General features: G+C 35.5%; 4 protein-coding genes across 7 annotated transcripts; 2 read left to right on the top strand and 2 right to left on the bottom strand.

Moving 5' to 3' along the window:
- Nucleotides 1–7,473: 7,473 nt before the first annotated feature.
- LOC142524227 (1-deoxy-D-xylulose-5-phosphate synthase, chloroplastic) lies at nt 7,474–14,646 on the bottom strand. 4 transcript variants are annotated; one of them, XM_075628105.1, is made up of 10 exons: nt 14,256–14,646; nt 13,227–13,349; nt 12,966–13,130; nt 12,633–12,816; nt 12,205–12,473; nt 11,540–11,822; nt 10,942–11,237; nt 10,214–10,492; nt 9,273–9,560; nt 7,474–7,791 (listed from the first exon to the last, which is right to left on the bottom strand). In XM_075628105.1, the coding sequence occupies exons 1-10, from the start codon at nt 14,421–14,423 to the stop codon at nt 7,642–7,644; spliced, it is 2,205 nt and encodes a 734-aa protein (XP_075484220.1). In that variant the 5' UTR covers nt 14,424–14,646; the 3' UTR covers nt 7,474–7,641. The 4 variants fall into 4 exon arrangements, with proteins under 4 accessions (XP_075484220.1, XP_075484222.1, XP_075484221.1 ...); XM_075628107.1 differs by having other exon boundaries at nt 12,633–12,777; nt 14,256–14,645; XM_075628106.1 differs by having other exon boundaries at nt 9,273–9,557; nt 14,256–14,644.
- Nucleotides 14,647–41,480: 26,834 nt separating this feature from the next.
- On the top strand, nt 41,481–42,603 carry LOC142524769 (EG45-like domain containing protein). Its single transcript, XM_075628860.1, has 3 exons — nt 41,481–41,673; nt 41,790–42,096; nt 42,365–42,603. Exons 1-3 carry the CDS (start codon nt 41,496–41,498, stop codon nt 42,369–42,371), a joined length of 492 nt encoding a protein of 163 aa, XP_075484975.1. The 5' UTR covers nt 41,481–41,495; the 3' UTR covers nt 42,372–42,603.
- Nucleotides 42,604–46,640: 4,037 nt separating this feature from the next.
- LOC142525306 (carbon catabolite repressor protein 4 homolog 6) lies at nt 46,641–68,296 on the bottom strand. The gene is made up of 16 exons (XM_075629561.1): nt 68,095–68,296; nt 67,355–67,802; nt 65,860–66,023; nt 65,526–65,591; nt 64,497–64,549; nt 63,810–63,891; nt 63,645–63,694; nt 59,733–59,814; nt 51,871–51,963; nt 51,706–51,738; nt 51,513–51,601; nt 51,357–51,421; nt 50,330–51,081; nt 50,116–50,201; nt 47,916–48,000; nt 46,641–47,080 (listed from the first exon to the last, which is right to left on the bottom strand). The coding sequence occupies exons 1-16, from the start codon at nt 68,176–68,178 to the stop codon at nt 47,024–47,026; spliced, it is 2,289 nt and encodes a 762-aa protein (XP_075485676.1). The 5' UTR covers nt 68,179–68,296; the 3' UTR covers nt 46,641–47,023.
- Nucleotides 68,297–69,318: 1,022 nt separating this feature from the next.
- On the top strand, nt 69,319–71,669 carry LOC142524604 (photosynthetic NDH subunit of subcomplex B 3, chloroplastic). Its single transcript, XM_075628638.1, has 6 exons — nt 69,319–69,575; nt 69,842–69,952; nt 70,046–70,099; nt 70,427–70,489; nt 70,744–70,806; nt 71,469–71,669. The coding sequence occupies exons 1-6, from the start codon at nt 69,387–69,389 to the stop codon at nt 71,502–71,504; spliced, it is 516 nt and encodes a 171-aa protein (XP_075484753.1). The 5' UTR covers nt 69,319–69,386; the 3' UTR covers nt 71,505–71,669.
- Nucleotides 71,670–72,089: the final 420 nt, after the last annotated feature.

Below are 72,089 nucleotides of genomic sequence, written 5' to 3'. Positions count from 1 at the left end.
CGCATTTTCGACAGTTTAGCATACAATTTCTCAGCTCTCAATGTTTTCAACACAGTTCTCAGATGTTCTGCATGCTCAATCATATTCTTGGAATAAATCAGAATGTCATCAATGAATATGATTACAAACTCATCAAGATATCTCTGAAAGACACGGTTCATCAATCCCATAAATACAGCCGGTGCATTAGTCAAACCAAACGGCATGACAATAAATTCATAGTATCCATATCTGGTTCTGAATGCTGTCTTTGAGATATCAGAATCCCTGACTCTCAGCTGATGGTATCCAGATCTCAAATCGATCTTGGAATACACTGAAGAACCCTGCAATTGATCAAACAAATCATCAATGCGAGGCAAGGGATATTTGTTCTTTACCGTTGCTTTGTTCAGTTGCCGGTAATCGATACAAAGCCTCATCGAACCATCTTTTTTTCTCACAAACAGTACTGGAGCACCCCAAAGAGATACACTCGGTCTGATATACCCCTTGGCCAGTAAATCCTCCAACCGTTCTTTCAATTCTTTCAACTCAATCGGTGCCATTCAGTATGGAGCTCTAGATATCGGAACTGTACCTGGCATCAACTCAATGCTGAAGTCTATCTCTCGAATCGGAGGTAAACCAGGAATCTCATCTGGGAAGACATCAGCAAACTCACACACCACTGGCAAGTCCGCCAATGATGGACTCGATTTCAGTAAATCAACTGAATAGACAAGGAATCCATCCGCTCCTTTCTACAATAATCGAGTCATATTCATAGCAGATATCAAAGGAATTCTGGCTCGAGAACCCTTACCATAAAATTTTCACTCATCAGCCATCTCCGGTCTTAATCTTACAATCTTGTGGAAACAATCGACTGTAGCCCTGTACTTGGTCAACATATTGATACCGATAATACAATCAAAATCAGATATCCCCAGCACAATACAGTCTAACTCAATCTCATGGCCATCATACTGCAGTATACAAGATCTAACAGACTTCACTGATATCAAACATGTCCCCAACGGAGAAGAGACAGACACTACCGCAGACAATGACTCAATAGGCAATGCATGACTCAATGCAAATTTCTCATAAATAAATGTATGTGATGCACCAGTATCAATCAATACATAAGCAGGATAACCAAAAATAAAACAATTACCTGCCACAACGTCATCTGGTGCATCCTGAGCCTGCTCCTCAGTCAAAGTGAACACTCCGGCCTGCTGTCTAGGAGGCTGTCCAACTGTCTGACTACCTCCTGGCCTCGGCTGTGACTGAGCTGGGGCTGGCTGGAAAGAGTGCACTGCAGACGGTGGTCGTCTACCAGTCTGAGCTACTGATCCAGATGACTCGGCACCCTGGGATCCCTGAGAACCTCTCTGGGGACATACTCTCGCAAAGTGTCCCTGCTGCCTACAAATACGGCAACTGCCAAACACTCCTCGGCACTGCTCTGTGGAATGCTTCCCTCCACAAGTGCTGTAATAAGGTCCTGTATAACTCTGGTCCTGACCAGTCTGTCTCGAGCCACTAGAACTGGATGAACTGCTTCCAGATCTCTTAAACTGCTTCCCTTTATCTTTCAGGAAGTCTTTCTTTCCACTACCACTGCCACTCTCAAATCGAGGAGGTGGTTGCTCTGGTCTCGGTGCTGGAGGCGCAAACGAAGCTCCTCTCTGTCTCATCAGACCGGCTTCTGCTCCCTTGGCTCGGTTCAAGGCATCAGTAAAATTGTTTGGCCTCCCGGTATTTACCAAGGTAAAGATTTCAGGATTCAGACCATTAATGAATTGATCAGCAATGGCCTCGTCATTTTCGGCCACATGTGGAGCAAACCGCAACAAGGTCGAGAACTTGGCCACATACTCCTCAATGTTTAGCTGGCCATGTCTCAAATTGGCGAATTCGGCTCCCTTGTCCTTCCTGTACAACACTGGAAAGAACCTCTGATAAAATTCAGTTCTAAACACATTCCAGGTAATAGTCGTACCTCGATGCTCCAATGCCTTCTTAGTCGTGATCCACCAGTTCTTTGCAACGTCGTGTAACTGGTGCCCTATCAGTTTCACTCTCCTCTCATCGATGTAATCCAGGGACTCAAACAGCATTTCAATGTCGTCTAGCCAACTCTCACAATCCACTGAAGTCTCGGTATCTTTCAGAGTTGGTGGATGGAATGACTGAAATCTTTTCAATAATGTCTCCATCGGAGTGGCTGTAACGTTACCTTTCAGAGTTGGTGGATGGAATGACTGAAATCTTTTCAATAATGTCTCCATCGGAGTGGTTGTAACGTCCATTGGAGGATTCGAAGTACTACCCTGTTCTGGTATTCTTCTCGGAGGCATATCTGATAATCAAACGGATTAGTAATCCCAAACAATAATTATATTTCAGTCCTCCTCAGATCATCTTACTGCTGATCTAGAATCGATGCTGATTCATTCTCAATAAAACATATTACCATATCACATCAGATAAGCAAGTAACATGTATTAAAGCAGTAAGACATGCTAGCATTCAAAAGCAGGAAAGAAAACTCAATCTATTCCGCTCACTAGCTCATATCTCAATCTAAAGGATCTATCGCTCTGATATCACCTGTTGTGGGGACCCGGACGCTAATCATACTCTTAATAATCATTGTGACAATTTAATCAATTATAATAAACAGGGTCTAAATTTTTTTTTTTTAAATGCGGAATGTAATGGGATTAAATCTAATATACATATCATTATTAAAGTACAAATCTTGTACTATATATACAATCATTCAAACTAAGGCTTAACAACTAAATGTCAAGTGTCCAAACCCTATCTCTAGTCCAAGTCCGTAGTCTCCACTCTAATCACGATCTCTCTTCATCTCCTCAACCCTGAACCTGTCCCACCTGTTGTCATGCACACATACAAACACGACAACAGCCGGATAATTCCGGTGAGAAGTACATCCCAGTATAAATCAACGAAACATGCAATCATACGATAAATATAAAATCATGAACAGATAACAGCATCATGTATCAAAATTTAGAACATAATCAATATAAAACTGTCAATCGTACTCGTGACTCCATGACTCAGACTAGTCTCAATCCTAGTCTAGGGATCCCGGTTTTCCAGACGTTGGCATTCCTATATCGACCAACAGTAATAGAAGAAACTCAAATTCTATCCACGTCGATATAACCAAACATCCTAGTGTCTTGACCTATCCGTCACAGACTTTGGCACTATCGCCAGTTCACTATCCTGTGACATCGTGCAATGTGTCCGTGGCGATTCCACCACTATCAGGCACTTCTGTCACAAGATCACTCGTCTAATACTCATATAATATGTGCTTTCTATAAATCAATAGAATAAGCATATCAAATTAAATCAATGCATATAATAACAATAAGTATGTGATTTAGGGAAACTCAAGTATATCCTACTCGAGTCATTCTCCCAATATCACATTGACTTATACCTTTCTTTCGTAATCTCGGTCTAAAGAATTGGAAGTTCTGAATTCAAGACTGTCTCTGTCAATCTGAAATGACATATCGAGAATAATAATATCAACATTCCATTCCCAATTCAATACTGAATCTGATCAATTTGAATCTAATTCAAATCAACGGCATAACGGCACAATCCCGATATCCCTGTCAGTACAATATCAACAGATATCAATTACAAATCATAACCAATAGTCGAAATAATCCATGATCGTAGAAATTTGAATAATTTCAATCCAATATCTGAAAAATCATAACAGTTGCATAAACGGTCTGTTCTTCGATCTGACTTCAAATATACGATTACTGATATCGCAAGAACACCTTATATGAATCATATCTAATTCTTTTAATCTCCTAATTTCAAATCATGTCAGAAATCAATAAAACTTACGTCCTGTTGTAGCCGTTAACGAGAGGATCACAGAACTGTGCTCGGATTAAAAATCGGATCAACGGTACGTGCAAAATCACAATTCTAGTATCAAATGCAGCTTGAGAGATTTTCTGGAAAGTCTCGACTCTTTCTTCCTGTAGATGCCGAGGGAGATGAGAATATATATCTCAAGCAAGCATGGTATGCCAAGTGTCCCACTCAAGCCAATATTGCACTTTAGACCCTGAATTCTTCACTGTTTGCAATTTGGTCCTCAAAACTCTTTTTAATTCCATTTCAATCCTTATTAATTACAAAAATCGTGGAATTTAATTCATCATTCCAAAATTCGTAAATTAAATAATCTCGGATTAAAATGATATAATCTCGAGCCTTACACATACTGTTCCCAAACCTTGAGTTATTACCGGCATGACTGCATCAAAATCGTAATCACTTACGTTCTGTAACACTGGCGATGAATCAACATACAAGTACATGCAATCCAGTGTCGGCAACTCAAACATAAATTGTAGACTATCATCATCTGTGTTATAGACATGCTCTACAATGTAACGAGACAACGAGCTATAACAATATTTCGTTCACAATTTGATGCAGAATTTTGATTGGTCGATCTCCAACTTGCGATGCACATAATTCACCAGTTGTAAATATGTAGTAGACCGAGGGATTTTAATGGGACTGATCGCGGGGATACTATATCCAACCCTACCTATATTCAATAATGACATAGCCACTTATAAAGTAAAGCCCTCACAGTATTCATGTCTGCACTGGAAACTATGACATAATGTATACAATCATAATGTTAAATTGAAAAAAATTTAGCCGACTACGTAAAGTGAGGCCCTCATAGTATCATGTCACGCCCATAAGTCGTGACTTATATTTAAATAATTTTTTTTCAAAAAAAATTATCAATTCATGTCACGCCTAGACTTTAAATTTTAATAAAAAAATTATTTCAATCCATGTCACACCTAAATAGGCGCTACATGATTTTAAATTTTAATTAAAAAAAATTATTCCAATTCATGTCACGCCTACTTCATTGGCGTGACATGAATTGAAAAATTTTTACTAAAAAAAATAAGTAAGTAGGCATGACTTATTTATTTTTAAAAATTTTAAAAAACAAATAAAATGATTTAAAAATAAAAATCACGCCAATTTAGTAAGCGTGATAAATTAATTTTACAATTACTTTTTCCTTGCTTTATTTTATTAAATTATTATAATAAATATACTAAACAGTGAAAAAACACATAATATTAACTAATTCTCATATTTAAATAATACAATTACATTTAAAATATGAACTTCGAATTTTTTTTTCAAATATCAACAATTTATATTTATTATTACTTTCTTATTAGTATTCTTATTAGTAATTTTATAATATGATTAATATTCATATTTTAAAATTTAAAATAAATTATACTTAATAGTATAATGCAACTGAACAAAATTATAATTACATTAATACAATTAAAATATAAAAAATTAGTGAAATTATCTTTTCAAATGTTTTATACGGAATTTGTAATTGAATCAGCGAACGATGTTTAATATCTGCGATAAGTTACAAAAATTATCAGAAATATTATACAAAAAAAAATTCAATATAGAAAGAAAAAACATGGATTCGACTAAGACTCGGCGCAATTCTCTCAAATTCTGATACTCAGCACAATTCTCCAAAATCAAATTCTGAATTATTATACTCGGCGTAATTCTCTCGAATTTTGATATTCGACAGAATTCTCTCAAATCAAATTATGAATTATGATACTCAGACGCTCGGCACAATTTGTAAGGGAAGGAGAGTCACAGAGTGTAAGAATTATAGCTAACAAGAAAAACCGCGGTTGAAGAATTCCGAATATTTGCGAAGGAAGAAAGGAAGAATGCCGAATATTTGCGAAGGAAGTAAGGAAAATGCCGAATATTTGCGAAGGAAGTATGCTCAAGACTAGGTGAGACTCGGTGCAATTTATAGACCCACTGTCACGGATTCAGAATCCGTGACTTGCTTATTTTATTTTTTAAAATTTTTTTTAAAAAAAAATCTGAATCCGGTGCAGCGAATAACGGATTATAGTACTTTTATAAACGTTTTCAATTTGCAATATTTTTATAATGATTTTATTAATTTATAATATTTTTTAAAAAAAGCCCTATTTTAGATCATATAATGATTTTTTAAGTTGCCATACCTTGTTGGTATTGGCAAAGTGTCAAATCCAGGAGTGATTTCCATATACACTTCTTCTTTCAATATCACTATTAAAAAATGCATTTTTTACATCAAGTTGATAGAAAGACCAATCGAGATTTGAATCCAATGAGATTAATTCCGGAACTTTATTAATTTTAGCCACATATGCAAAAGTCTCCAGTAATCAATTACATAAGATTGTGTAAATCCCTTAGACACCAAACGAACTTTAAATTTCTTGATACTCTCGTTCTGAGTTATGTTTGATAGTGAAAATCCACTTGCAACCCGCTGACCTTTTTCCTTCTGGTAGATCACATATCATCCAAGTCTAGTTCTTTTCTAGTGCTTGAATTTCTTCCAAAATAGCCTTCTTCCATTCTGGCATGCTAAGGGCTTCATCGATTGAATTGGAGACTTGAATTATGTTCAAATTACTAACAAAAGCATTGATGAGTGACAATTTCTCATAGGAGATAAAATTGCAAAAATAACATGTTTGGTACATGACCAAGTGCCTTTCCTTAAGGCAATTGGTCGATCATCAATTATTTCTTCGACTTTTGAGGTTCCAGAATCGAATTGTACTCATGACAGTGATCGGTTTACTGCATTATTTCCCTTCTTGTTCTTCCTAGTATAGACACGTAGCGCACTGGTCTCCACAAGTGGTGTTAGAACAGAAAGTGAAGGTTTAATTTGGATGTCATTTTTAGGCTAAACAGTATGGGTTTTAGACTGTTCATCATATTTAGAGCTCGGATTTCGGCTTGTGTTTGGGTTGACTCAAACACAAAAGTATCATGAACATAGGAAGTTTTCAAACCATTTATATCCCAAAGCTGATAGATAGTCTTGAGTAAGATTCTCCCCTTCACCGCAAGAATTTGAATAAAAGGTCTGGTTTTCAAACAATGAGACATTCATGCAGTTGAGAATTTTCGAGTGACTGAGGAATATCATTATACTTTTTTTGGTTCAAGGGATACCAAAGAATACACATTTGAGAGCTTTAGGATCGAGTTTGGTTCGATGTTGAGCATGAATGTGGACAAACACGGAACATCCAAAAGTCTTGAGATGAAGGCTGGATTAGACACGAGTCAATGTAAATGACTTAAGAAACATGTCATATGGTGTTTGAAACTTCAACATATAGGATGACATCCAATTCATCAAGTAAGCAGTTGTAAAGACAACCTCTCCCCAGAAAAATTTGGGCACGTGTGTTGTGAACATGAGAGACCTAGCAACCTCTAGATTTTGCTTGTTTTTTATTTCAGACACTCCATTTTATTATGACAGAAGAACTTTGATATATGATCCCTTGGCCACCAAATAATCTCCTAGACTAGTTTCAAAATACTCTCTTGCATTGTCAATTCTCAACACTTGGATCTTAGTTTGAAATTGAGTTACAATAGTGTTACAATACTTACGCACATGTGGATCGTTCAACGCGACCACGCCGTCCCTACTCATGTGACACCTATTCATGTTCCTATATAGCTCTATATCAACTAACACATTAAGAGCAGAGCATCTCGATTTCGACCGAGAAGATTCAATGCGGTTGCAGCAATATGATTGCCCGAAAGACCAGCGAGTGCAAGCTGGTCGTTTGGTGATGCACCCTCAATATAGTTGTCCGGCAGCGTCATGGGTCGCCACTGAAAGAAACGAATAAAAGTAAGGCACATAGGTACACGAACAAATAAGAACGGAGATTTGTCATCAAATATGCAATGGCATGTAGCAAGCTACGGATCATTACCATCACTCCACATTTAACTGCGTATTTGTCATGCATTACCTGGAAACAGTGGTTCGAATTGGTTGTCGAATATGTTTGTGTACTTAAATTTGATTGAAACTTTAAGAGGGTTCCTTAAGTCGACCATGAAAATTCTATAGATAAACATAATCTATGTGTTCAAGTCTGGCGAGTAGCCTTTTCGTTCGCTGGATGAAGCTTGAGAGGATTGAAGACGTCCGGTTGCCAAGTAGACTATGATAGTATATTCCATTTCGAAACCAATACGTGGTGATGAGAAATTAATGCCCGACACTAAAAAAGGTTAAAATAATTGAAAATACTTGCCACAAGTCTATTGGAACTTGCTGAAGCACATCAGATACCACCCGGAGAGTTGCCAGATCTCACTGAAGCTTGTTAGAAGCTCATCAGAGCTCCGACAAGGGTTGCCACAGGTAGGTGATTGTTCGTGATGTTGGTGTAAATATTTAATCATAAAATCATGCAAAAGTGCGGCCTGTTCAGTGTAGATATTGAGGGATGAGGTATGGAGAGTAGAGACACTCATTCGCCAACAGATACATAGACAACCCCTACTATGTAGGTTACTAAGCGATATGTCTACTACATAAACACCTCCCCTCTTACGAGTAATCCTAGTAATATTATTCATAGCTTCAGATAAGCTGGAGAGGAAGCCGAGTTGCCTCAGGTTTTAGAAAACGTCCCTCATTGGAATAAACTTGAGCTCACAATAACCAATCTACAATATAAGCATGGGGTGTCCGTGCTTTTCGATGAATGAGTGTCTGCTAACGAATAAATTTCATTTTCCATATACGCCATTCATATCCACTAATACATGGTGCAAATTAAATGAATTATACTATAATTAACCATGTACCACCACCAGCCTGCCACCAACCATCACCAACAGCTGGCCGCACCGACTGCTTACCATCGTGCTCATGCGATCTTCAAGCAAGCTGCTGTGGGCTTCCGAAGACTACCAACAAGTGCTTTCATTTTAACTAATTTTAAATATAATTCTCCAGACATTAATTTCAGGAAATTATAATAATCTACTAGCGACATAAATTACATTAATTAAAAGTTTCTGAAGTCATCTTAAATTTTTGGTCAAACTTGATGTACAAGTCTATGTGGAAACCAATTCCAACATTAACCGTCACAAAAAGCAGAGACTTGAAGTGATCTCTAGCACATGGAACTAGGAATTCTATATTATAAGAATAAGATAGAGTGAGAGGTTCTTATTTATGACAGCCTTTTACGATGGAAGAAAATCTAGTCGATCTTAGAACCAAGGCCATGCCAATAGAGTAGAAAATATAGCATCAGGTATAAATAATATTTGAAATGTAAAAAGTTAACCTTTATTCCGACATCAAGAAGCCCATCAAGCGCGATGAATTGAGCAACGTGTGCGCTGAATCCCCCTATAGAACCTTCCTCAACTGTAATAAGGAAGTTGTGGTTCTTGCATAGCATCCTCACAAGATTTATATCAAGTGGCTTGCAGAATCTTGCATCAGCAACGGTAACGTCAATGTCAAGTTTTGCAAGAAGGGAATGAGCTCTAAGGCAATTTTGCACCATTGAACCATAACCTAGAAGAGCTATATGTTTACCCTCAACAAGTATTCTCCCTTTGCCAATCTGCTAATTGTTAACAATGAGCAAAGGGCGATTAGATTTCGAGGACTTATTAACAGCACATACAATAATCCAGACTCGATCTGATTTAAAGACAAAGTAGGATCCTAGGAGGTAAGAGTATAGAATCTGTTAGGATCGGTAATTTCCAACAATATCAAAACCAGGAGGCCACTGCATAGATGTGAATTACCTTAGGAAATTTTTTTACGTTGTCATACAACTGAGGTTAGATTTTTTATTCTATTCTCTAACAATCAATTAAATAAATAGCAAATCTTACGCCAAAAACTTTTAAATTTAGAACATTTGGATAAAGGATTAATATTGACTAGAGAAATTGACCATTCATGTTAAAATGTTCTTTAGAACACGAACATAGAAAAAAAATATTAAAGTTTTTGTATTTTCCGCAAAGTTTTGATTTTATCGTATAATTAGTATCCGATGATAAAACTGAGATATCTTATCACAACTTGAAATTTTATGGAGGAATAACAAGAACATTTATGTAAAAATGATCAAAATTGATTGTTGAAAAATAAGTGTAGAAATAAAACTGATAATTGTTACATGAATATCACATGTCCATATTCATACGACTAAAAAGTGAAATTCCGTCTTTAAATTATAGGAAGTCAGCAGCAAAAGGTTATTACCTCAATAGGATCAGCAATATATGAATTGGGCTTCATCTGAGCAATGGCACCTCTAGGATATCGAAAACAAACTGGCCTATCATTAATATGGACAGAAGCTGTAACCATACGAGAAAGCTCAATCTCATCAGAAGGTGCCATCACGACCATGTTTGGTAAACACGACATAAATGTTATGTCAAATGCCCCAGAATGTGTTGCACCCTCGGACCCCACTAGTCCTGCACTCGTGATTACGAAACGCACTGGAATATTTTGCCGATCTATGTCATGAACCACCTAAACAAGATGGAAAGAGGGTAAAAATGCATTCTTAGGACATACTATCATATCCTTCATATGCATATCTTTTTATGTCTCAATTTAAGACACATAAAGAAAGGCAAAGGATAAACAAGGTGACACTACGACTAGAACTTGTGAATCAAAGTTTCACTTTTGAGTAATTACTACAGATTAGGAAGTTTTAGAAAGTTCACAAAATATAAATGGAATTCTGAAAATTTAATGAATTAGGACTAGAAATATTTTGCACTCTTATTTTTTATGAACACTGAAGAAATAAAGTATATCCACGACTTTTAGCAAGAAATCTGAAAAGGGCGGACCGGTTTCCGCGACAATGTATTTTTCAATAACCTAGATTCCAAATACATAAAAACAGCTGGGTTCGAGGAAATTCATTAACTTTTAAAATCATTGAAAGTACAATAGCATTAGGTGAGAACCTGATCATATGCTCGCTGAAGGAAGGCTGATGGGATTATGCAAAAAGGTTTCAATCCACCACATGACAGACCAGCCGCAAATGTAACTGCATGCTGCTCAGCCATGCCAACATCGAAAAACCTGTCTGAAAGTTTACTTTTCAATGATTGAAAAGCTGTTTCCATTCCCATCCCAGCATGAATAACCACTATATCTTCATTTTTATCTGCCTCTGCAATCAAGGCCTCTACAAAGTGATCGCTATACGTCCATGACCGAGAATTCCTTGGTACCAATTCTTCATGATTGAAGGAACCTGCTTGCCAACATTCTAAATTGTTTCTCAGAAAAGAAGTTCTTCACAATGTTATCCACAAGCCAATAAGAACATTAATATGAGCATAGTTTTAAAATTATCTCGATACTTCACTTCAGAGAATATATCACACTTTTTTACACCCTTCACAGAAACAATTCCATATTTTTGCACACTTACTTCAGATTGAATAAAATGATGGTGAAATTTTGAAATAAACCATTTCTTGGGAACCCATTTTCAAGCATCAGAGTGATGACAGAACCAAACCACTAGAAGAAACAACCAAGAAAGCATCAAACCTTCATGACGTTGCTCCAAGATTTTACTATCCTGGTTATCTTTTATTTCGCAATCTTCCTTCGTTATGACATGAATCAGAACAGGACCCAGCGTGTCCAAAGATGCCACTTCATGCAACACACATACAAGATCTTCAACATTGTGGCCATCAATTGGGCCGATATAGTACAAACCGAGCTCCTCAAATAGAGTTGATCCAGGAGGACCCATCATACCACGTACATATTCGTCAATTTTGGCAGCCCACTCGTGCATTCCACCACCTAATTTTTTTGTTAGAGCCTGAAAAAATCATAAAATACTCGAGATTGTAAGTTCCAAGAGATGAACCCCAGGATAGAGCAAAAAATTAAGGTCGAAACTAAACTTGAAAAAAGTATTGGGGATAGGTTGGGGAAGTCACATTTTGGTGTATGTCTAATGCATAAAAATATATAAAATTAAAGAAAAATTTAATATGGAGGGAGGCATACACCCCCCAGCCAGAGCCTGCTGGCTCCAGCAATGCAAGATACTATTTGTTGCAACAAACGTTTTGAGATTGGGTTTTATGCTCCATCAACAAGTCTCAAATATTGAAGTGACGTGAAAAGGACAATTATTAACCACAAAGAGAAGAAAACGCACTCAGTAAGTTCTGATATCAGGGAAAAAGAATGTATACCTTAGCAAATTCTCTCCATCTCCTGAAAAATTTACTTGACTGCAGCTTACTCATAAGACTAGACAAAGGACTTATTGAAGTTTTCGAGGCGCACTCAAGTTTTGGGTGTAAAGAATGATAACTGTCAACTAATATTACAATCATATTTGAATCCAAGTAACCTGCATTCCTCATGGCCTCATAAACCTGACCGGCCATGGTTGTTTCGTTGTTTATCACGGTAACTATACGTTCTCTTTTTCCTTTAATATCTCGTGCCACTGCCATTCCTTGAGAAAAATAGAATCAATGCGTAAATGCTCAATTCATGGTATTAATAGCACTCTAGTGAGTGATGGTGAATGAGATTTCAAGATATCCAACAATAAGAACCATGAAAATAGAAATCCTTTCAAGGGACAAGGTCAATGGAAGGCGAGAGACACTACCAAGTCCAGAAGAGATACTGTTGCATCCATGGCCAACTCCAAAAGGGTCGAACTGACTTTGACAAGCATGATTATAAAAACCATTTTCCTGGCTAACTTTGGATCGGAGGGGTCTCCACCCTGTGAGAAGCTTATGAGCATATGTCTGTTTAAGTCGGGAGCATGAGACGTTAGACGAACCAATCTGGTAAATATATATACACACATATCTTTATTTGTATACATGTTTATATATACTGATACATAGGCGTCAATCTTTAACGGAAAATAATAAGCGCAAAATCAATTATTAAACATTTGCACGCGGGTCAGAAAAAAGAAAAAGATTCTTACTTGGTCCTCCATGTCCCATAGTATCTTGTCTATAGGAGCATGAAAAACATGATGAATAGCAACTGTTAGTTCTGCGACTGATAGACTAGCTTTAAAAGGTTTTTGAGTTTTTGACATCATGGAAGATATTTCTGATCGAAGTTCACCAGCTAATTGTTTCAATTCCTGCGAGTGGCATCTTTCATTATATAAACAACTTGACCTTCTAAATCTAAGCCTTAAAAGAAGTAAAAGACAATAATATTTATATGTTTGTCAAACCTTTAAAGTTAGAGATTTTAGTTGCATGGGATTCTCAATCATATCGAGTAGGGGCGTCGGCACCTTCTCATTCGTAGAACCAGTTCTATCATTTGATAAAGAATATACACGACCAGCATATTCCTATAATAACAAAGACATGATTTGCAATTAGCAACTGGCTTCTTGTTCCTAATACGCACATGTTCTAAAATTTGTCATTTTGGATGGAGAAACATACAAGTTAAGGACAAAAATCAGCAAGCAACATCAGAAGAGGGTTGGTTTAAATAAACGAAAGTGCAATATCATGCATCATACGGCTAAGAAAAATAATGGTCTTGAAAGAAGCTACATCTTGTTTAAGTTCATGAATATGTTATTGAGAGTACAACAATAGCAAGATAGTCGACTAGGAACAGTATATAAAATGAATTGATAGGAATCTAACTTCCACGATAATTTTATTCAACCCAAAGTGGAACTAGTATCCCAGTAACTGACAAATTCAGTCAGGGGTGGATCCAACAGAAAACTTGAAAAATATTTGAGTAATTTTCTTGTTTTGTTTAAATGCCCAAGTTCGCCCCTCTTTTCCTGCCTTGACAACCCTCCACACCCAAATTTCTGTGCCCCCCCTTGAATCAGCTAATTCAAAAGTTGCATGAATAACACAAGGAAATATGAAAATATGTAAGCTTCAAGTGATTTCAGAACTTGCGAAAACAAAGTATTTGATTGAACGTTAAACAAACACATTATCCTTGAACAAAATTATAAATCTTTCATTCCAATGATTCCTATAGTCCAGAATGGAATGATAAAAAACCGAGTACCGATGAATCAGTCTAACAAAGGCGATTTGATACAACAATAATTTGCTGAAAGAATGCCATATTTTAACTTAAGAAGAATATAATTATTGAATAAAAAAAGCAAATAATTTAACATGATACAAGTCTAATAAAACAAAATATACCGAAGATGACATTTAAAGGATACATGCTGCTAAGTTAGTAAAAAAAAATGATGATGATGAAAATTTAAAACCTTGGAATTAGAAGTTGAAGCTAAACTTGGGTAAGCATCCGGTCTAGAAAGATCTGTGATGAACCGGAAATTAACATCTGAGAATTCCACTTTGGGATACAAAAATCTTGGATTTTCACGGAAATGGGCATTAATCCTCGATGGGTTGTAACAAGAAACGCCGACCATGGAGGTATAAGAAAGAACCAGCCAATAATTCTTCACCGAAATCAATTGAACTCAAACAAAAATGAAAAGAAAATCTTGAACTAACATAAAATTTAGCATCAAATTCGACTGATTAAAGAGCAAGCAAGGATCACTGAGAGAAGAGAGTTTGTGGGAGATGATTCTCTGTTGATAGAAAGTCGAGATGTGTATGGCTATAAGCCTATAAGACAAACAGTCAGTCAGCATATCCTGAATGGCAGTTGCAGGCTTTCGGTTTTCAATTTAGGATTCGGTCCGGATCATAGAAGATCCGACCCAATTACCATTTGCAACACATTGTCAGCCATACCCATTTTGTTTGGACAAAATGTTTTAAAAATATTTTTATATTTTATGAGTTACAAAAATTAAAGTTAGTGTTTTAAAAAGATTTTTGCAAAACGTTTTCTAAAAATGTTTTATAAGCACTTGTCCAAACGGAGTCCTAGTTTTTAATATATATTTTTTAATTATGATAGAGTTCGTTATAATTGAATATTAAATTTAAAAGACGGCCGTCTCAAAACTTCAAACATTAATATCAAATAGATTATAAATCATCCATGTAATACTTAGATTTTTTTTCTTTATGAAAACAGACATGTGAAATTTTAGATTTTACTCGTAATAGTAAAACTAGACAAAAGAGTGATATCATGTCTAAATTTAATTAGGACCCACGTTTGGTACATGTATCGATATAACGTATTGGGTGTAATAATTGTCCATGTTTGATAGAGCGATCGAACCGTTGTGCTTGAGCTGCTGCGCGGTTTAAAAGATTTGAGTTGCACCATTACCACCAGCTATAGCATTTGGTAAAGCGGCAAGCGCTCGGTCCTACAATTGATATCAGAGCCAAGGTCACGGGTTCGATTCTCATTGATTGCAAGGAGTGCAATTATTGGAAGGGAGATTGTTGGGTGCAATAATTGTTCCTGCTTGGTAGAGCGATCGAACCTTAGTACTTGAGCTGCTGTGCGGTTTAAAATATTTGAGTTGCACCATTACCACCAACTATAGCTTTTGATAAAGCGGCAAGCGCTCGGTTCTACATAACGTATTGCATATATATATTGTAAATATGTAATATCTTTTTGTAGTTTGAATTGATTAATTGTTTATGATATTTGATAAAATCAATTAGATATAATATTAAAATTATTACATTTGGTCATAATCGATTAATTAATTGATTCAATTAGTTGATTTAGTAATTGGTTAACTGATAGTGGGGAAGTAGAGATGAGAAGTGAAGGGGAGTCAGAGGAAGTGGATGAAATGTGTAATGTATTGTGTTTATTTAACAAACATATATATCAATTCATGTCATGAAAAAGTAAAAATTTATGATAAAAGTAAAAATCTCAACTCTCTAAAAATTTACTAAACTACACATTTTATAATATTTTTCTCTCTACTCAATTGTATCAAATCTTTACAAATGGAGACCTATTTATAGGATTTCTTTGGAAAACAATCCAAAAACAATTTCATTATTACATACATCATCACACACTAATTTTCAATATTCAACACCTAATTTTCAACATTCAACATTATAATTTTCCACACAAATATTTTTCATATTTTCAACACCCCCCCTTGTGATGATGATCATGATACGATGATGTCTTCATTACGTGATTTTGTACTGCCTCGTTAAAAACCTTACTAGGAAAAACCCATTGGGATAAAAACCATAGTAAGGGAAAAAGAGTGCAGTCACGTAAACTCCCCCTCATGTTGACATGAACAATTCTTCACAAATTTCGTAGATTGCGCATCCCAATATTATATATGTGCTTTCTGAATATTGTCGTAGGAAGTGCCTTTGTGAAGAGATCTGATGAGTTTTCACTTGATTGAATGTGACGAACATCAATACATTTATTCTTCTCAAGCTCCTTGGTGAATGCGAAGAACTTAGAAGGAATATGTTTAGTTCTATCGCTTTTTATGTATCCTTCTTTCATTTGAGCTACACATGCAACATTATCTTCATATAGTATCACAGGCTTCTCGTCGAATGATAATCCACATGAGATTTGGATATGTTGGCTCATTGATTTTAACCACACACATTCACGGCTTGCTTCATGTAGTGCAATAATCTCGGCATGATTTGATGAAGTTGTTACAAGCGTTTGTTTCTGTGAACGCCAAGAAATTACAGTGCCTCCACGAGCAAATACATATCCAGCTTGGGAACGTGCCTTGTGTGGATCAGATAAGTATCCAGCATCGGCATAACCAATTATACTTGGATTAGCATCTTTTGAATACAAAAGTCCCAAGTCTGTCGTTCTTCGTAGATAACGGAATATATGTTTAATTTCGTTTCAAGCGTCTCTTTGTTGGATATGTGCTAAATCTTGCCAACAAATTTACGGCAAAAGATATATCAGGCCTTGTACAATTTGTAAGATACATAAGAGCACCGATAGCACTTAGATATGGTACTTCTGGACCAAGAATATCTTCATCATCTTCACATGGACGGAATGGATCCTTTTCTATGTTTAATGATCTAACAACCATTGGAGTACTTAAAGGATTTGATTTATCCATATTAAAACGTTTAAGGATCTTTTCTGTATAATTTGTCTGGTGAACAAATATTCCACATTCTTTTTGTTCAATTTGTAAACCCAGACAATACTTGGTTTTTCCAAGATCCTTCATTTCAAATTCTTCCTTCAAGTATGACACAACTTCTTGAATTTCCTTATTCGTTCCAATGATGTTTAAATCATCAACATATACAGCAATAATTACGCATCCAGATGTTGTTTTCTTAATGAAAACACAAGGGCATATTGAATTATTTACATATGCCTTTTCCATCAAGTGATCACTTAGTCGATTATACCACATTCGACCGGATTGCTTTAACCCATATAATGATCTTTGTAATTTCACAGAATAACATTCTCTGGGTTTTGAACTTTGTGCTTCACGCATCTTAAATCCTTCAGGGATTTTCATATATATATTACTATCAAGTGATCCATATAAGTAAGCTGTAACAACATCAATAAGACGCATTTCTAAATTTTCAGATACCGCCAAGCTAATCAAATACTGAAACGTAATTGCATCCATCACGGGAGAATACGTTTCTTCATAATCAATTCCAGGCCTTTGAGAAAAACCTTGCGCAACAAGTCGAGCTTTATATCTTATTATTTCATTTTTCTCATTTCGCTTTCGAATAAAAACCCATTTGTATCCAACAGGTTTTACACCTTCAAGTGTAAGGACTATAGGTCCAAAAACATTACGTTTATTTAGCGAATCCAATTCAACCTGGATGGCTTCTTTCTATTTTATCCAATCCTGCCGATTTTTACATTCACCAAAATATTTTGGTTCATGATCTTTATTATTTATGATGTCGATTGCCACATTATAAGAAAATATATAATCAATTTTTTATATATCTTTTCGGTTCCATATTTTTCCAGTATTAATATAATTGATAGAGATTTCATGATTCTCGTCAGTTTGTGGTTCTGACAGAACATTTTCATCATCATGTGTTTCTTCAGGAACACCATTCTCTATTTTGTGATCATCATGTGTTTCTTCATGAACATCATTCTTTATTTTGTGATCATCGTATTTCTCTATGAACTTTCTTTTTCGAGGATATCGTACTTCTCTATGAACTTTCTTTTTCGAGGATTTTTATCCTTGAAACCGACAGGCCTTCCACGCTTCAGGCGTTTAATGACATCATGAGTATCTTCAATTTATTTCTTCGGAATTTCAATTCGAGCAGGGGCATTTGCAGCATGTATATATGATTTAGTTACCCCTTTTGTGTCTGTAAATGCATCTGGTATTTGATTTGTTATTCTTTGCAAGTGCACAATTTGCTGTACATCTTTTTCACATTGTTTTGTTCTTGGATCCAGATATAACAATGATGATACATACCATGTAATTTCTTTTTCGGTATGTTTCTGTTCTCCCCCTAACATTGGGAAGATTTCCTCATTAAAATGACAATCAGCAAAACGTGCTGTAAACACGTCGCCTGTCTGAGGTTCAAGATATCGGATGATTGATGGACTATCATAACCGATATAAATTCCAACATTTCTTTGAGGTCCCATTTTCTTTCGTTGCGGTGGTGCAATAGGCACATACACCATACATCCAAAAATTCTCAGATGAGAAATTTCTGGTTCTTTACCAAATGCAAGCTGCAATGGGAAGTATTTATGATATGCACTTGGTTTGATGCGAATTAATGAAGCAACATGTAAAATTGCATGTCCCCATATAGAAATAGGGAGCTTTGTTTTCATAATATTTGGTCTGGCAATCATTTGCAGACGTTTAATCAATGATTCAGCCAATCCATTCTGTGTATGTACATGAGCAATAGGATGCTCAACAATGATTCCCATAGACATACAATAATCATTGAAAGTTTGGGAAGTAAATTAACCAGCATTATCAAGTCTAATTTTCTTGGTTGTATAATCGAAAAATTGATTCCTCAATTTTATTATTTGAGCAAGTAATCTTGCAAATGCAACATTTCGAGTTAACAATAAACATACATGTGACCATCTGCTGGAGGCATCAATCAATACCATAAAGTATCTGAATGGTCCACATGGTGGATGGATTGGTCCACAAATATCACCCTGAATACGTTCAAGAAACATTGGTGATTCAGTTTGGATTTTGGCTAGTGATGGTCTTATAATAAGTTTTCCAAGAGAACATGCTTTACATTGAAACTTATTATTCTTAAAGATCTTCTGGTCTTTCAGCGGATGACCATGTGTATTTTCTATAATTCTTCGCATCATTGTTGAACCAGGATGCCCTAATCGATCATGCCAATTGGTTAATATTGAAGAATTATCAACTACCATGTTTGATTCAATGTGACTTATATGTGTATAATGCAATCCAGTATGGAGCATTGGTAGTTTTTCAATCACATATTTCTTTCCTGATTTATATGTGATAAGACACATATACTTCTCATTTCCTTCATTCATTGTTTGAGTATCATAACCATGGGAATATATATCATTAAAACTCAACAAATTTTTTTTCGATTGTAGTGAATATAAAGCATCATTGATCAAAAATTTTGTACCATTAGGTAACAAAAATTGTGCTTTACCACATCCTTTAATCAAGTCTATAGGACCTGATATTGTATTCACCGTTGTTTTTGTTGGTTTTAGTTCCAAGAAATATCTTTTATCTCAGAGGATAGTGTGCGTTGTACCACTATCGGGTTTGCAAACTTCAGCTTTGCTCATAGCATTTTTCATATTTGAACTTCAAAAAAAATATGCAATGAAATAAAATTACTGACAATACATATGTAAATATAACACATATCATAATTGTACAATAAAATATTATTATATGAATACATGAAAAATAAATTATTGTACATTTATATTCTACCATTATATTGTTCATTTTCAGAGAAATCATTGAGAAAATCTGTAGCATCAATATTGTTCATTTCTATCCCACCAACATATTGATCATTTCCAGAGAAATCATTCATAAAATCAGCAGCATCAAAATGAGTTGAATCACTCAAACAGTCACTTCGTTCAGTGAAATTGGTCTCTTTTTCTTTCCCCTTTATCGATTCTTTATAGAACTTGCAAAGGTGCTCAGGGGCTCGACAAATACGAGACCAATGTCCTGGAGTGCCGCATCTGAAACAAGAACTTTCAAATCTTTTCGAGTGATTTTCATTAACACTCATGTTCTCATGATGTCTTTTCTGTGGATGGTTCGGGACGCCCTTTTGAGATGAGTTAAAAAAATAAGTATCTCTATTATTTTCAAAACCACGGCCTCGACCACGATCACGACCAATTCCACGTCCACGTCCACGACCACGACCTCGACCTCGAGCAGGGGCATTTGCAGCATGTATATATGATTTAGTTACCCCTTTTGTGTCTGCAAATGCATCTGGTATTTGATTTGTTGTTCTTTGCAAGTGCACAATTTGCTGTACATCTTTTTCACATTGTTTTGTTCTTGGATCCAGATGTAACAATGATGATACATACCATGTAATTTCTTTTTCGGTATGTTTCTGTTCTCCCCCTAACATTGGGAAGATTTCCTCATTAAAATGACAATCAGCAAAACGTGCTGTGAACACCTCGCCTGTCTGAGGTTCAAGATATCGGATGATTGATGGACTATCATAACCGATATAAATTCCAACATTTCTTTGAGGTCCCATTTTCTTTCGTTGCGGTGGTGCAATAGGCACATACACCATACATCCAAAAATTCTCAGATGAGAAATGTCTGGTTCTTTACCAAATGCAAGCTGCAATGGGAAGTATTTATGATATGCACTTGGTTTTATGCGAATTAATGAAGCAACATGTAAAATTGCATGTCCCCATATAGAAATAGGGAGCTTTGTTTTCATAATAACTGGTCTGGCAATCATTTGCAGACGTTTAATCAATGATTCAGCCAATCCATTATGTGTATGTACATGAGCAACAGGATGCTCAACAATGATTCCCATAGACATACAATAATCATTGAAAGTTTGGGAAGTAAATTAACCAGCATTATCAAGTCTAATTTTCTTGGTTGTATAATCGGAAAATTGATTCCTCAATTTTATTATTTGAGCAAGTAATCTTGCAAATGCAACATTTCGAGTTGACAATAAACATACATGTGACCATCTGCTGGAGGCATCAATCAATACCATAAAGTATCTGAATGGTCCACATGGTGGATGGATTGGTCCACAAATATCACCCTGAATACGTTCAAGAAACATTGGTGATTCAGTTTGGATTTTGGCTGGTGATGGTCTTATAATAAGTTTTCCAAGAGAACATGCTTTACATTGAAACTTATTATTCTGAAAAATCTTCTGGTCTTTCAGCGGATGACCATGTGTATTTTCTATAATTCTTCGCATCATTGTTGAACCAGGATGCCCTAATCGATCATGCCAATTGGTTAATATTGAAGAATTATCAACTACCATGTTTGATTCAATGTGACTTATATGTGTATAATGCAATCCAGTATGGAGCATTGGTAGTTTTTCAATCACATATTTCTTTCCTGATTTATATGTGATAAGACACATATACTTCTCATTTCCTTCATTCATTGTTTGAGTATCATAACCATGGGAATATATATCATTAAAACTCAACAAATTTTTTTCGATTGTAGTGAATATAAAGCATCATTGATCAAAAATTTTGTACCATTAGGTAACAAAATTGTGCTTTACCACATCCTTTAATCAAGTCTATAGGACCTGATATTGTATTCACCGTTGTTTTTGTTGGTTTTAGTTCCAAGAAATATCTTTTATCTCAGAGGATAGTGTGCGTTGTACCACTATCGGGTTTGCAAACTTCAGCTTTGCTCATAGCATTTTTCATATTTGAACTTCAAAAAAAATATGCAATGAAATAAAATTACTGACAATACATATGTAAATATAACACATATCATAATTGTACAATAAAATATTATTATATGAATACATGAAAAATAAATTATTGTACATTTATATTCTACCATTATATTGTTCATTTTCAGAGAAATCATTGAGAAAATCTGTAGCATCAATATTGTTCATTTCTATCCCACCAACATATTGATCATTTCCAGAGAAATCATTCATAAAATCAGCAGCATCAAAATGAGTTGAATCACTCAAACAGTCACTTCGTTCAGTGAAGTTGGTCTCTTTTTCTTTCCCCTTTATCGATTCTTTATAGAGCTTGCAAAGGTGCTCAGGGGCTCGACAAATACGAGACCAATGTCCTGGAGTGCCGCATCTGAAACAAGAACTTCCATATCTTTTCGAGTGATTTTCATTAACACTCATGTTCTCATGATGTCTTTTCTGTGGATGGTTCGTGACGCCCTTTTGAGATGAGTTATAAAAATAAATATCTCTATTATTTTCAAAACCACGGCCTCGACTACGACCACGACCAATTCCACATCCACGTCCACGACCACGACCTCGACCTCGACCAAAACCTTGTCTCTGGATTTTCAGGTTTAAATTCATTTTTACTCACAGCATTTACTTCTGGAAATGCTGTTGATCCAGTGGGTCGGGACTGATGATTTCTCATTAATAGCTCATTGTTCTTTTCCGCCACAAGAAGACAGACGATGAGTTCAGAATATCTCGCAAATCCACGCACTCTATATTGTTGATGTAAAGTTATATTTGATGCGTGAAACGTGGAAAATATTTTTTCAAGCATTTCCGATTCTGTAACCTCATGTCCACAAAATTTTAACTGCGAGATTATTCGATACATCGCTGAATTATAAAAACTGACTTTCTTAAAATCTTGGAATCTTAACATATTCCATTCATCACGGGCGGTCGGAAGTATAACTTCTTTTATATGTTCAAATCTTTCTTTCAATCATTTCCACAGAGCCATGGGATCTTTTTGATGAGATATTCATATTTTAAACCTTCATCGAGATGTCGACGCAAAAATATTATAGTTTTTGCTTTTTCTTGTGATGAAGATATACCATTTTCTTTAATGGTCTCGCTTAGACCCAATGACTCAAGATGCATTTCTACATCGAGAGTTCATGGCATATAATTTTTTTCCCGTGATGTCAAGCGCAACAAATTCGAGCTTTGTCAAATTTGATATGGTGGTACTAAAAAATTACGATGCATTTTATTAGTTAATGAATATTGCAATACAAAGTAATGGATAAACAACAAGTACAAGCATTTGTAAAAATAAAGAAAACACACGAGGAGGATATTCTCCGATAAATAAAAGACTCGTGAGTATGATAACCAAAATAATTAAAAATAACCTTGAGAAAGCCATCTTCTTTTTTCTTCGAAAATTTGATGAAGAATAATTTTTAGAGAATAGGAAAAAGTTGGAGTGATTGAAAGAGATTGTGAGATCATATTTATAGGGCAAAAACTAGCCGTTTTGTTACCGTTTATGACCGTTGATGTACAAAAAAATAAATGTATGTATTTGTATAATTTTATGTTAATAATATGGTGTATATAATATTAGTCATAATTATGTATATCATATCACATTATTATAATGAAGTGTCATAAGTTATTTTGTTTAAAAACCTTATAGGCTTTTATACTTGTCGTATCCCTTACCGGGAGTGTGGGATGTCGTCTTAACATCCCCCCAGGATTTATAACAAGTTTTTGAAAAATTTATTTTTATTATTTTAATAATAACATTATATTATATATTAAATATATACACAATAAATAAATAACAGTAAAATAAATATTATTACTTTTGTTACATTTTTCTTCTGTTTGAGCTTGGAAAAGTATGGAGGACTTTTAGAGCTTCGTGCTGATAACGTGTTGTGAAAAAGTAAAAATTTATGGTAAAAAATAAAAATCTAAAACTCTCAAAATTTATCAAACTACACACTTTATAATATTTTTCTCTCTACTCAATTGTATCAAATATTTACAAATGGAGACCTATTTATAGAATTTCTTTGGAAAACAATCCAAAAACAATTTCATCATTACATACATCATCACACACTAACTTTCAATATTCAACAACTAATTTTACCTAATTTTCAACATTCAACGTTATAGTTTTCAACACAAATATTTTTCATATTTTCAACAATTCAATCATTGTAGTTGTAATAACCAAAAATCTTGAGGTGTCAACTCAAAAATTTGAGGAAATGGATTTAACGAACAAATGTCTCATTCCACCAAGAAGAGTTTTTGGAAAAATTAAAAAATTAGGTAGATATTTTTATTTACTTTTTTCTTTCTTCTTGAACGATTTTCACTTCGGTGTTAAAATAAAAATTCTTTAAAATGTTTTCTATTTCACGCATATGTAAGATGATCATCCACATAGATGTCGAAGATACTGTTTTTGATCGTCTGAAATGAACTTGATAGTCATTCTAATTTTTTAAAATATGCTGTTAATCGGTTCCAACTTTCGAAAAATGAAACATAAAAATTATATATCGTCCAAAAATACATCCTTCTGAAAAAACCCAACTGTCTGTGATAGCCGGAGCAGCTACATGTGTCGCCTCACTGGCGCTAGCATTACACGCGCCAACTAGAAGTCATATTTTACATTTCCAATAATCTCTTACATAATTTTGGCAATCTGGTGAAGTTTCTTAATTTACGGGCATGTATTTGAATTAATGTGAATTTATCAAGTTTTAAGCAAAACTTCTCTATACAAATTTTGAACAAAAAATGCTTTTTAAGAGGTTTCAACATCTACTACGGCCTCAACCAGTGTAAAATTACTCAAGTTATATTTATAAGAACTTGGCATGGAATTGAAATCAAGAAGAAAAAATAAATTATCAAGGTGAGGTTTCTAATGCGCGTGAGGTTTACTACCGATTTCTTCAATGCAACATATTTTGCATTTCTAATTTTGATGGTCATATTATACTTTATATAGAATTTTCGGATTTATTGATTCTTGACTGGTTACCGATCGTCTATTACTAATTGAATGAATGAATAACTGAATGACTAGAGCCATAAACTTAACGGTCTATGTACCAGATTGCTAGTCAACTGGACAAAACGGCTTCGGCCTAAAAAGTTAGTCCAATTGGAGTTCACTTTAGCTTGTAAATGATCGATTATATGGGTCTTACTTGATTACATGGGAAAAGAGGCTACACTGAATGTTGGTGTAGCAACCTCTTTAGCACACGATATTTACTTCAGAGACCTAAATAATCACTGTATTTCACTTTACATGATATTTTGTGACCATAAATATTGCACTGATATATAATCGTTTGATTTGTTAACTATATATAAGCCTTGATAATTTATCACTAAGTGTCCAAAGACTTAACCTCTATTTTTTCTATTTATTGTAAATTCCAGATATATAATTACGTGACTCCTAATATGTAGGGATATAATCGAGTCGAGTCGAGCCAAACTCTTGAATGTTTGAGCTTGGCTTGTTTATAATCGAGCAGGGCTCGAACTTTATTTAACAAATATATTCATGCTCACGAGCTTATTCAAGCTTTTATCGAACCTAAACGAGCTCAATAAATATGAATTGTGCATTTAAATATTCATTAAATTCATTAAAAGATAAATTATACATTTAGAAAAAAATTTAATATTCTTATTAAAATTTGTCAATTTATTATAATAAATAAATTTAATAAATTTTTCTATATACTTCATAATTAATGTGTTAAATCAATAAATTAAATATCAAAATTATTATTTTTCATCTAAAATATTACATATGAATTTACTAACGAACATGTTCACGAGCTAACGAGCTGAATATTGTAGAGCTTGAACTTGGTTCGTTTATCTTAACGAGCCTCATTAAACGAGCTCAAACAAGCTTTTATCGAATCGAGCTTCGAATAGCTTACAAACGGTTTGGTTCATTTACATTCCCTACTAAATGAAGGAAATTGATAATGAAAATTTTGGACAAGCAAGATTGTGATAATAATTTTTGACTTCGTTTATTTAGTAAAGTCGAGGATTATTATACACATTTTCAGTGCTGTAAGTTAAAGTCATTATCATGATGTTATAATTCAAGGACCACAAAGTGTCGAGATGTCTCTCCACTTAAACAAAGGAAATTTAAATTCATTTCATACTTATTTATATTATAATTATATTAATCACAGTAGATTTCAAATGAATTTAATTTTGTGTTGATTAAAAATTCATTGTAAATAGTAACATTATAATGTAAATAAGTATAAGATGGATTTGAATTTCATATGTTAAAGGCATTTAAACGATGGAAATGCAATCAAAATCATGGATTTACGATGATTTGGATCTAGATAATTTGAATCAGTTTAAATTATTATATATGATTCATAATATATAAATTACTTTTTATCGATTATTAATAAAAATAAAACTATATAAAAGTGTAGATTACTCTTGGGAAATGACGGTTGGAACCCAAGATGCCACAATATTAATAAATCTATACCTGCACCTTGGTTGATGAACAGCCACCTATCCGGGCTAATAAAAAAAATAGGTCTTTTGTGAGACGGTCTTACGAATTTTTATCTGTAAGACGGGTCAATATTCTACCGATATTCACAATAAAAAGTAATACTCTTAGCCTAAAAAGTAATAATTTTTTATGGATGACCCAAATAAGATATCTGTCTCATAAAATACGACCCGTGAAACCGTTTCACACAAATTTTTGCTTAAAAAAATACCGTACTTGGCATAATCGGGAAAAAGTCATTGTTTTAGGAGCCATGTAAAAGAACCAGTCTACATGTATATATTTTCTATTATGTTATTTAGTCATTGGGGCCCAAAAAATATTAAATTAAGCCACTAAAGTCTTATTATATTTGTTGTTTTTTGTTTAACCTTTGGGACCATCTCTTATTCGAAAATTTCAACAATATCTGTCAAATTTTTCAACACTCAAAATTTCTCTCTTGTTTGCACTTCGCAACTACGATTTCAACGCATTCTGTTTGATTCAACATTCAGGTTTTTAGGTATAACTCGTCGTCAGAAAAATTTATAGCACATTTTGTCCAATTTTTTTATTATATTATATATTTTGTAGGTTGTAATAGCAAATGCTCTTCATGAGAAAATCAATACCAAATTTTGATGAATAAAGATGTAAAGTAAAGATGTAACGAGGAACATTGGTTGCTTGGACAAGAGGAGGAAATTAAGATAGCTGCTTTACTATCGGGTGTAAGGTTTTGAAACATCCAGGACACCGAACCAAAGCTCGCTGGACGCATGAGTTCGCAAATATGAATAAGCAGCCAGTCACTGTCATTGTGTTCCCTGGAACAATGAGTTTCTGCTATAAAACCCTTAATGTACATATATACGTATACATTATTAGTCCCAATGCATGATAGTATCTATATACGTATGTACATGTATGATCTTGATGTCATTGTGCGATTATTCTTTCAGAAATTATTTGGTAGAGATATGATATGCTTTGCATCAGGGGCATATGAACCATGAATCCTTCCGGGAAACTACTCAACACCGCTGTGTCTTTCTTGCTTTGTTATATGATATGATATGGTTGTACGTAGAGCCATGCACGAGCCGCCAGGGATCAAATTAAATAGGGCCGAGTTCTATGATATACCTCTTGCTTGCGACAAGATATCGCAACCCACGCTCGGAAGAGAATGCTGCACATCTCTTGGGGGTATTCACAAGCTTAAATTTTGAGCAGCACCTTGTGTTAGATAAATTTTATATGGGTTTATATGTGAATAATTAAGCGTTGTGGGTTATCTATTAAGTTAAATCTAAAATAAAGTGAGGTTGTGGGCATTTAATGTATAGAGACATAAGTGTAATTTCTGTTTTACGATGTACTAAAACAAAAATATGAGAAAATAATGATAGACTTTATCTATATATGGGTCATGGTCCCCAAATCACGCAGCATCATGTTCCCTATTCTCTCCCACATTAAGAAAATATTTCAGAAGAGAAAACTAAATGTTTCTCTCAAGTAAAGAGCGCGTAGATCTGAAAAATCAAGATACGTTCTAAAGAATTCAGGATTATAGTTTCAGATACGCTTCTGCTTAAGTTTTCAGTCAAATTCTTAATGATTTAGCATGATGGATTATGTGGTTTATGGGTTTTTCCCAACAAGTAGTATCAGAGATACTCATGCTTTCATTGAGATTTGTTTAAATTTTTGGATATTATTTGGATCCAGATCTGGAAAAGAAAATTTTGTTTAAAACAGTTTTTTATATAGTTTCAGATCTGAAAAATATTTTGATTGAAAACCAAATCTTTTAAAGTTTTAGTTTAGAAAAAAGATTTTGGTTGAAAATTTAAGGATTCGGTGTGAGACTTCGAATTTTGTCTAGTTTTCGGGAAAAAAACGTACTGATTTTCGGGTCGACCCATACGGATTTTCGAAAGAAAAAAATTTGTTTCAAGTTTATTCGATTTAAGGTTAAATATTCAGTTGTTCAAATAATGATAAGGTTATATGTATTTTTAAAATAGGTTAATTGATATAAAATGTCGCCAAAGTGACATATTTTATGGAAATTAATTTTATTTTGAAATATAAAAATATTTGTGTATACGTGATTTATGTTAACATTAATCAGTCCCAAAGGAAGGTTAATATTTAATATAATTACATATGCACTTGTGGTGGTAAACATGTGATAGTTGTTCGGTTTTCATGTGAATAATAAATCGACCCAAAGGTAGGTTGTTATTTGACATGATAGTTATTATCAGTGTTTGACATTTGCACCACGATATCACTTACAAGTTAATTTTTTGTCCAAAGATGAAACACTAATGGAGTGCTCAATATTCTGTTTATGAGGTTTACATTGTATGAATTTATTGATTATTTTATTTGGATATTTGGTTGAGTATGTATATTTGATTTTTTGTTATCTGGCTTCAAATTTGAATCCTCCAGATATTCATTCCCAAATAAATTATATTCATATTTTAAATGACTCAAACTTTAAATCGTGGCACGAGAATTTATTGATAGTTCTTGGAGTCATGGATTTGGATATTGCGATAAGGGTTGACTCTCATCCCGTCACTACGGATAAGAGTACATGTGATGAAAAAGAGGGAGTTTGAAAGGTGGGAGATGTCGAATCGCATGTGTATGATTATTATGAAGAGGGTCATTTTAGAAACATTCAGGAGCACAATGTCTAGTGACATTGCTACGGCTAAGGCTTTCCTTCAAGACCTCGAAAAGAGGTCTACTAAAAGTGAAAATTCTTAAATTGGTGCATTTTTGGCAAGCCTTGTTTCAATGAGGTACAGGGGTAACATCAGGGAGTGCATTATGGAAATGTTTCATCTTGCTTCAAGGTTGAAAGCACTGAAACTTGACCTCTCCGAGGACTTGCTGGTGCATCTGGTTTTGATATCTCTTCCTCCTCAGTTTAACCAGTTCAAGGTGAGCTATAACTATCAGAAAGAGACTTGGTGTCTAAATGATCTCATCTCGTACTGTGTTCATGAAGAAGAAAGATTGAAGCAAGACAAGACAGAAAGAGATCATTATGCCTCTACCTCGAAGAATAAAGGAAATAAAAGGAAGGATAAAGAAGATGTGGATACACAGCCTACCGAATAAAAAACAGAAAAATCCCAGTGATTCTCAAATTTTTGATTGTTTTTTCTGTGGCAGTGTGTAACGTTCAAAAATCAGCGTACGTAAACCACATGTATGCAAATTATTTAAATTGATTAATTGATTTTAAATGCTTAAATGATACATAGTATATGATTGAAGGTGTAATTGCATAATTTCATGAAAATTAAAGATTTTATCCGAACATTCGATAATAGGCTGGGGAAAGGAGACTGTGGACGATCGAGATAAAAATATTTTTCGATAAATGTTTTGAGGCTTATGATTAAATTTTTTTAAAAATGCTAGAGTCCAAATTATTTTACGAGATGAGATCGATTTTATCCGGGAAGTCGGTTTTAGTCAAACGAAAGACTTTTAAATGCCCAAAAAAATTATTATTTGTGAAAACAAATTTTGTAAACTTTTATTTTACAGTTAAATAGGTATTAATGGGTCTAATTTACCTAAGATCAGTCGACCTAATATTATTCCTAAAAAAAAGCCCGAAACCCTAACCCATTAACACCTAAATTTCGAGAAAAATAAATAAATAAGGAACCTAGGGTTCTAAGGATTCCATTCAGCCGCACACCTTCACACACAAATTTTCGAGATTTTGGAGAGCAAAATTCAAGGTCTTTCCTCGCCCGTTCTCCACCTTCGCAACCCACGCTAACGATCGAATATTCAAGCATTTTTAACGCAAAGACACGCTTCTAAATTTTTTTTATGCACCATTCAAATCATATTACACATGTTTTATGTATTTTAGAATGAAAAATATTTGAGTACAAATCGATTAACGTTTTGATGAATATTTTCAAAGTTTTGATGATTCTTATGCGTATATGAACGAATTATTGTTTCCAACGGGTACACTGCCAATATAAGATGTTAAAGAGCTAGGAAAAGCATCGTCTAAGGGGACAACACGAGGGCTGGATGAACATGGGAGGAGCCATGCAAGGTGGAAGGGTAGAGGCCAGGGTTTTGTGAGTTCGCATGGGTGCTGTGGCTCGGTCATGTGGGAGGTTGCTCCAGGACTCCACTAGGCTGGGTCACGGTCCCATGTAGGCTGCATGTGAGGCCCTTAGCTCCTAATCGTTATTAGAATGTACTTTGATTAGGGTTAACTAATTACAGCGGAAAACGGGTTTAAAATTTCTTTATAATGAGCCCAAAATATTTCTTCTATAATTTAAATATTAAAAATAATATTTAATCTCACATCATAAATATGCCCACACGTAATCAAAATCAATCATATACAAACAACTCATATCCTCGGGACATGCCCCGGTATATAAATACATATACATATATACTGGGAACAAAATATAAACCTCAACTCAAACTGTGACTCCCTCCAGAAGTACCCTCTCCGGTCTCCTGATATCCTGGAGTACCTGCCATTGTCCACACACAAAGACAACAACAGCCCCCCTTGGGGGTAAGCAAAGCACCGTATGGAACAACCATCATATATACCACAAGTATCTAAACAATGATATATGGTATGCAATGCATGTATGTCGTGGAGGTATCAGGTCAAATGCCCATCCACTGAGCACATGTCAGAATCAAACGAATCGCTATCAAATCAATGCTCGAGCTGGCACACTGGCCTCAATAAGGGATACTCGTATGATAGCGTCGACGAAGCGCCATCAAATCCCAAATCTCATATCAATCGTCGGGGCCACAAATGTCTATGCTTTAAGGGTCATATAATACCAAACATAGCATTGTGTTCACAAACCCCAGAATCCAATCAAATCATATCAGGGTATCCAAGGATCATAGCTCAACGTGCATGTCATGTATCGATGTATGCATCAAATGATGTGTGTTAACAAAACATTTATTTTATACATCGATATTCCAATCACAATGTCATGTATGCCACATAAACTCAACAAATAAGGCATATAGACATGTATTCTGATTCCAATCAATCAAACCAATCCAACGTATATCATATAATACAGATACATGTCGTATGTTATCCGGTCGCAACATACCTCAATTCTTAGTTTCCGGTTGATGTAGCCTGAAGATATCGGTATAATACTTTATCTACATCAATAACTTACTCAATCCAATCAATAACATAATCCAAAATCATTAATATGAGTTTCAAATATCATTTGAAACTTCAAAAATTCATATCAAATCCAAATCATATCATAATTCAATTCCGACTTCGAATATGAGTTTATTGTCGGTTATTCTACTACATATAGGAATTTCAACTTCAAATACATGCTATTCCAGCACTTTGATATTTAGAGCTGCTGGAACCAGAAGAAATTTACCTCAATCAGAAGCTCTCGATGCGAAGATCCCAAATATATAATTTGTTTCGCGTTTAGACAGCGTTTCGAAGTCGATTCGGACGAGAAATTCAAAATCTCTTGTGCCTCTCGAAGTTGCTGAATGAAAGTGAAGAAGAAAAAAAGAAAGAGAAGTATTCTTATCTCCACCGCTTCGGCGCTCGGGCGGTAGAATTCTCGCGCCCGAGCGCGAGACATTCTGCCCCGAGTTGTATTTGTGCCGCGCTCGGGCGGTCAAAAGTTACCGCTAAGGCGCGGAACGTTCTGCTCGAACACAAAATTTACATACCCTGGCGCTCGGGCGGTCATTTTCTACCGCCCGGGCGCCACACGTTCTGTACAAATATTGATTTTTGTACTATATTGGCGTCCGGCTTCTCCACTCGAGTTCTTACAACGTCAATTCATATTTAATATTCATTTTCTCAATTTCATTGTCATGATATACATCAAATACATAATCACATGATAATTTCATAAATTATCGATAATCACAAAAGATTTACGATAATACGATACACGGTCCTTACACTGCATCTAGAGTATAGGAAAAGACCTAACATGACTGGACTCTTGGACACGCAAGGAAGGATGCCGGAGGTTTTTTATTCTACCTTTAAACACTTGTGATGTTTTTTGTAATGCCCGAGATTTTTATTCTCTTAATCTGCGATTATTGATTATGAATTGATGTGATTATAGACGGAAAGGAACAGACCGGGGAAGACGAGAGAAGACATTGTTATGTGCGATGACTGAACCCCTCGCGCATATGCGCAACCAAGCAGGGCGCATATGCGCGAGATAGGCAGAGAACCTCGCGCATATGCGCGACACGAGCCGCGCATATGCGCGAGCATAGCAGAGAACCTCGGGCATATGCGCGAAGAGAGGACGCGCATATGCGCGAGCTAAGGAAATGAAGAATGCCGAGACAGAGTGTCTCGCGTATATGCGCCGGAGGATGTCGCGCATATGCGCGAGGACGTGCAGCTTGAGGATTAAGCCACATGGCTTAAACATGCATGATATATATATCAAAAGTTTCATTTCCTTCAGAATTGTGACAAAGAAGAACCGAAAGCTCCGGGAAAGATTCAAGTTCCTTCATGTACTAGAAGTGGATTTACGCAAGATCCAGCCGTTAAATTTTCAATCCGAGTTCAGTACTGTATTCCTCTCGACAAGAACTTCAACAGGACGTAAGTTTTATTACTTTCTGATATGGTTCGAAATTCATGTGTTGGGAGAATTATGATTCGCTTATTAATTGGTGTTCTTGAGATATTAGACATTGTATAATCGAAATCGGATCGAAGAACAGACACCGTATGAAATTGTTATCATTTTTCAGATTGAATTTGATTGAGATTATACAGATTTGATACCAGATTGAGTTTGTGATCGATTATGAGTTATGATTTGTATCTGGTGATATTGTATTGCTGGATATATTGAGATTGTGCTGTTATGCCGTCAAAACAGAATTAGAGTGAGTTCTGATTATATCCAGTATTGATGGGGTTGTATATTGATATTGTACTCCTCAATATTATCATTGCCAGATTGAGTATTGACAGCTTCGAATTCGAGACTTCGACTTCGTCATATCGACAAAAGAAAGGTATAAATCAATGTTGAACCAGAAAGATACGACTCGAGTTAGATCTGACTTGAGTTTCCCAAAACCACATACTTTATTTATTTCATTGATATTTGCAATTCATGAGATTGATATGCTTAGTCTATTGATTTATAGTAAAGCATGTATAGAGTTAGGGCAGATGTGCCTAGTTTTTGGCAGAGCCGCCAAGGCACTGGACTTTTGGTGTATCGATGTTGCTTAGGAGTAGATCGACTTCTATCGCTGAGATTCGATACAGAATGCTAAAGTCTGAGTTCGATCGGGATCCCTAGATTAGAGAAAAGTCGAGTCTGAGATTATGAGTCAAGAGTTTGATTTACAGTTTTCTATCAATTCATGTCTTTTAGATTATGATACATGTTATTGATATCTATTTCATGCTTTTATATCTGTTTATATGATTGCATGTATACGTTGTTTATACTGGAATATATTTCTCACCGAAGTTATCCGGCTGTTGTTGTGTTTGTATGTGTGCATGACAACATGTGGGATATGATCAGGGTCGAGAAGAGGATGGGAGATCAAGATTAGCGTGGAAATCCGGACTTAGAAGTAGATTTGCTTTTCAGCACTTGATGTAGTTGTTGAACACTAGTTGATCTGAACTTATGTTGTACAAGACTTGTACTTTACTTTCGATGTTTATATCAGATTGATTATCATATGTTCCGCACTTATGTATTTTAAAAAAAAAAGAAAATTTATGTCCCACTTTACTTAATTGTTACATTTGATCCTAATAATGATTAAGAAGGTGAATTAGGTTCGGGTTCCTTCATTTTTCATCTAGTTATACCATCTGTGCGATATCGATGATTTCTTTTTTTGGTTTGTCATCGTAATGATAGGCCATTGATTTTCTTGATAAGCTTCTCCGATATGATCATCAGGACAGGCTTACGGCCAAAGAAGCAATGGTAAGATCTAGCAATCTTCTCCCCTCCTTTTTTCCCTTTTCTTTTTCATATGTTAAATCTTCCACCCTACTTTTCTTCGATTCCTGAAGAAAAAATTATTTGTAATTCTTACAAATGTACTAGATTTGCCCATCTAATCCTTGGAATTGAACCCCCTCCCCAACAATTAAATCATTTAAGGTTCAGAGTTGATTATAAATAATCTTGGAGTAATGGATTTTAAATCAGTTGATCAATTAAGAAATTGAAATCCATTATCGATTGTAGAAATATAACACAAAATAGATGATGGACTTTGAATCAGTGTATCTAGAATTATCGAGATCAATCCATCAAAGGCAATCTAAATTTCCTTGATTTTTTTCTCAATGAAATTGAACTTGATAGATAGTATAATGGTTCTTATATATACATTTCCATCTCTACTGCAGGCTCATCCATACTTTCCCAGGTGCGAGCTGCCGAAAATAGTAGGATGCGACCACAGTAGGTGCACTCATTTGCGTTCTTGAAATAACATCTCATTCGAATTCAGTACTTATCAATGCGAAGCGAATTGTAAATACTTATTGATTATGAATCAAATAAGAAGATGGTACACATTACATGCATTTGATAAATGTTGTTTGTAAATTATCGGATCCTATGATGTAGTGTGGATCTAGTTCTATTAGTAGTTTATCTATGAATCGGACTCCCAGATACTTTTTCCCACGTAGGGAGAGTATGAATGAAATCGCACATTCCACTAACTCGGTCAATTAGAAGCTTTTTCTAAATGGCAACCAAAAACACTTTTTGCTGACCAATCCGACTATGTAGCAGATAGGATAAGCTTGTGAAGAAAAAACAAATATTTATATCTAGGATAAGGTGGTTTAGTATCAAAACTATGCACACACAAAGTCAATTATGTGTCAGTTTAGTGATAAACTGATACTCGGAAATCTTATAAGTTAATATCAATCAGTTAACAATAAAAGTGCGGAAATAAACTTACTGATAGATAGAATAAAAACTGAAATAGGAAGACACGAGATTTTATGCATGTTTTGAGATTTCAAACACTCCTACGTCACCCCTTCTATCACAAGGATAGGATATTTACTAAAAGACTTTGATCGATACAAACAGTTGTACAGACCCAATTCAGTTTTGGACTTAACAATGCCAAACTGAAACTCTTAGTTACAAACTTGTTTACAGTACTCAATAGAACTGAAATAATTTAGCACAACCGATCTCTTTCAAGATCAAGTATTGCAGTTTGTGCTTGTAAGCTCGAAATATAGTCTCAAATGCTATGAATATATACAATAAGCGTGAGCTTTGAGGTTTGTAAAGATTTAAGCAGAGTATCAGCTCAGTTGATAGAATATAAAATCGATCGGGTTGATTGTGTTATTTTTTCAGCTGCTCTTCTCTGCTATTTATAGTCTTTGCCTCCAACGTAATATTAAATACGATTTGAAACTTTCTAGATGTTGTTTGCCACGTTAACATTACGTTGTTTGCCACGTTAACATTCTTCTGACAGTCGTACACTGCAGCTTTTCTGAAATGTGGCGATCCCACTACTTGTTGCAGTCAGCTTTTGTATTGTTGTCGGTTGAATGTCATTTTACTTAACTGATGACGTGTACAACTGAAAGATCAGCTGATAGAGTGTAGCTGATAAGCTCACAACTGATTGTAGTAACTGATTAGTTCAACTGATCAGTCAGTTGTCTGCGTAGTTTAGTTGCTAGTTCAGTTGCCTTCGAAAATCTGCGTACTAATCTTCAGTTATGGGCAACTGATAGTTTGCGTATTTTAGATTAGTTCTATCAATCTTCTTGATCAGTTAGTTCAATCTATTAAACGCTCAGTTTGTTAAACTTCCGAAATTCAGTTTCCAACAAAGTGATACTAACAGATTCATTTACGTTGGTGATGGCAAAAATTTGAAGTTGAGGTAATATGAAAATTTAGATTATCGTTAAAGACTAGAATATATTTGGATTTTCGTGAAACATTTGTTGTACCATCCTTTAGACAGAATTTGATTTATGTTTCTGCCTTGGACAAATTCGATTATTCTTGTTCTTTTGGAAATAGAATACTCAGCCTGTTTCTTGATTCAAAATTAGGTTAGTTCTGGTTCTTCATCAGAATTCGATAATATTTATTCTTTGGATGTAATTGCTTCATTTAATGAATCCCTGTAAAGAAGTAGAGACACTAAAAGAAATTAAATAGTGAGAATTCAGCTACGTTATAGCACAAAAGATTGGGTCATATCTCTGAAAATAGAATAAGGAGACTTGTGTCATTCTCGAAATTTTAGCTTACACAGATTTTAATAATTGTGTTAATTATATAAAGGAAAACGAACTAACAAAAGGAGATTTGAAGCCAACAGGTGTTACATATTGATATTTGTGGATCATTCCCTTCGGCTTCTTGGAATGGCCAACAATATTTTATAACATTCACCGACGATTTTTCATTATATGGCTTCATTTATCTCATTCATGAAAAGACACAGTCATTCGATGTGTTTAAAAACTATGAAGTTTAAGTTGAAAATCAACTTGGCTTAAAGATTAAAATCATTAAATCTGACCGTGGTGGTGAATACTGTGGTAGATATGACGGTCCAAGTGAACAACGTCCAGGAACTTTTACTATATTCCTAGAGGAATGCGGTATCGTCCCACAATACATTATGCCGAGTTTGCCCATTATGAATGTTGTTGCTGAAAGACGAAACAGAGCACTTAAAGACATGGTGAGGAGTATGATTAGTCATTCTACCTTACCAGAATCGCTCTGGGGAGAAAAAGACTGCAGCATATTTCCTTAACAGGGTTCCAACTAAAGCAGTGACCAAAACCCTTTATGAACTTTGGACGGGTTAAAAGCCTAGTCTTGAGCATCTGCATATTTGGGGATGTCCAACTGAGGTAAGGCCTTATAGGCCTAATGAAAAGAAACTGGACTCAAGGACGGTCAGCTATTATTTTATTAGATACTTTGAAAGATCAGGGGTTACAAGTTTTATGATCCCACAAGTAAGTCGATTTTTGAGTCAGGAAATGCCCGGTTCTTTGAGGATGTTGAGTTTTCGGAGGAGCTAAAGTAAGAGATATTGTCTTTGAAGATGAATATGTAAATATTCCCACAGGTATTTTGGACATTGATCATGATCACATTCCTCACCTTGACCAAGACACAATACGTGAAGACAATATTAGAGATCTTCTCATTCCAGATGAACAAATTCAAGCATCTCCAGAACCTATACCATTAAGGAGATCCACTAGAGAGCGGAGAAATGCAATGTCAGATGATTACATTGTATTTCTTCAAGAACATGAGACAGACATTGGAAATTTCTAACCATGGAAATTTCTAACTCTCAAAAGTGGAATGATGCCATGAATGAAGAGATAAAGTCCATGAAGGACAATGACGTATGGGATCTTGTCCCATTGCTTAAAGGTATGAAGCTCATTGGTTGCAAATTGATATTTAAAACTAAGAGAGATTCGAAAGGCAATGTAGAAAGATATAACACTCGTCTTATCTCTAAAGGCTTTACACAAATAGAAGATATTGATTATAAAGAGATTTTCTCTCCGATTTCTTCGAAAAACTCTTTAAGGATTATAATGGCTTTGGTGGCTTATTTCGATCTTGAGCTTCATCAGATGGATGTAAAGACCGTGTTTCTAAATGGTGACATTGATTAAACGATTATATGGTGCAGTCATAAAAATTTGTGTCCAAAGACACAAATTATATGGTTTGCAAATTAAAGAAATCCATCTATGGGCTCAAGCAGGCATCTCGACAATGGACATCTCGACAATGGTATTTCATCAAGTGATCATTTCGTTTGTTTTTTAGATGAATTTGATCGATGCTTGTGTGTACCATAAGTTCAGTGGGAGTAAACATATTTTTCTGATTTTATACATTGATGACATTCTGCTAGCTAGCAATGATATAGAGTTGTTTCATAACACCAAGAGATTTACAGCGGTATTCAGATACATCGGGGTCATTCTCGAATATTCTTGGATTATCTCAGAAAGGTTATACCGAGAAAGTTCTCAAGCGACATGGGATGTAAGATTTTAAACCAACGGATACCTCTATTGCTAAAGGAGACAAATTTAGTCTCAAACAATGCCAAAAGAATGATTTTGAGGAAAAAGAAATGCAGAATATTCCCTATGCACCTGCAGTGAGGAGTCTGATGTAGGCTCGTGTTTGTACACGTCAAGATATTGTGTACGTGACAGGAATGTTGAGACGATATTTAAGTAATCTATGAGTTGAACATTGAAAAGCAGTCAAACAGGTTTTACGGTACCTGCAGAGAACAAAAAATTACATGCTCATTTATCGGAGGTTGGATCAGCTTGAGATCATTGAGTATACTGACTCCGATTTTACTGAATGCCAAGGTAGTATGAAATCTATGTCGGGCTACATCTATCTCTTTGCTGAAGGTGCCATTTCCTGGAAGAGTGCTAAACAGTCTCTAATAGCCTCTTCCACCATGGCAGCCGAGTTTGTAGCGTGTTTTGAGACATCCAATCATGGAATATGACTGCAAAATTTTGTCAAGGGACTGCACATTGTTGATGGCATTGAAAGACCATTATGAATACATTATGACAATAAATCAGCAGTTATGTATTCCAATAACAACATGAGCTCGACGAAATCAAAACATATAAATATCAAATTCCTGGTTGTTAAAAGAAAAAATTCAGAGTGAAAAGTTGTATGTTGAGCATATCGGTACAAACTCCATGGTTGCGGATCCGCTTACTAAGGGACTATCACCCAAACAGTTTCATGAGAACACTGCGCGTATGTGTATTATGTCAATTGAGGAAATTCAGTTTTAGTGAGATTTTGTTATTTTAAAAGTTTTTCAGTTGTAGCATTTTCAGTTACAATCATGTAAATTTATTTTTTGCAAAAAATAAATTTCAAGTTAACTCACACTCTGATTATGGTTTAAAGTTTGATCTCAATAAGGTTAAAGGAGGACCAATTGGAAATAGGAATGTTATGATCACATTGCATGAAAATCCCATTTTGCACATCCACTTCATGATCCATGTCATTCGGTTGTGTTGACATATATGACCATTGATGGATTTAGCTACCTTGATTGTAGTGAAGACTGCTTTGATCCTATATTGATGTGATTGATGGACAAGATTTGTTATAAATATATTTCGAAAATGACAACAATTTTGATCTCATAAAGTTATTTTCACAAACACACATACAACTCAAGTGAGAGATTGTTAGATAAATTTTATATAAGTTTATATATGAATAATTATATATTATAAATTGTCTATTAAATTAACCCCAAAACAAATTTATCCACTAAAATTATGCGTTCTTATACAACCATCTGCTATAAAATTTAATTGTTTTGTAGGGACCATGCGTGAATTTGAACTGCTTTATAGTTGATTGCTGTCTTTGATTTCTTTTGTCCCCACGTTAATTAGTACAACATATTCCTAGGGCTAGGAGTGATTGGCCCCTATACTAATACCCCATCCCTATAGTATATTTAATTAATAATAAGTAAAAATATGAATACAAACATAGATAGATAAAATAATAACCAGATGGCCGCTTTGTTATAATTACATGTAAATTTGAGATCTCGTCCTAAATTTAAAATATTGATATTAGATAGATGAACTATAAGTCGTCGGATTTTTTCTAATTTTTTCCAGAAATTGATTCTATTTTCGACGAAAATTTTGAATTCTTGTAATTATTGAACATATATGATTTTTATGATAAATTTTACAGATTAATTATGTGTTTCAGCAACAAATGATCAAATATCTACCGGATGATAAGCCAAGTCCATCCACTCATTTATTGTCATTTTCGAATTTTCCAAAAAATTGGAATTTAAAAGAAAGTCAAAAATATTTATTATTAAGAAGGCGTGAACGAGTTGGCGGCCGGTCGATAGGTTCAAGATCGGCGGCCCAAACAGAGTGTCAGCCGAATAAGTGCTGATCTCCATTTTTAAATAATTTTTATTTATATTATTTTATTCTTTTTGAACAAATTTGTTACAATACTTTTTGGTAAAAATTTGTGAGAGACGGTCTCACGGGTCGTATTTTGTGAGATGGATATTTTAATTGGGTCATCCATAAAAAAATATTATTTTTTATGCTAAGAGTACTACTTTTTATTGAGAATATCGGTAGGGGTATTATTTTTTATGCTAAGAATATTACTTTTATTTTGAATATCGTTGTGCTTGACCAGTCTCACAAATAAGATTCATGAGACCGTCTCATAAAATACCTATTCTACTTTTTTTGTCCATGAGTTCAAAATTTCACCTTCTATTTTTGGTATTTGATAATATTTAAAAATATTATTAAGATTTTCATGCATGAGATGGTAAGAGAAAATATTATTTGATACATATCAAGCATCATTTTTTCGTTACAAACATTTTATGCAAATTATCTTGAATTTTATTGTTCGTCACATCTCGTGCATTTAAATGCATTTATGACTTGTTTAATTAACCTCAATTGATACTTGATAATTGTTACGATCAAACACTTACTATTGGGTCAAAAATTATATTTATTAATCAGAACGTAACTTTATTTTTTATATTCGTGGTTGCAGAGAGCGTACCTACTTGGTTGTTAATGAGTCGAACAGTTAGGCCTATAAGTCCGAGGATGCGTGTCTATCTGCTGGTGGTATCTTATATCATCAGCAGAACTAATATTATCTATAAAAATTTGGTATTATTTTTTGTGGTTCATCTAATCAATAAGATCAAATGATACAACAGTAGTCTAACATATGAAAACTTTCCAAAAAATTAGTCATATCAATACTATTTTCATCAATTCATGGACTATTAAAAAAATTTAAATTGGACGATAATTCTTATAATAGAAATGGCATATGATATTTGTAAATATTATATTCTCAATCAAATGTATTGCCATTTTAGGATCATGTCTATTCCCCACATATGGCTCTCCGTCCTCCTCCTCCTGCTCCTCCTCAGCCACCATGTTCAGCTCGGCGGTGCCGACGTCGGAACAGCCAGCGTGTATTACCAACCGTACACTCGTAAGTTTCACCGATCACAAATCACGAAATCATAAATTGATATGTGTGTGTCAATCACGGGGGGGTTAATATAATGATGCTGCTTTGATTTACGTTTCTTGATTAAACGCGCGCAGCCACGGCATGTTACGGCGACGACTTCTCTCAGTTCCCGACCAGCGGCCTTTTCGCCGCCGTGGGTGAGGGACTGTGGGACAACAGCGCCGCCTGTGGGCGGCAGTATTTGGTGAGATGCATCAGCGCCGTCGATCCGGGGACTTGCATCCCGGGCAGCCAGATACAGATCAAGATCGTGGATCGGGCCGAAACTTCGCTGTCCAGGCCCAGTTTTGATGGAACGGGCCTAGTGTTGTCCAATGTAGCTTTCGAGGCGCTCGCAAACCCCAATCCGTACGTTGACTACTTGAATGTCGAGTTTCTTCAGTAAGTCTTTATTCTGCATGTATTAATCCATTTTTCTTGTATATTTGTTTTTTTTCAAAATTTTGGTTTATTGAATTTCTGTTTTAGTCTGTCGTATATTTTTTTTGTGCAATTACGTCTGCAACTAAACGAATTTGAAACATGTACGATGTCACGTCAACACAGTGTTTTGAAATATATATGTTCTTTGAAATGACATGAAAACAGCAGTTCCAGTATTCTTTATATAACCTCATGAACTAATTTGTTTTTTTTTTTTTTTGTGCAGGATTTGATTTGCAAATTGTGTTGGATGAAGTATCTGATTTTTTGGAGTACATTTTAGGAGGAGGAGTGTCATTGTAGTTTGGCTAGCTTCAATTTATTAGTATATAATTAGATAAGGATCTTATTTAGTTATTGCTATATTATCTAATTATTATCCTGATTATAGACAAAAAAGGGTTTACTTTGAAAATTGCATAAACTTTTGAGGCGTTAATATAAAAGGGTTATTGTCAAGATAATTTTGACAATTGTGCAAATACTTCTATGATAGATATAATTAGGAAGATATGAAAGGGGTTGTTTAACATAAAAGTGCATAAACAGTAAACTGTGCGTATCACATTATAGTTTTGTGTATCGGTGTTGTCAACATCGTTCACAATATGCATCAGAATAAATTATTTAACATACACGTAAATTTTATTAATCAGAATAAGGCTGATTAAATAATGTACAAGTGTAAATACTTGTTCAATGTTTCATGACAAAAATTATCACTAGAAAACTTGTTAATCGTTTACAAAAACCAATACGGATGACACACACTAAAAACTATATTATTTGATAACCCAAAGAAATAAATTTCATCTGAAATCAACCAATAAAACTACAAATACAAATCTTGTGTCGCATAAAACAAAAAACCGCTGAGAACTCTTCAAGCAACACTCCACAAGAGTATTGTCCTTCAAGTATCTTCGACACAGATCAGCAACACAGCAAAGTGATCAATCGATCACACAAAAACTTCTGATCAAATATGTGTTCAACTCTCGTAGTTTTTTCTATGTGAAAATCCACCTCGATCAACCATGCGGCCTGAAGTTCTCCATATTTATATCAATTGCTTGACCTAAAAACAATTTCATAAAAGGTTCCTAAAAATATGGAAACAAAAGTTTCATTATGACTAAAATTCTTTTAAACAAGTATAAAATATCTAGGGATAAATACCAAATTAAAAACAAATCCTCTAATATCTAGAGATAAATTAAACCAAATCTTAGACAAAATTTTAAATTGATAATATCAATATATCAAAATAATTTAAGAATAAAATATTCTTTTCAAGATATATACAACAAAGATTAAATACTTTTGTGTGTGTGTATATATATGTATCGTGGTTCTTTTTACTAAAATTGCATGGTGTGAAATGAGAGGGACATATATACACGTTTTGACACACATGGCCAAGTCAATGGTTGTGAAAGAAACCATAATTATATGAAAGAAACCATTTAATCATTTCTGCGTGATGAAGTCATATTTACGAAAGAACTACAATTGTTATCACATGATTGTTGGAAAAATGGGTTTTGAGACGCATCAATCTTCGAAAATTAATCTAATGTTGTTCATACGATAAAAGTTCAAATTTAATTGAAAATTGAGATCTGCGTTCTGAGTACATAGTTATGAGTACGTAGGACATAAATCAGTTATGAGCTGTTGGATCGCGATCTATATGCTCACGATTGAAGAGGAGTGATGATTTAGAAGTGGGTATGATCAGGACTTGTCGGATGATGATCAAATGAGCTAATTGATCTATATCAAGGATATTGACCGTCAGAGAACATCTGTGGATTGAGATATTATATTTTAGATATATGATATAAATTGTTCCATTCAAATGGACGAACCAGATATCTTATCAAGTGATGTGATTCAATGGTTGTTGTTTATGAAATGTGTCTCGCCCCGAGCCGAGGTCTGCCCTGTGTGACTGTACAATGGGCCCTTATAGCAACTACTTTGTATTTGTCATCGCTTTACGAACGTTTTACGAAAATGATTAACTCAAGTTGCTATATAAGTCCATTGTAGCTCATTATAAACTCATTTTAAATATTTAATTTTTATCATGTGGGACAAGTGATATGATTGCGTGATAAAACGGAGTATAATTTACATCATTGGATCCGGATATGACGAATCAAATTAAATATGATCCAATAGTCACAACTAATCATGAAAATCCCCTTCAACGTTTGAAAAAGTATATAAAAGATCCATAATGTTTAAATTGACACACATTCACAACCAAAAACTTCAAAATACATATTCTCTAGTCCGGGCGGAGTTATATTTCTGGCTCCGCCCCTGGTTGCCTTTCATACTTTGACTCCATACTTGTGCCGTTAGCCAAGTGGTGCTACTCAAACATTCTTCTACTAATTGCTTTATCTTACGCACTTTCGCTTAATTCATTTCTTCCCTTTAACTTTATGCTAGCGGTTGACTCAGCTTCTTCCTCTTTTGTGAAAGCTTCGTGACCGTGAGGTTGTGTTTGGATCGATAGATTTATTTTGAAATAATCTGATTTGGACGATGAATTTTAAACGACACTCATATTTAAGATATTTGAAATCTTTAACAATTACTATTGAATTGTTTTATTTATTTTATTTGGGGGAGATGTTTCTTACAAATTACAATAAGGTCTCAAGCTTGATAATTTTTTCCCAGTATTCGGACTTTGGTGTTGGACGAGATATATGTGATAATCAAATTGCTTAATTTGATATCAAGTGAATTTGAAATTTACTTAGATTTTGTCAGTCAAAACCAGTCAATGAATTTGAAATCATGCTTTCAAAAATTATTAATCCAAGTACTACATGAAATACTTTCCTAGTAAATTTTTAATTGGAAAGAACAATATTTTCCTTATTTAATTTGATAGTGCAAGAATCCATTATTTTAAAATTTTAGTAAACTTTATGTGAAACTAACGTAAATTCATCGTAATCTATTGTTGGTCAATAAATATTGTTACATCTTAGATTCGACAATTGTCCTTACCATCATGATAAACTTATCGAGAGATCAACAACAATCTCAAATTTATTATGATCTTTTTTATTGCAAAAATTTGTAGATATAGAGTAATAAAATAATACAAAATAAATATATTTATATTTTATTTAACATACTTATCCTTATTATTAATAATTTTATTTCTAAAATTTAAACATATATTTTTGGTCCATAAAATTTAAAAATATGATAAATTTTGTTTTTATCGTTAATTTTGGGGCTAAAGATAACGGCAAGTAGTCAATATGTCACATTTATTTAAGTTTAGAGACCAAAATTATTAATATTAAACTAGTAACCAAGCGCCTGTTCAGTATAATATATAAATGTTGTTATTTTGAAAAAAAATAAATAAGATTAAAGTTTCTAGATTTAACAAATTAGAAAAAGAAAAAAAAATAGAGATTATGGAATGGAAATTGATGAATCTTGATGATTGCATTACAACTCGGTGATGTAAAATTTGAAAGAATATATCTTTTTGACATTTTTGTAGTTAGCAATAATTATTTTCAAGATTATATATAGAATTCGACATTAATGTAACCAAATCGGATTCTATAACATGCTAAACCTTCAAAGAGAATTAGAGACAAAAATGTTTTAGTATTAAAAAAGCAAAAACCTTTATGAGACGGTCTAACAAGTCATATTTTGTGAGACCGATCTTTTATTTGGATCATCCATAAAAAAATATTATTTTTTATGCTAAGAATATTACTTTTTATTGTGAATATCGGTAGGGTTGACACGTCTTACAGATAAAGATTCGTGAGACTGTCTTACAAGATCCCTACTCTTAAAAAATGGGGGTTACCATCGATATTTTCCCAATTTATAGACTACCACACTCAAATTATGTTAAATGCTTGTTATCTCTTACAAGCTAGGAAACTCGATACTTGAGGATTTACTGTGATACCAGCCATACTCAATCCCATGTATTCCAAAGAAGTATCAGTATGAAGAGTTCCTTAAAGCCTTTGCAGTTCACACGATTCGTCAAGGTGCTAACCTTTATTTTCCTATTTCACCATAATTATGAACTTAACAAGCTACACCCAACTCATCATCAAAATGAAACTCAAGGAAAATGGCGAATACTTGCATCAATACATAGTTGGCAACTGCGCCGAATGGCATGAGATTTTTAGAAATTTTGGAGTGTAATTTTCAAATGAAAAAGTGGAGAATCACAGTTTTTAGGTTGCAAACACTTTGAAAAGTGGTCTCTCTTTCTAGAGCTTGCAAAAATTGGTGTCTCCCTTTCTAGGGGTTGCAATCCATATTCATTGCTCTAATTCTAAAAGGAAAAATAAAAACGTATTTCTCGAGATTTAGAGATTCATTGTGTGTGAACCAATGAATGCTCTCACTTGTGTTATAGAAAAAGTGCAGACAATTTACATCAGAAAACCCAAAGCATCCCAAAGCTATACTTCATGTCATCATAATTGGTTTACTATGCCAAGGAATATAATTAGACACCACTGATTAACTGAAACGTTGCTTACAATAATAAACAGTAAACATGCAATATAATACAACGAAAATAATGAGAAGTAACTCCCCCTGCGACTCTAAATGATGATTTGCTCTAAGAACTTCGTTTGTTAAAAGATGACCAGGTGACAGGGTTCTCGATTGGTTGCTAATTTCAACGAGTAAATAGCATAGTTACCTCGTGGTGAATGGCACGTGAAAGGCTAGCAACACGTTTTCTATGTGAATATAATGGTGGGTTGTGTCTGTCGAATGTGGAAGTCTCGAGGAGGAAACTCCCAGAATCCGCAGCTGCAGCACAGTCAACTATCAGTTGCTGGCATTCTAAGAGACCTCATTCTTTAGTGAACGCAAGTTCTGAAACCAATGCAATGTGATCGCTTCCCCATTTCTGTAAAACACGAGTCAGATGACAGAATCACAGGAGCATTAAAACATATCAAATTAATAGTCATACACAAGACACAAGTACCATCTTCCCAGTAGTAAAGATAATTAATCACATTCCAACGGACACATTAGCCAAAAACGTAAACCAAAAGTGCATAAGTATCATCATTCGGTTACAGGGAATGGAATATAGTTTGTAAATATTTGTATTTTTTCCATCATTGATACCTAAATATGTTCAACTGGTGTTATAAAGTTGGAAGTTCCTATGCTTCTACATCTAAATCATCGTGTATAAACAAACTGGCCAAATTCTACATATGACAGCATAAATCTGCTACACAAGGATGACAAGGGACTTTGAGAATATTTCCATGTTAACACAATTGATGTGTCGTAAATAAGGATAGGATGGATAATTCCCAAACATTTGAAACCCATTTTACCTCAGATTCCTAAAAAGGAGTGCCATAAATTATAAGAACGAAGACTAAAAACATTTCTCTTAGGCCATGGCTTCTCTAAAGACTTCACAGGAATTGCTATATTAATTCATAGTAACAGAAACAAGGGAGAACATGTCAAACCAGACAAGGGAGAACATGTAAATAAGATACCTACGATGAACCTGTCACTTGCAAGAACTTTTTACTCAATAAATTACAACCATAGTCATCTCAGGTAGAATACCTATCTTCAATTCAAATTTCATTATTTCAGAGAAATAATATTAGAAGATTTGTATTTCTCAGGTAGCTTTTCAGTTTTAGCATCTGGTTCCTTGTGGCCATAAATGTTATGCGGAAATATATTCAAAGTTATTCTGTAGCCTATACCTTTGTGGGAAATCCTGGAGTTTGCAGCATAACATGCTTAGGAATTGGAGCAAGAACCTTCGAAACTTGTAAATCTTCAGAAATCCTGGACAGCAAGGCGTTATGATGCAATTGCTTCAGCTCAGTCTATTTAGCTTTCAACATGATGAAACACAAGTGAACATGCATGCAGTCAGTTAGAGATGACACCTTTCTGTTCCATGTCTAAAATTGTATGTTGAGATTATATTACAAGCTGCCATCGCGAGGAATTAAATATTTACTAAATTTTTTGGCCGAGCCTCGTCATTTGCTTCTACCGTGACCAACAAGATATTTAAATGGAAAGTTCCTTAATATCATGGTTAACGAACTGCTAGAAAATTTCTAAACGATGCTATGGGATTCTCCCCTAGCTGAAGTCGCTACTATTCCAATGACTATCTAGAGCTAACCACATTAGAAGATGTCATGATTGTTCTTGGCAAAACCCTTCCGACATTCAAGTCAGGAACGGACACAAAATTAGGTGTAGGCTAAATATATAGCGTAGTTTGAGAAGTAACAGATTTTTTACCTTACTATTGCCTTTTAATTTTTATAGATATAAGAGGAAGTCTTTTTCCTAATAGAAGCAGAAGATTCACATATTTCTAGGGATTTCACACAAATATTTCCTATGCATTTAACTTACGACTTGACACAACCGTTTCCTACTGATGATATTCCTTAACTTGGGTTCCGTTGTACGCTGGGCTTTCCTAGACTTGGGGGATATTATCATATTTATTAGAATCCATCTCCACCAAGTTGCCCCAATCACATAAAATGTATAAATGTCCACAAAGCTATAATACTAGCTCAACAAGTCGGCTTGATCTTATTGTGATCTCTTATATTTTTCCCTACATCCAGTAGATCAAGACCCCGGCCTTAGTATTGTACTATCCTCGTGAAGTTGGCTCAAAGTTGGCCAATTGCAGGATGAATCAAATAAACGACTTCAAGCTGACGTGTTTTGATGGACATCGCAGATGCCAATACACGTATTTCTAAGTAGTAAGTACCATCATTTTTTCATATCTACAACACCTCAGATTTCAGAATTCAAGTTAAAAAGTTATGCCACTTCAAATTCTCAGACACATGGGCTTAGCTAAATCGCCCATTTCCTTTATACGTGTCAAACATAAGAGTCTTTTTTAACATGTCAAATCAACTTGATGGGATATATGGGGAACTATTGATATACCTAGAATATTATAAGCGCCTGACACATTGGATGTACGTGTAAACACACGTCAGCACAAAATCATCTATTGGGAACAATAATATGATCTTTAGAATAGGTGGTCTGGGGGGTGGGGGAATATAAGGAGACCATGGTAAAATGCCAAGTCGATCTACAAGCTTGTGCATTTTAGCGCCTAGTAGAGCTCGATGAACATAGTGAATATGGGAATATCCTGAAGATCCAGAACAACCCAATTGTTCCACACTGCCCAATTGCATAAATATCCACAAAGATCGTGGAAAATCTAGTTGTGCCAAAAAATGATATAAAGAATTATTGCATCATATCCCTCGAAATCTGGTGATCTTTAACTCCTATTAGGTAATAAAGAGCCTCTCCTACATGTGCAAATTGGTCAGATATGAAAAAGCTTAAATCATCTACCACCTCTCAAATTACATATCACAATTAACATACATCAACCACTTTTGTTCCTCGTCTCCAACTTGAGATTGGAGAAGCTACACTAGGAACAACCCCCGTGCCCTTTAACATGATAATTTTTATCTTAAAGCCATCAATGCTTGATAGTCACTTGAAATGAGCAACTTGAGTAAAGGGAGAATTTTGTGGCATCACCAAGGAATGAAACTTAAACTGGTATAGCTTCTAAAAGTAAGTATCTATTTAAGCACTATAATTGGTACAGGGCATCTTAAAATCTTAAAAATTAAAATCAACAGAGATGTGAATGTCGAACAACCAAATATTTAAAATGTGAACATTGTGATAGTGCTGATTAAAAGCTGTCGGAAAATAACTCTCCACTCCATACAGTCATTACGTAAACTACCATCTGTAAAAATTCCACATGCATATATCAATTGCAGGGAAGTGATTTTGAAAAAACCACTCCCAAGGCAGGAAAATAAGAGAAAAATGACAGCTGAATTAGGATAATTTAGCTGTGAGGTTTTCTAGACTCACCATATATAGTCAACTGTGCCTAAAAATCGTCTGTTGTAGCTGGTAGCCAATGGTTCTCCGTTCGGATCTCTTAAACCGGAAGGATCCTGCAAGAGGTGGAAATTACATTTATCATGCTGTCAAATCTAGCACTTTTCAGTTCATGTAGCATCTTCAACAAGTGCATACAAAGTTGAAAAGCTATAGTTTCTTTTTTGGAATGCTCCAAAGATACCTGAACTTCCGGATATGCACTTCTCAACTTCAAGGGATGCTCCATGACATTACAGTCCGCGCTACCTGTTGCAGTCTGTATTTCCATTGGAGTCCAAGCTGATGAAAAAACATAGGAATAATTTCCTCTATCAATAATCACATCATGATTGGCATCAAGCGTGTTATTGAGAATTTCATCGCAACAAGAATCCAATTTTTGGTTGTGGGAATCCGAATCTAAATCGGATGCAAGAGTATGGCCAGTATTATGTAGTTCAGACAAAAATGAGTTGAAATCCTCGCAGGATTCAGCATCCTTTTCCTCATTGACTATGTCATTGAGTAAAAAGTTTTCTGACTTATCCAGCAAAAAGTCAGTACTTCTTGATTCACATGAAGTGGATATACAAGCCCATAAATTATCATGGTTGTCATTTGCAGCTGAAACAGATGAAATAGTTGCCTCGCTTTCTGGTGACCGAACATTCAAAGGTCGATTGATTTGAGATACATCAGAGTTCAAGACCCCTGTAGCTTTAATTGATTTATTATCATAACCAGAATGACCATCAGAAACTGCAGAACTTTTGTTCTGGTCATCTTGGGACTCATGCAATGTAAGAAAATTTGATTCAACACGATTTTGTGAGAAACTCGTTCTGAGAGTAGAGCAAGCATTTTCATTGCCAGTGTGTGTACTATCAGCTGCCTCTGGATGGCTATCTTCACAACCAGACTCCAATGAAGCAGATGCATGACTTGTTCCCATACCTGGACAAACATGAGATCCAGCTTCAACTTGTGCAGTAACAAGACTTTCATCAATGATAGTAGAGAACTGCATGAAGTAAACATACTGTTTCCCACACAACTATCGAATGAAACATGACATGTCAGCTGACTAGCACTCTGTCATAAGATTTTTACTAATGCCAGACCTAGAGGTTTCATCCACCACTGGACATTTAGACATTAAATGGCTTACTTCAGGTGATGCACTACTCGAATCATTAACATATGATAGTTGCTCGAATCTGATGAAAAACCTGCTTGTTCTGGTTTTTCGGGATTTGCTACAAAAACTTGAGTAGAATTATGAGCAGACTGGGCCCTACATTATACAATAATGTTCAACTTTCAGTGGCAGGAAACAAGACTCCTTAAGCTCACCAGTAAAATATTAACTCCACGGATATATATACCTAAAATCATGGTAAGAAGACCGTGAAGGGAATGTTTCGGCAGATGCTTGCCCCGAAACCTTGTCTCGTGGCAGTTCTGACAGATCTAGCTAAAGTAAATACAAAAAATCCATTAATTAAAATCCCAAAGATTTATCATCTGTGGATCTAAAGAATAGGAAAATCAAAAATAATATTTGAAGCAACCTACTACCTTCTGCTCTGAGATAAAGTTATACAGCGGACTCTGACACCAAAAAATAGACATGGAGTTGGTGAAAAATCCAAGCAAGGCAGAGAAGAAATTACCTTAGATATACAAGAATGTGAGGCAAGAAAGCCAAGGATAGATAGCATTGACGAGAAATAAATAAACAACCTTTGGGGTGCAGTTAAAGTCTCCGCATATTACAATAGGAGAATTATCCCAAAGCTTTGAAACAGCTTGAGCCCTATCCAGAAGCACTCTGATCTGACAGGCAAAAAAAAGTCATGGCAATATGAAAAAGAAGCTAATTACATTAGAATTCGACTTTTAAATTTTTATTAAATTTCAGAAAATAAAAAAACAGAAATACCACTACTTAAATTTGAACTCCGGCATTTAAGCTATTATTAGAAAACAGTAAGAGAAAGTGGATAGCCTATATGATAAGCAGCTCAAAATGAAACCATTTTACTGCAGACTCTATACTAATATCAAGTAGATGAAAACCATCAAAATAAGACTTGAAATTGAATTTTGTAACGGCAAAAGGTGACTTATTTCTAGTATAGGGTATAAAAGGAATAATATACACAAATCGAAATGTCTGATATACTGCTGGATATGTTGATGGTTTGACAGACAGAAATTATGTGTGCGTGTATTTTATGAATAAAATTTATAGGATAAGCAGAATGAGGTCATAAAGTTGTACCAACAAGCCCATAATTGGAAAGCACAAGTAATATGTTAAAAATTGTTGCACATAGGATAAGCAAGCCAGAAAACAATGTCAAAGGGACTATAATGAAAGGAAAAAAGAAAAAAATCTTCTTTTTCTCATTTAGTTGACGAGCAAGGTGAGGACTTCCGTACTGCAACAATTTTAAACTTCACGTCTTCACCTTTTTTACCAGATACCTCATAATGCTTAAGAGTTGGCTGTTTCTCATTACAAAGAAGGGAGCGGGATTGAAAGTACGAATGAGAGGGAGGGGGGTCCAGGGGATGTTACGGACCTGTTACTCGTGGGTTTAGATCCAAACAGACCAGAGTTATAAAGCTTTAGTAACAGAATAGAAAGAGGGCAATAAATAAATATGCCAGAGGGGGAGCTATTTTCATGCTCTTCATTTTTGGTTTTTGCTTGTATGCTAACTAGCTTGTGCTAGGGACTAGCTTTGGCTAAGGTACAGAGGTCATCTCTGGGTTTATTTTCTGTGTTAATTTACCTTATTTACACTTTGTTCATCTTTTATTAATATATATAAATTGTGGTTGCAACAATTGGTCCAACCTGCCGGATAATCATCGGAGGAGAAGAAATGGCAACCACACTGTTGGATACAAGATCGACATGTGGGAAGACAGGGTACCAGATTTGGCGGAGAATATGAATTCGATGGTGGTGAATCCAAATTCAATGGTGTTGAAGTTACTACAGACCACGGAATTCGCTCAACAAAACTATGGAGAAGTTTCTGGGAATCAAAGCAACAGGGGAGAAGTTTGTAACAAGGAAAACAAGGGATGTGGAGAAGCAACTGATGGATAGCGACGAGCAGCCAATGGAGAGGAAGAATGAATCACCAAGTAAACCAAATATGAAGAATCCTACCGCCCTAATTGTTGAAGAGAAGGAAAGTTCGCTGATCCAAGAACAAGTGCTAGGTGAGACTGCATCGGGTCTGGCATTTGGAGTAGTCAAACGCTCTGACCTCGAGGGGCTCCAAAAAAATAAAATGTTGCAATATTATGGACTGGAATTATCTGGGCTTGATAAGAGAAAGCCGATTTGGAGAAAACATCTAAGAAGCGAAGCGAATGATGAGTTGGTATCGGAATCCATAGTGTCGAAGACTGACATCATAGTGAAGATGGAACATATCAGAAACTTCACGGCAAACATTAGCACGATGAACCTGGGGTTCCCTGAGATGTCGTGGGGTCAAACGAAACTTCGGGAGAAGAAAGATGAGCGACTTACCATTGAGTTGATCAAACGATATAGTGGCCAAAAAGCTATGAATGATGGGTGGATATGCGGCGTTGAGCGGGGATGCAAGAGGGTAGGGCTGCAAATCGTGAAGAATGAGAAGTGGACAGCCCAGGAGTCGGCTCAAGAACAATGCATGGATGTTGCAGTCACAAATTAAGAACTCAAATTATATTGTAAACAGAACAGAAATAATTCCCAAGATATAATCCATGCGCACAAACCCTAGCCAAATGTTAGTATTTCCCTAGCTAAGCTAGTTACAACCCACAAAACAAACAACAGAATTAATATCCCGCTCCCCTCTCCTCTCATTTATTCTTCTCATTTTTTACCCTTCCACATTATCTGTAACTGACTACGGGCCTTCCTGACTTGGACCTTTTTTTGTTAAATATCTGCGCTCAATAATAATTGGGTCTGTAACAATACCGTCCTCCTTCAAATTAGCCTTGTCCTCAAGGCTAAGAATTGAGTGTCGAATTTCAGAAGAGCAGCCTTTCTCCATGACACCTAACGCGCCTTTAACAGACTTGGCAACTTCTCTCTCTCTTTCTCTCTCATTTCTTGTTAGCATCAATTAACCAAAAAATAATGATAATAGGGAAAGAACCCTTAGAAATGGTGAATTCTCTTCCTCTATCCCATTTCTTGTTAGCATCAAGTATCCCGCCAATTATGATAAAAAGAAAAGAACCTTTTCCGTTCTTCCCAGCCAAATGCAATTGTTGAACCCCAATTGTGATGGTAACAACCAGTACTTTAATAGCATGACTCGAGATAGTTTGATCCACTCCGTCATCAAGGATACCAAAACAGAAAAAAGTGCAGAAATCCGCTTGTATACAAACCAAACCCACCTCCATTCTTGTGCCAAGGATCAAAATTATTTGTATCAGCTTTAACAAAATATAAACGTAGCCCTACAACCCCCTTTGAGCATTTCCTCGAATAGCATATTTGCATCATTCACTCTTTTCTCCCTACACAAGCCACCAATCAAAATATTAAACAGAAAACTGTCGAGTCTCACCCAACACCTATTCTTTTGATTCATCAACTCCAAACCCTTATTTGAACCTCCCAACTTCCCCAAAAATAGTATCACTTCATCCACCCAACTACCAACATTGAGAGCTTCATTATACTGACTTAAATTAACCCAATATTCCAGAAACACCTTAAAAGCAGAGAGGGTAGAGAAATTACCTACTTTTCTCATCAAGCTGTACAAAACGTCAGCCTCGTCGGATACTTTGGATTCAACATCGAGTGTTATAAAAGTATTGGTAACAATAGGTTTCAGGCATGCAGAAAGTGAGGACCATACAGTGGTGAGTTCTTGGGGAAGTCACTTCCCAGCTTCGGTGTGGTTCTTCCGATCCAACACCCGCCGCTTCCCCAGCTCTTCATGAAGCCGTTCACACCCGATTTTATCTCTGGGCCTCTTGCAACAATAGGCCCAGTCTCCCTCAACCCCAAACTCTACCATCATATCCTCACTCAAGTTCGCAATCGAACCCCACTCAAACCGTCCATGTTCGTTATAACAAAACTCGATACCTTCGGCTTGCTCCACTTTCATGAATAAAATCCTAGAACCCTTACAATTGAAATTGGGGCTCGTTTAACCAGAGGATGATGCATGATAGTAGAGCAGCCATTATGGGAATTGACCGAAGCTTAAGGACACAGAAACAAGAAAGCCGAACGGTCTCACAAAAGGGAATTGAAGAAAGGGAATGCAAGTGTTTAGGGCTTAAAGAATTTGAAAAGAAGTTGGTCGTTCAAAGACAGAAAGAGGATAAGGAAGAGGAAATTAGGGCTAAAAGAGCGACAATTCCTGAGCCAAGCTGGCGCCCACGGGTGGGATCAAGGTAAAATCATTCGAACTACCTCCAATTTCTTTTTTTTTGATAAGAAACATAATTTTATTAATATATGATTGTTTACATTACAAGAAGTGGACTAGTGATCCACTACCATGAAATAGAGAATCATTCATTTAACGTTACACAAAAGACCAATCTCTTAAAAGATCACATATAGATAAGTCCTGAAACTCATTATCCGCTCGAATCCAATTTGCTATTGTGAACTTGATTTTTCCCCAATATTCTTCCGTACTGTCTTCCAGATCTTCAAAAATTCTTATTTTCCTCTCTAACCAAATTGCCCAACAAATTCCATGGATCACCACTCTCCAAAAAAATTTTCCTCTTTTGCCGAGCATATTTCCAAGATCCGTAGTAAACAAATCTTGAGTTGTTTTCGGTACGACCCAAACCAATCTCATTTCTTCCAAAGCCTTAGCCCACAATGCATGAGTGAACTTACATTGAATGAGCATATGATCTTTTGTTTCCACATCCTTACGACACAACACGCACCAATTGAGACAAAGAGCACATTTAGGACATCTCTTTCGCATCGTCTCGGATGTCGGTAGTTTTCCGAGGATTGCTGTCCAAGAGAATATTTGGATCTTTGACGGAATAGGTGTTTTCCAAATGATATGGTAAAATTTGAAATCTTGGGCACCATTATTATCCGAAAAGAATGAATGGAAAAAAGATTTGACTATGAACTTCCCGGATGGATCCCCCTCCCACAGTTGAAAATCATCGACCCCTTCCACCAATCTTACCCCTTCCAAAATGCTTAAAAACGAAGAAAAATGACAGATCTCCTCCTCTCGGAGAGATCTTCGGAAATGCAAATCCCAAGAAAAATCATGTGATGAACTATCAAATGACGCAAAATAAGATATGGGCAAATTACGAACCGAAGAAAGCTGAAATAAAGAAGGGAACAAATCCCGGAAAGGTAAATCGTCTCACCAAATATCCTCCCAAAACCTGATTTTTGTACCCCCTCGAACCACTAATTTCAGTAGTCGGTGATAAATCGGGTATGATGTAGAAACGAACTTCCACGGCCATCTAAAAGTCACATTCTTAGCCAACCCCGCATCCCATCCATTTTCTTGTAACCCATACTTTATTATTCTTTTCCACAACGGCTCATTTTCAACATTAAACCTCCACCACCATTTTCCCATTAACGCAATATTTCTGAAACAAATATTCCCGATACCTAAGCCACCATTCTCTTTCGGTCTACACACTTTGTCCCACCTAACCATATGACAATGTGATTCACCCTCATTCTCATCCCAAAGAAAATCTCTCATTACTTTCTCCATCGCCCCGCCACTCCTTTTGGCACCTTGAAAAGGGACAAGAAGTATATAGGCAAAGCAGTCAATACAGCAACAATCAATGTTACTCTTCCCCCTTTGGACAAAAAACTCTTTTTCCAAGTTGCCAATTTTCTAGTTATCTTAATCATGATAGGTTCCCAAAAGGACACTTTTAGAGGGTTACCCCCTAGGGGAACTCCCAAGTATTTTATTGGCCATTGTTCCCTTCGACAACCAATCCGCTACGCTATCTCTTCCTCTTCTTCTTTATCTTGATTTAAACCCAATAAAGCACTCTTGTCCCAATTGATCCTCAATCCTGACATATCACAAAACGACTTCACTACTTGCACCAAAAAGCCTAAGTGTTCCTCCCTCTTAACAAAAAACAATGTGTCATCCGCAAACTGGATATGCGATACTTCCACCTTATCTCGACCCACTTCATACCCTCGGATTAAATTTTCCTCTTTTGCTTTGTCAATCAATCTTCCCAAAACGTCCACTACCATATTGAACAAAAATGGTGATAAAGGATCTCCCTGTCTAAGTCCTCTGTGTGCTTTAAATTTCCCCCTCGGTCGCCCATTAATCATGATTGAGAACGAAACATTAGACACGCATCCTCTTATCCATCCTCTCCATCTCTCCCTGAAACCCTTCTTCCGTAATACAAAATCCATGAAATCCCATTCAACATTGTCATACGCTTTTTCAAAATCAATTTTCAAAGCCCACCTTTTTTTATTTTTCTTTCTCCATTCTTCCACCAACTCATTCGCAATCAAACAACAATACGATATTTGCTTTCCCTCAATAAATGCATTTTGAGATTCTGACAGTGTATGTGACAACACTTTTTTCATCCTTGTAGCCAACACTTTTGCTATTATCTTGTATAAGCTCGTAATGAGGCTAATGGGTCTGAAATCTTTAACCTTTAATGAGTCATGTTTCTTTGGTATCAAACATATATACGATTCATTAGTCATCCCGTTTATGATCCCCCCTTCATAAAATTCTGCAAAAACCTTCATTAACTCTCCTTTGACTATATCCCAACAATCCTGATAAAGTGCCAAAGTATAACCATCGGGCCCCGGTGCTTTACACCTGTCACACTCAAACACCGCCTTCTTAACCTCTTCTTCCAAGAATGGTTGTTCGAGTTCAACCCTCATATCGTCATCGATAGGTGTCCATTCCACTCCTTCAATCCCAAATCTTTTTACATCCCTGTGACTGTACAATTGTTGGAAATAATCGACAATGAGTTTTACTATTTGACCCTCATCCTCTATAACCCCTCCATCGTCCATTTCCAATTTACTAATCATTGCCTTGGTTTTTCGATGGTTTAGTAAAGAATGGAAGAATTTGGTATTGCGATCTCCTTCTTTTAACCATTTAATCTTTGCTTTTTGATTTAACATTCTGTTTCGTCGGCACACCAATTCTTCCAACTCCCATTTTATTTTTATTTTTTCAGTCACCCCTTCCGCATTCTCCCTCCCCTCACTCTCCATTTCATCCAATCTAATAATTCTGTTTCGCATTTCTGCCTCCCTCAACTCAATCTTCCCAAACTCCTCCTCGTTCCAACATTTGATCTCATCCTTAATATGCTTAAGTTTTCTCATGAATTTATATCCCTCCCATCCTTGACCTTGTGAACTACTCCACCATGTCGAAAACTCCACCATGTCGAAAACATATGAAAAAAGGAACAGTTTCCCTGGTATCTCATGACAGCTTATGTGATTGGAAATGCATAATTATGAGCATACATGTTTACCCCATCTTTGCTCATAACCCTCCGAAGCTAGTCACTTGTGTTACGGTTAAAAGATTGTGGGTTGCTATTAAAACATTGGAGGCAGCTTGTTATGCTTTCCCTCAATTTTAAATTTTGGGATTTATTGATGGATTGTAGTTTGCTTGATGATCACCTGGTTTGCAACAAACTTCTTTGAAGTCAAGAATTTCAAAGAAATTGAACCAGCATTAAAGAAGTTGTTTATTATCTTCACAGCAGCCATGGAATCCGGAATTACTAGTATCAACAGCATGGCCCTGATGTCCTCTTTTATCATATTTAAGTTCGGGACGCAGAAAGATATCAAAAGTTGGCAATTGTTATTGCATACTGTTGTTGGTTTATTGGGTGGCCGTGCTGGTGGGGTGCACTGTTCTCTATTCATGTTCCTACTGATTGAGGAAGGGCGTGATGCATTGGGACTAGAGCTGAACAAGTTATCTTCAACTCTTAGCCTTGACGATAAGGCTAATTTTGAAGACGATGGTATTGTTACGGACCTGTTATTGGTGTGTCTAGATTCAAACAGCCCAAGAGTTATGAAGTCTTAGAAGAGTTTAGAAAGAGGGCAATAAATATATGAGAGAGGGGAGTTATTTTCATGCTGTTCATTTTCGCTTTTGCTTGGATGTTAACTAGCTTGTGCTAGGGACTAGCTTCGGCTAGGATACGAAAGTTATCCCTAAGTTTATTTTCAGTGTTAATCTACCTCATTTTAGCTTTGTTCATCTATTATTGCTATATATAAATTGTGGTTGCATCAGGGGAACATGATCTCAACTATTCCGTAGTGTTATTTTCCTGCATATAGCATAAATATCAGTTAGCAAATTTAGCTTATATATAAGAGCGCATGTTTGAATCAATCGGCAAAAAGATTGAATGCCACATAAAAGAAAGTTGGTCCAAACAGAAAAACAAAGAAATTTTAATCTAAGGAGATGAAGATTAATAAAAAAAATGCAATTAGCCTCACATGGATTTTGAAGAACAATCAGAGCCATTCTGAACAACAATCATACCTGCCCAAGCTTAATATCTCCCCTTTTAGGATTGAAAAGCACATGAACGTTACACACCACTACTCTGTCAGACTTTTCCAAGCTGTAAATTCCATTATAAAAAAATTCAGATAATTGAACCATCAATAAAAGAACTCATCTAATAACAATTAAAGAAAAACAGCAGAAAGAATTATTCAAGTATGCACTGCTTTGATAATCTGATTGAGGATTTGGGTCTACACGACCCCCCTTTGCTAAATGCTAAGTTCACTTGGTCGAACTTCAGGCATAACCCGATTTGCTGCAGATTAGACAGGTTTCTTATCACTAGGGGGAAGGATCTCTTCCCCACGTTCAGACAGACGGTGCTGTCGAGAATTACATCGGACCATTACCCGATTGTATTGGATACTACGAAGTTGAAATGGGGCCCATCTCCGTTCAGGTTCGAGAATGTTTGGTTGATGCACAACAAGTTTAAAGAGTCAATTGAAGCATGGTGGAACAGTGGAAACACTCAGGGGTGGGAAGGATACAAGTTCATGAAGAAACTAAAAGAAACAAAAAAAAAGGTTTGCAACTGGAATAAAGAGGTATTTGGAGATCTTAATAACAAAATTACAGAGCTGCAAAAAGAAGTGTCCCAGTTAGATGCGAGAGAGGAGGATGGCACATGGTCCGACAATCTAAAAGAGCAGCGTCGAGAGGCAAGATGTGAGCTGGAATCTATGACCATTCGAAGACTACAGATGGAAAGTCAGAAAGCAAAAGTCAAATGGCTGAAAGAAGGGGACCAAAACTCTAAGTTTTTCCATTCCCTTTTAAAAAACAGAAGAAGCAGATCCATGAGTGACAAGATTGAGTTGGTGGATGGGTCACTAATTTCTGAAGAAGTAGAGATTGAGAATGAAATCATTGGTTACTACAAACACTTGTACAGAAAATCTGAAGGAGATGGAACGGATCTAGAAGGGTTGGAGTGGATGCCATTAAATTCGATCGAGGCCGAACAGTTGGAACTGCCATTCTCGGAGGAGGAGATTAAAGGTGCGGTGCTTCAATGTGACGGTGATAAAGCAACTGGGCCGGACGGCTTCACTTTAGCGTTCTATCAAAAGTGTTGGGATACGATTAAAGATGACCTATTGAGAGTGTTTGCTGAATTTTTTGAAGACGGCGTGGTCAATGGAATTACGAACGAAACATACATCTGCCTCATCCCAAAGAAAAAAGATGCCACAAAGGTTAAAGACTTTAGACCTATCAGCTTAATTACGAGCTTGTACAAAATCATAGCAAAAGTATTGACGAATAGATTGAAGCAAGTAATGAGCAAAACAGTGGCGGAAAACCAGTGCGCATTCATTCAAGGGAGGCAGATAACAGACTGTTGCCTCATAGCCAACGAAGTCGTCGACGAGTACAGAAGGAAAAAGAAAAAAGGATGGATTTTGAAAGTAGTTCTGGAGAAGGCTTATGATAACGTGGATTGGAGGTTTTTAAACTTCGTGCTTCAAAAGAAGCGGTTTGGGATTAGGTGGAGGAAATGGATAAAGGGATGCGTCTCTAATGCTTCGTACTCAGTTTTCATTAACGGGAGACCAAGGGGGAAATTCAAGGGGGAAAGGGGCCTCAGACAAGGAGACCCATTATCTCCTTTTCTGTTTAATTTAGTGATTGATGGGTTAGGGAGATTGGTTGATATGGCAAAGACGACTAATGAAGTTAGAGGTTTAGAGGTTGGGAGAGATAAAATTGAAATTTCTCACATTCAATTTGCGGATGACACTCTTTTCCTCGTTCAGTCCGAGGGACACATGATGGCCGTTGTTGAACTCCTAAAATCGTTTTGTTCAAAATCAGAACTGAAAATCAACCTTGACAAAAGTTCTCTGCTGGGACTGAACCACTCGGATGCTGAAGTTGACAGTTTAGCCTCAGCCGTGGGGTGTAATAAAGAACAATGGCCTATTAAGTACCTCGGGGCGCCGTTGGGAGGACATCCGACGAAAATGGAATTTTGGGCACCGGTGGTTTCAAAGATGTCCACTAAATTGGCAAGTTGGAAAAAGGCATTCCTATCTCGAGGCGGTCGACTAACATTGATTCAATCGGTGTTAAGCGCAATGCCAACTTACTTTATGTCCCTTTTTAAGGTCCCAAACCAAGTGGCGAAGCAATTGGAATCTTTGATGAGAAATTTTCTTTGAAATGGGCCAGATGGGGAGACACATTGCCACGTTGTTAATTGGAATCAGGTGTGCAAACCGAAATAAAAGGGAGGTTTAGGATTGGGGAGTATCCGACTGAGGAACACAGCTCTGTTAGGGAAATGGTGGTGGAGATGCGCGGTGGAAAAAGATTCTCTCTGGAAAAAAGTGCTGGGAAGCATTTATGGATTTGGACATTTGGTCGTAACGGTTGGGATATAAGGGTGGCTAGGAACTGCACTTTCAGAAGCCCTTGGAAGTTTATCTCTCGGGCCCATTCGTATTGTCAGCACTTGATTGGTACGGTCCTCAAGCGAAGTGATCTTATCAGGTTTTGGGAGGATAGGTGGGTGAGTCATTGTTCTTTCCAAGAGTGTTTTCCTCGTCTTTTTCTCCTTTCTTCATACCATAACAAAACGATTAACCATTTTTACTCAATCTATGTTAGTCAAGGTCAGTCGGTCATTCAGTGGGATGTGCGGTTCAGAAGAGGGTTGAGCATTATCGAGTTGGGTGAATTCACTACACTTATGGGGGTATTAGAGTCTTCATCTGTGTAGTGTGGGATTGTCGGACGTCAGGGTTTGGTTAGGGGATCCATCGGGCGTTTTCTCGGTTAGTTCTCTTTACTCTTCTTGTTTCCAGAGTCTAAACACTTCATCATTTCCTTTCTACAATCACATTTGGAAAGTACCAATCCCACAAAAGGTGAAAGTGTTTTCTTGGATGGTGGCTTTGGAAAAATTGCAAACAATTGATAAATTGCAGAAAAGAAATCCGGGTCTTGCTCTACGTCCGCAGTGGTGCATTCTGTGCAAGGAAAATGAGGAGAATCAAGATCATCTCTTGATACATTGTTCTTTTACGAGACGTATATGGATCAAGGTTATGCAACATCTTGGATTCGAGTGGATATTTCCTGAAAATTCGAAAGAAATGTTTCATATGGAGCATGGATATCTCACTGGCAAGGGACTTCGGAATTTCTGGAGCATTATTAATCATTGTATCTTTTGGTCGATATGGCTGGAGCGCAATAACAGAATTTTTCACGACACGGAAGAGTCTTGGGAGGATTTATGGGAGAAGATCAGATTAAGAGTTGCGAGATGGACCATTACCATACCCTCGTTTCAGCATCTGCTGCTATCCGACTTAGTTAGGGACTGGTGTTTTATTTGCGCTTAAAATTCTGTAGATTTAATTTTTGGGATGGATTGTGGATCACTCATCCACCTGCTATGTAACTTATTTTGATTATTCTAATATAAAAATAGTTTCTGATAAAAAAACAATAAAATGTAGGATCATAAAAACACACAACATCCAAGAAAATTTTACAGTGAGATCAATCTGATATATCAGCAATAAATCTACATTTCATTCTCTAGTAAATGCTAAATTAGATAACCTTGAAAGCACACATATTTATAACATATTCTGATCATAATTAATGTGCATATAGAGAATGTGATTTTTCGAAAAAAAATGCTGCTGTGGAGAAAATACCTCAAACTTCCAAGTAACATGTCAAAATGGGTAGCCCTATTTCGGTAACCGACACAAGAAAAATAGAACATTCACTTGGAACATTTATAGTAAATATTTCAATTCATAAAATGCTCCACAAACTTACCACGATAGAAGTTGCAGAAATTTATGAAAAAAAGTAAGAAGAATTTTTCACAACAAAAAGGTAAGAGAATATGCAGCATCCTACCTTGTAGAGGAAGCTGATAGGTCATTGTTTGTAGTTTTCCCATTCACAGACTGTCAAACAAAATAAGTATAACAAATTAAGGAACAAGAAATGTACATGGTCATAAGAATTCAAGCCTGAAGTCTCTGTTTATGCTTCCTAAATATAATTTTAAAAATGATTCACCTCGAGCACACATATCTGGGCAACATTATCCCGAAGGCCAAGCTTATTGTATTCAATGGATTCTTCATGCAGCAACTTGAATCTAGCAGACAATGGAACTTAATCAATTAAAAGTAAAGGTATATAATAGTTGTCAAACCAGCGAAGACAAAGGAAACTCGCAATATCTTTTCCAGTCTCTAGAACTATCAATGCGAAGCTGAAGGCTACACAGTTCTTAAGCCATAGCAGCATAATAAATTCAAGTGAAATAGATGGTAGTAAAAAATTTCAATAGAATACAAAGTAAAATGAGCTCTTTGAATGGTTCTTTTGCTGAATAAAATGACAGCCAAATTGTGAGATAGTTGTCGAAAGAAAACAAAGTTAATTAAGCTCTTTGAATGGTTCTTTTGGTGAGTAAAATGATAACTAAATTCTGAGATACCTGTTCTTCTCTTGTGCAAAGACATGGAAGCATCGTCCCAATCAAGTAAAACAAACCTGGACTATAGATGCTATGACGACCATTTATTCAATTATGATAACCGGAATCGTATAAAACTTATTCTGTTGCTTGAAAACATATCCCAGGTAATAAGTGATTCTCAGCCGTACAATGAAACTTAATAAACTGCACTTAGAGCATGCAAAAACGGGTGTTTTTCCAGTAACAATTCCGAAGTCAAGAAAACAGAGGATAAGCACCTGGAAACACGCCAAAATGTAGCGCAACCATCAACAGCGTTACCAGTTCGCATCTAAAATAAATAAAATATCACTGATAAACAATTTTTTGGTAATTAAAATACATCTTCTTAAAACAGGTCAAATTGAAAAAAAAATAGCTTTCTAGTTAATTTCACAGAACTTAATTTTGAAAACATGGAGAATAAAAAATCAAGCAATAGATCTTTTAATATCACTTATACCAAATTATTTTTCCTTCAAAATTGAAGCAAAGAAGTCTTGAGATAATGTCATCCAACCTCAAACATAGATAAATATCAGCACGGCAATAAACTAATGGTGCATCTCAAGTAATCAACCGTCAGCAAAAAGAAAATCCAGTGGCATGTCAAATTAAAAGATTTCTGACAAAGATTTCTCGTTTTTTACCAGTTTAGAGCAAACTTATTCATAAATTAAGATTAAAAAAACAGAAAATTTGTAGTTAACAAATAACAAAGCTCTCGCTGGTACCCTTCTTCCACCACTCTCACCTAAATATTTGTCAGATTGTTTCTAATTAGAAAACATATACCAATATTAAAATAATAATAATATACATATATACCAACAATTTTCCCAATTGTTCAAGAACTTCTTACAAACAATTCCCTCATTAACAAAAGTTTCCATTGGCTCGAACATGGAACCAACTAGCGAATTCGCTTTCTCAAGCATACTAGCCCTTATTGAAAATAATTTTATTGTCGAGTGGGAAAAGACTAAAGAGTGTGTTAGAATGCACATTTTTTAAAAAAAGTGCTCATGTATTCGCCCATAATTTACATAAGACTACAAGGGATCGGTTCAATACTCTTGTAATATGACTGGCTATGTCTTGAAATTCAAATGCACCTTGACCAATTCAAATGCACTTTGACCGCGTACATGCAATGTCAATAGCATTTGTACAACACGAGATTAAAAACAAATAATGCAGGAAATCATCCATGAGATAAACCAGATTCAAAGTGATAACATTGAGCAACCAAGTTTTTCCAAGGTCACCTTCCAAATGCCACTGTATTCACGGAGCTTTAGTTCAGCCTCTATGTCTTGGAATCTATCAACCTCCTGATTTTCCAAATAAATGAAATAAAATGAATATCAACAGTAAGAGATAAGCAGACACAAACATACACAGCTACCTAGAAACTTATAATCAAGTGAAAAAGTAGCTATAGAGAAGCTTGTCATGATGCACTTTGAAAGAGGTGTTGTGGTCTCTTTAAGAGTACCAGAAACCGATAACGAGCGATGCATTTGCTTTACTTCACATGTGTAAGCAACTTAAAAGTCAGTCGCCAAGAGTGTATGACATGAGCTTGCAAATGCATCATACCTGAAAACATAAGATGTCAGCTGACCATAACCCAAGCTCAAAATTTATACTTTTCTTGCGCCAACTCCAGTCCAACATATACCGAGGTATGTGAGAGTACAGTTGCCAGTGATCCAAAGCCAAGTAATCAGCTAAAATGTTGTACGACAGAACAGTGAACCGCCCTGCAAAGTAACAAGTAACAACAATAGCAAAATGAGGTTAACTCAACAAAAAATTAAGTGTAAACCTAAGGAGAAAAGAGAGGGACTTAACAGATTTTTCACTTATAGATGCATCAAAGCAAACTCAAGCAGCCACATGGAAATCAAATTTCTGAAGCCCTAAATCTCTTAAAGTTAATATAAATAAGACAAAAAATTGGACATGCAAATAAAGATTGTGTCCATTATTTCACAGGCATTAATGGTGTATTCTTAGAATTTGATTGCTGATGATGAACATGCTCAAATCTCTACAAAAGAGATGGATGTTTCTCAGAAAAGCGACAATTCCTGAACTATGAATGAACCTCTTTGCAACTCAAGGCATTGTTTTTACCCAACCACATCAATCTGAACTCAAGCAACCGATGCAAATCAAATTTCTCAAGGCCTTGATCCTACATATGATATGAATAAGAAAGGAACTGAAAACAATCAAATGGTTCCATTACTGCAGAAGAATTAACGACATGACTTTTCACTAATCACTATGACTGTTGATGATATAGTGGAATTTTAACCTATAAAAGAGCTGTATTTATTTTGCTAGAAAAAATATCCAGATCTAAATCATGACTGGAACTGGGATCTCAAAACATGGTATTTTACCGAAATCAACCATGTCAAGAAGATCTGAGTTAAGCATTGCAATTACAAAGACAGAAATAATTGATACTAGCCAGTCTAAATTTCTTGTTAAAAAAACACTACCACAGCTCTACACATGACCAATAAAATCACCTTCAACAAGAACCAATTAACTAGTGTCATTTATTTGCTTCATTTATGGAGTGAATCAGAATTTAGAATGCATGCTGTTCTATAAAGCACCAACCTTTTAAGCTTTTGAATTAATCAAGGGTGATATTCATAACAGGGGTGGACCAAGAAACAGGCGGGAAAGATGGAGAAACTGGCTCAGAAGAGTGGATGTAATATGTTTTAGGGGCCACAACATTGACTTCTAAAATAAATTACACATGAAATTTCAGAGGGATTCAATCACACCGCTGCCACCCATACTTGATATGGACCTGACTCAAAGGCAAAACCATATAAAATAATAGGTTCACAAAAGTTGGAGGTGGGCGTGCTCATCCCCTTAACTGAAAATAACGAATTAATTACACCCAAAAATAGAAGCATGTTGCTGTAGCTACTAGTCTAAAACCAAAACATGAAACCAACCAATAGAAAACTGTTCTTAACCAACTGATTGAACTCATGCATTGCAACTAAAACTAAAAATCATTTTAATCTAAAAAAATTGTGAAAGAGATACAATCCACGACCGCAATCAGGAGGCAGTCCTGGTTTTGCATAATCCCAGGCACGATAATCTGGAGGCTTTGAAGCCCTTGGTCTAAATTGTCGATGCCCCTCCTGGCCCTTAAACTGCTGATTATTTCCAAAGGGGGGACGTTCCAGCCACTGTGGTTGTCTATATGATATTTGATTCTGATCAGCATAGGGCCGTAGACCAGGAAACTGCTGACAGGTCGGCGATTCTACTCGCGAACTGGGGCTGTAAAATTGTTGGGCCAAGTAATACTGTGGTGGCGGAGGGACAGTACTGAAACTCTGCTGACACGAAGAGTTCAAGGATCTGAAACCGCGATTGGCGTCTTGAACAGAATGGAAGTGGGAGTCTCCAGACACGAATTCCGGTTGGACACCAGTTGCAGAACCCGGGGGTTTGTCTGAATATCCTCTCCTGCCTTGCGAGCGCCACCTTCTAACCTTTTTGTCGGCCAGAAATCGTGAAAACGCGTTTCAAAACCAGGAATACAGCATTAAAAACAAGAAAACTTCACCCTGAGAACTAAAATTCACCTAAATCCCAAACAAAATAAAACGAAAACACCTTTTATTCCCAATTTGAAGGCCGAAAATTTACATTCAGAAAGCAACGATTATAAATCCATCGCATAAATGAATCACAATGTAGGAGAAAAAAGTTGAAACGTGCGATTTTATGATTGCACTATGTGTGTGTGCTTGTGCGGTAAGAATAAGGATGTTCGGGAATTACAGGTGGGGCAGAATACATGTGGATAGCGGCGGACTCGGCGGTGGCAGCAGCCGCTATAGAGTGAAAGGGGGGATGACGTCTCATAGACCCTCCAGTTGAAGACTGCGCATCCCAGCTCACAAATGGCTACGCAATATGAAGAGCGGTTCAGAACGTACTGGTTCGAAAAAGGTCTTTGAAAATCCCTTTTGTTAGTCCTTCTTACAAGGTTCTAAAAACGTGAAGTGCTCCGAGTTCCGGATATCGAGCGTCAAATTTTTCAAGTTTAAGTGATATTAGCAAAGGCTTAAACGTGAAAAAATGTTTTTTATTTTTAATATAATTGTGATTTTTTCAAATCAATAAATAAATAAAATAATATATAAATATGATAAATTTAAGTTTGATGTATTAATTATCATATTTATAAAAATATAAAAATCTCAAAATTATAATCTTTATTTGTTTTTACAACTAGACCACATTAAAAAATGTTAAATATTTGTCAAATCATTATCAGATATGTTTAATCATAATTAAAATTAAAAAATGAACATCTGAATTATAAACCTAATTTATTATTTTAAATTAAAAAACGTAACTTCAAAATAAAAAATTTGAAAATAAATAGATGTGATTAATTGTGTTTAAACACACTTAATTAAACGTCTTAATTACATTTAATTCGGTCAAACTACAGTTTAACCGATTTTTTTCGCTTTTCTCCGAAGCGGGGCGTTTTTGTCGAGCTTCTATCTTAAACGCGTTTAAGCTGACTTTTTAGAACACTGTTTATAACGCAAAAATTCACGTATCAATTAGTTTGACCGATTTTTTTCGCTTTTCTCCGAAGCGGGGCGTTTTTGTCGAGCTTCTATCTTAAACGCGTTTAAGATGACTTTTTAGAACACTGTTTATAACGCAAAAATTCACGTATTACATTTAAATTGATACAAAAATGAATTAAAATCAAATTTGAACGAATTGATAATCAATATAAATAATAATTAAAATTTATGTTTTCAAAAATCTTCCATTCATATTTGAATTTTTTAAAAAAAAATAAAAAAATCTTTATAAAATATATCAATAAAAATTAAAAAAATTAAATATTTTCAATTATTTATTGACGTACATTTGTTCCGAGATTCATAATATATCTTTCTTTTATTTGTGAAAATTTATATTTTAAACAAAAAAACTATAAATTATAATTTAGAATTATAATGAGATTTGATATTTACATAAATTAATGGAAAATAAGAAAAAGACGTGTCAAATTCTCACACTGTAGAATCTCAAAGCCCGTAAGCATGGCTGGCATGAGTTCCTTCACCATGTCGCTCAGGCCGCCGGAATTTTCCTTCACCGCTGCTAGCCACCGAAGCCCTGCCACATTGCTCCTCGGGAGGAGACCATTACCTTTAGTGGCAGCCGTTGTTTCGCCGGAAACTTCCGCTGCCCCACCGGAAGTACCTGAGATTCAGTTAGAATTCATCGGGGTACGGATTCTGTTCATATTCTTATCACGATTATGAAATATACCTCATTTCTATTACTTTGATATCGTGAGTAAACTTGGAAATCAAATTACATCGTGGATTGGCTTGTTTTCGATGTCCTGTATTCGAGATTGACTCTTGAATTCGTAATTACTCCATAAAATTCAAAGAAAAATTAAGTAATGGTAGAATTGGATACTGGAAACACTTTTGTGATCTACTATCCATTTGAAATTAGCCGAAATTAATTTAAAATTTGTTGGTAGCCCGATGCAGGAGGAGTGGAGTATCCGGTGGATAGAGCTACGGCCATAAGTGGGGATAAGCTGCTTAGAAACATCATGCTGGACAACAAGATTGAGCTCTACGCGGCATACGTAAGTAATTTCGACACTTGCATAGCATAAATATGCACTAATAATTTGTGTGTCTTTACTCATTTAAACGTGCACTTGGTTTAACTTGGAAAGGGTAAAGTGATGAACTGTGGAGGTGGTGGGAGTTGTGGAACTTGCATAGTGGAGGTAACACACCAAGCCTTGTGTCAGCTATTTTCATCTCTAAAGTCTCGAATTCGGAATTACTATGCTTTCTGGTTCTTGCTTGCTTTCATAAGTGAAACAGTCTATTGGGCACACATGATGCATATTATGCATTAAATGACCGGTATTGCAATTTGCAATGCAAAATTTTCATTTCTTTTACCTGCATTTCTTCTTTATCTAGGAAAGATCGAAAACTTTGACAAATTGCCATATCCTTAAGATTTGAACTATAATTCTAATGTTTTAGTTTGTTATTTTACATGTATCTCTTGTTTAATTCTGGCATATGCTTTCCCTTTCTTGCAGATTATTGATGGAAAGGAGCTCCTCAACGAGAGAACAAATACAGAACTTCGATATCTTAAAAAGGCATGACTCTTTGTTCTCTCAAAGATTTCTCATTGCTGTTTTGTTTTAATGATGTTGCTCGATAGTAAGTACTGAGATTTGTTCCAAAATTTCTCGATGTTGGTTACTGATATTGTTGTAACAGCATCGTCCAAGTCAACCATTTTCGTCTTACAAAAAAATCTTTCTTGATAAATCTCCTGGCTTTTCAATACTCTCTACTGTGTTGGTGTTGGTTAAAATTGGCTCCTTTCATGTATGATTTGATTCTGCAGAAACCCGAGTCTTGGAGATTGGCTTGCCAAACTATAGTTGGAAACAAAGAAAATTCTGGAAAGGTATGCACACTTGTTGGTAATTGTTTAATGCAAGTATTTTAAATATGGTGGAGTCCTAAAATTTGAAATTTCTTGCTCATGGAAGTTACTGTCATTCAAGTTTGAGCTCCAAACTAGCCAGTGAAGTCACTAAATGGATCTCTTTTCTCTATTTTAATTGTTTGAAATTGAACACCGAAGCACTTGGCTTAAAATATTAATTTATTAAGCAAGGTTTTCAACCAAAAACAAAATTTGTTTTGCGTTTGAATTCTTACCCCCGAGGCATTCAGAGCTATTAATTTTCGTATGACGGAATCATTATTTCATCATATGTCTTAGGATACCCCGGAAACTGACGACGAATACAACTACAAAAAATGTATTACATGATTGTTATCGTTGTATAATCACATTTATCATGAATTATGACAAACTCAAAATCTTTATTTGTTCATATGCACGATATAACGATAAAGTTTGAGGACACCTACTCCGATAACACGAAAAAGAACCTCTTTTATTCGAGTCTCCTACTTTGTGTCTCTTGTTTTGTTACGAATTTACTAGTTAATTGACGACGTATGCCCCCTAAATTTATCACTAAATCTTGGTAAAAGTTTAACACACAACAATTTTGTTTTTACAATTAGATTTATTTTTGAATTTTTTGTCTTCTGCAGGTAATAGTTCGAAGACTGCCCCAGTGGAAAAAATAGTTGGTAATCTCTAATAGTGCATGTAAACTCCAGAATTCGACAATCTATTAGAAGCGTAAAAGGCTGACGTCTCTATTTATTATATTATATTTACAGATATGAAAGAGATAATCATTGTTGAATATTTTATAAGACATAAAATATGGACTTTTGTTTTTATGTATAGATTCTCACTATTTTGATATTTTCACCACAAGGCTCAATTGTTAAATCATGATCCCGAATAATATCAGTCAATCATAATTTCCAAAAAGTAGAGTTCAATCGCAATTCCTTGTAACCTTCACATAATTTTGCCTCACGTTCGAGGATGATTCAATAATATAATCACATTTCTCTTCACGTGTCGACTCGAACCCGATCCATCAATGTCGAACTTTAGTGGACGGTCACCATGAGATCCCTCAATAATATGAGTCAAAGTCATGCGAGTTTCACGTAGTTCACATCAAATATGTTAGTGGAAATCATAGCTCTCCGGCGTCCAGGCCTCCTCAATAATACGAGCCAGACACTTACCGCGGATAGCGTTCATCATGCAATCAACGTTGTTGGAAGGCAATAAAATATTAAACTTTCTTTTAA

Source organism: Primulina tabacum, chromosome 14 (genome assembly GCF_025594145.1).
Source record: "Primulina tabacum isolate GXHZ01 chromosome 14, ASM2559414v2, whole genome shotgun sequence".
NCBI lineage: Eukaryota > Viridiplantae > Streptophyta > Magnoliopsida > Lamiales > Gesneriaceae > Primulina > Primulina tabacum.
The sequence above is the reverse complement of the archived record's forward strand: the minus strand, read 5'-3'. Positions and strand labels throughout refer to the sequence as shown.

Bases quoted from the DNA above. Each gene is read 5' to 3' on its own strand.
- LOC142524227 (XM_075628105.1), bottom strand. From the start codon at position 14,423: ATGGTCGGCGTTTCTTGTTACAACCCATCGAGGATTAATGCCCATTTC. The intron at 13,131-13,226 runs GTTTGACAAACA...TGCCACTCGCAG, and splicing joins TAAAATCTCTAACTTTAAAG to GAATTGAAACAATTAGCTGG. The intron at 9,561-10,213 runs GTAATAACCTTT...GTTAACAATTAG, and splicing joins ATATTGCTGATCCTATTGAG to CAGATTGGCAAAGGGAGAAT.
- LOC142524769 (XM_075628860.1), top strand. From the start codon at position 41,496: ATGGCATATGATATTTGTAAATATTATATTCTCAATCAAATGTATTGC. The intron at 41,674-41,789 runs GTAAGTTTCACC...AAACGCGCGCAG, and splicing joins GTATTACCAACCGTACACTC to CCACGGCATGTTACGGCGAC.
- LOC142525306 (XM_075629561.1), bottom strand. From the start codon at position 68,178: ATGAGACGTCATCCCCCCTTTCACTCTATAGCGGCTGCTGCCACCGCC. The intron at 51,422-51,512 runs GTATATATATCC...TGTATAATGTAG, and splicing joins TCTTCTTACCATGATTTTAG to GGCCCAGTCTGCTCATAATT. The intron at 51,082-51,356 runs GTTTTTCATCAG...ATGTTTGTCCAG, and splicing joins CGAAAAACCAGAACAAGCAG to GTATGGGAACAAGTCATGCA.
- LOC142524604 (XM_075628638.1), top strand. From the start codon at position 69,387: ATGGCTGGCATGAGTTCCTTCACCATGTCGCTCAGGCCGCCGGAATTT. The intron at 69,576-69,841 runs GTACGGATTCTG...ATTTGTTGGTAG, and splicing joins TTCAGTTAGAATTCATCGGG to CCCGATGCAGGAGGAGTGGA. The intron at 69,953-70,045 runs GTAAGTAATTTC...TAACTTGGAAAG, and splicing joins TTGAGCTCTACGCGGCATAC to GGTAAAGTGATGAACTGTGG.